We start from the raw sequence: 72,089 nt of genomic DNA on the forward strand, positions 1-72,089 counted from the left end.
GTGCCCTTCTTTGTCCTCTTCCTGTGCCTCTTTAGCCCGCCTCCCCTCCTGTGCCCTTTGCCCCCTCCTGTTCCCTCTTTAGCCCCCCTAAAGTGTATGTGTCTATTCTTTGTCCCCCCCTGTGCCATCTTCAGCCCCCTCCCCTCCTGTGCCCTTTTTTGTCCCTCGTGCCCTCTTTATCCCTTCCTCCCATCCTCTCCTGTGCCCTTCTTAGTCCTTCCTCCCCACCTGGTCCCTTTTTTTTGTCTCCCCATGCCCTTTTTATCCCCTCTGCTCCTGTGCCCTTTTTGTACCCCCAAGCCCTCTTTAGCCCTCCTCCCATCCTGTGCCCATTTTTCTCCTCCCTGTGACCTCTTTAGTCTTTCTCTCCTCCTGTGCCCTTTTTTGTCTCCTCCTCTGCCCTATTTAGCCCCCCTTCCCTACTGTGCCCTTAAGTATTTATTAAATAAATGTTTATCTTTGTTTGCAATGCCATTAGCTGCTGCATTCTTGTTTAAAGTGTACCTCCACTAACCAAACACAAAATAAATAAAAATCACTGTTTAGTATACTTACCCAAATGAAAATGTGCATGCATTTTATTATGGATTTTTTCATTGGTGATATATCTTAAAAACAGCTTGCAAAATCTGCAATTCTATTGTCTGTTGCCTTTGCAAGCCTCTAAGCTGTCCAGATTTTCTGTGGCTGTCCACTCAGATAATTCCCAATTCAGCTCAATGAAAAACCTTTGCAAGGTAGGTGCTCTAGGTAATTGTTGCCTCTTGAGTTTAGCTCCAGTGAGCTAACAAAACCAGGAAATAATAGGACATGTCTGCTTGACAGCCAGGGTGGTGTAACAAGTTTAATAATAATAAAAATTGAAATGATAAATTAACAGTTAAAAGTAACAGTTACTTTTGAAATTAGCACATTTTGCAAAATGATAAAGAGAGGACACACTCTTCAAACATAAAGTTTTTCAGCAAGCTAAAGTTGTTTAGGGGGCTGGAGTGTCCCTGTAAGTCAATAAACAGTTCCCTTGCACTACACACTGAGTAAGTCATCATCGCATGCGCAAGCACTGACGTGGTTGCTGGCAGCTGAAGCCCCAGGAGCCAAAGAGGACCAACATTGTGAAGATGGAGCCAGTCACAAGGGACAGCAGAGGTAAGTAAAACCCACCTCACCTGAGCCCCACGTCCACGGGATTCACATTGGATCTGTCTGGTTTGGGGAACTCTGCAAAATATGCAAAGAACCCCAAAAATTCACAGATCCACTCAAAATGCCTCCAGTGGCTCTCACTCTGACAGCCACTAGGGGCCCTTTTGCTGAAATAGTAGAGTCGAACTCAGCTATTTAAATTAAATAATCTCATAGAAACCATTTGATTGGCACAGTTTCCACAATGCTTTCCTATGGGAAAGCAATGATTTGGCTAAGCTTATCAAGAGGCAGGGTGACCGCAGAGAGAGCGGTATGGTGTGAGAGAAAAGGTGAGTAAATTACCAAAACAGTGACTAGGATACTATAGCATTAGGGAAAAAAAAAATTGCATTCCTAATGCTATAGTTTTCCTTTATATATAAAATTTGTATATATAAAAACATAACTATCTTTCATGTTCAATTGTAAAAACAAGGGACTGGTTTCTCTTACCGGAGATGCCAAGTATTAAATAGCAAAACATTTATTGAAGTCTACTATTTGCTATTCAATAGGAAGAAAAAACAGAGTTCATCCCAAAGTCAGCGTAGCTCTAAAAGCTATTGCCATATAAAAAAGCATGTTTAAGCCCAGATTTTTTGGGGCAGGCTAAGAGATCTCTTATCTGAGGTATTGCAAAGACAAGTTAAACTTGATCCCTTGGTACTCCTGTTATCTAGGTCCTTTGATGACTGGCCCAAATCTGAACAGAAACTCTTACATCAGTTGACCTTGGCCGCCAGACGAGCTATGTGACAGTCCTGGCTAAAGGCTGAGCTATCGTCTATCGAGACATTGATACAAAAAAGATACCTTTTTAAATGACAAATTGACTGCACAAGTCAGAGGCACAGCAAATACATTTGATAAGATATGGGACATGTGACTCACAACTGACATGGGGGATTGGGTGGTGGGGTCTGGGGGTAGTTGATCCATATGGTTATCCTGCTCCCCTTCTCCAGCAATAAACCGGCCTCCCAAAAAACAACTGCAAAATATATATGTGTATTTACAAATCTGAATCACATCTCCTCCCAGCTACCCACTGTGCCCTCTGTTAAACAGCCTGACAGGCATCCACTGGACCGACACCTTTTCTTCTCCTTTCTTTTCCTAATCTTTTTCTCTATGCCTCCCATTGCTCCCCTTCTTGTTAACGCTCTGTAATCCTCTAATCTTTCTTTGATTTTTTTTTTGTTTTTACAACGAAAAAAATAAAAATACTCTGACATTTTTTGGTTTTTTTGCACATGGAAGTACACCACAAGCACATTCTACAACTATGCTGCCTTTTCAACTACTTGCACATATATAATGATACCGGTCCATGATATTTGCTACATTGTATTTTTACGTGACACGTTTATATTGTGTACTTTCTAATCTAGGTGGTATGTACTATTCCTTGTCATTATTGCAAAAATAAAGAATTGAAGAAAAAACAAAAAGCATGTTCAGATTTAGACAGTCAGCCATATTCAGATAACGTTTAATTGCACATATTAAGTCCAAATAGCAGAATCTGAAAAATAAACTCTCTTACTCCACTATTTTTGCTACGTCTGCTATTTTAACCTAAAATTTGCAGTTATTTTGCCAGTTCTACACAATTACCAATTTAATGAATAACACCAATAGTGTTTGTATAAAGAGTTTTAAAACAACTTCCGCTATAGCAGGAGATGAGATCCCCCAGCCTACATACACACAGTAATGCAACTGTCTGTTCAACCATTAGCAAGTCTCTCTGACTTTGTATGCTGCCTTAAGTGTAAAGAACTGAGCTCAGAATGAACTCTGACCCTTGCTGTAATCTCAACCCACAGCATGTTGGTATCGTAGGCTGCTGTGCTGATGTAATAATTATTGAGGTTTTATTACTGGTCTCCAATTCCAATCATAACCCGAGGGAGGTCACAGATGACATGAATGGAACTGATTAATTACCCGTGGTACCCTCATGATGGCAGTACACACAGTTTATAGGTTTCTCTTCTCCTTATCGGTTCTCTGCAGAACACATGATGTTGCAAATGAATACATTTATGTCAAACCATTGTATTCCCATAACTCTCCTACGCACACCTTAATCAAAAACCATAGCCACAGATAATACTTTAAACATATCAAATAGTTTGCACAGGGAACAAATTATCATAATGAATACAGTGAGCAAATTATTCTAATTATCTAATGTAAATGTCTCTTTTAGGTATTGATATTCAATGTGACCAGTTGGCAAAACTGGAATTGCTAGATTAAACAAAAAGAACTGAGAATAGTCCAGGTACTATTATGTGAGACAATAGTACATAATGTTAGAAAATGATTAAAAAAAACGTTGTTTTTTTTATACAACTGTGTTTTGCAGTGCAGACAGTTTTCCTCCAATACTGCATTTTTTAAAAAGTATGTAATATTTCCAGCAATATTACATAATGTTAGAAAATTTGCAGTAATGCAAGTGAGCTGTATGTACTGAAAAAAAACAATTGTATAAACTTATTTATTCATCCTATATACCGTAAATATATTTGGGAAATGAAAAGAGAGTTCATAATCTTGTAGTATTTTACACAGGTCTGAAATGTTAGTATACAAGCAAAAGTGCATTTGTTTCTCACATACAGTCGGTGTGACAAAAAATGATAAATAAAAATGTTCAAATAGCTTTCTTATAGGTATTTGTAAGGCTCCAGAATGAATTACTAGCAGTACAGCTGACTAACTCTCAGAATGTGAAAAGAATGTCTGCATTTATGTGCTATGGCTATGCCCTCATACAGTAAATATAGTTAAATAAAATATTTCTAAAATAAAGATATTTAAAATTGCTACAGCAATCTTTATCAATCTCTCTAATGTTAATATTGACATGGTAGTCCATTCACTCCTTCCCCTTCCTGGCCATAGGAATGATATGACCCATTGAAACTTCCTTTATTGTTTGGAAGCAGGAAGTGAGATTATATTTTTAGCAATCTTGAAGGCATTATGTCATTGACTGGTGGCTTCTGGTAGAGAAATATGTTTTTCTACAGGTTGCTAAGCATTCCTAGAATATAAATAGGAGTGAGTATGGCTTTATTGACAACATTTAATATTAAAGATCAAATTAAAATGTTTATACTCGATTTTGGTAGTGAAGGGGTTCACATGCTATGCATATTTTAAAACAAAAATAGCACGAATTGTTTATAAAATTAATGATAAGAGTGTGGCGAACGGGTTGAGAATATTAAAAGTTCTTATTTGTTTATGCAATCCAACAAAAAGGTATATCTTTTTTAATGGGATAAAGATTTATGTTGTCATCATAACTGCAACCAATTTGTTTTGTTAATTGTGCAATACCTACAGGTATACTATAGTTTGCCATTCACAAATTCTGTTGCTTGTCGGCATTACTAGTCATCACATGCTTTGATTGCTATTTCATTTATGTGTTTATATAATTTTCTAAAGTTTGTTGTTTAGTTTTTTTTGCAAGATCATTTAACAAGCCTTTCTAATCATCCAAATAATTCCACAGTAGACAGTAATGGACCTGTGTACTTGAAAATTAATTCAAATACCCTCATGTTTAATTTTAGCATAAATATAAAAAATGCAATGCAAAATTCAAAGTAAATGGAAAAACAAAAAATATAACAAAAAAATGTATACATTTTTTCAAACTGTTTTCATTCTATGTATAGGATCGATCAGATTTCTGCTCCAATTCCAGTCGAATTCTCTGTAGCTCTTAAACTGAATGGTTTTAGCATTTTTATTATAAAAAAAATAACAATAATAATAAACAAATTATATAAATAAATTAAATGTAATTTTTTTATTTTTTTTAAGAAAAGGCACATACATATAATCAACTAATGAACATTAATAATTGGTATATAATATGTATCATCATATGCACAAAATGTAGGTACTATGGGGTACTTCTGACGGATACCCCATATAATACTAAAACTAATTCATGACTCATTCTAGCCCTGCATTAAAGGGACACTATAGCGTTAGGAATACAAATATGCATTCCTAACGCTACAGAGCCCAAGTCACCTAAATGGTGACTAGGGCCCCTCGTGCGGCGAATAAATGATAATTCATTATTTATTTGCTTACCTTAATCCAGTGCCGGGTTCCCTCTGCGCTGGTGACCTCTCCTTCTCCATCAACGTCAGCTCCTGAATGGAGCTGAATACACATGAGCAGCCAGAGGTGCGCGCGCATTCAAACCTGCCAATAGGAAAGCATTACTCAATGCTCTCCTATGGGGATCTTTTTTGAGGCTGGAGGTTCGTGAGGATGTCCAGCATCAAATAAATGCGATTTACTCGGTGTAAATCGCAAAAGCGCCTCTAGTGGCTGTCAGGGAGACAGCCACTAGAGGCTGGGTTAACCCTGCAGTGTAAACATAGCAGTTTCTCTGAAACTGCTATGTTTTCAGCTGCAGGGTTTAACCCCTTAAGGACACATGACATGTGTGACATGTCATGATTCCCTTTTATTCCAGAAGTTTGGTCCTTAAGGGGTTAAACTAGGGGGGCCTGGCACCCAGACCACTTCATTGAGCTGAAGTGGTCTGGGTACCTATAGTGGTCCTTTAACAACTTGTCTGTCTAGCTGGCTTCAGTATTTTAAAGGGACACTATTGTCACCTGAACAACTTTAGCTTAATGAAGCAGTTTTGGTGTATAGAACATGCCCCTGCAGCCTCACTGCTCAATCCTCTGCCATTTAGGAGTTAAATTCCTTTGTTTATGAACCCTAGTCACACCTCCCTGCATGTGACTTGCACAGCCTTCCATAAACACTTCCTGTAAAGAGAGCCCTATTTAGGCATTCTTTATTGCAAGTTCTGTTTAATTAAGATTTTCTTATCCCCTGCTATGTTAATAGCTTGCTAGACTCTGCAAGAGCCTCCTGTATGTGATTAAAGTTCAATTTAGAGATTGAGATACAATTATTTAAGGTAAATTACATCTGTTGTAAAGTGAAACCAGTTTTTTTTTCATGCAGGCTCTGTCAATCATAGCCAGGGGAGGTGTTATTAGGGCTTCCTAAACAGAAACAAAGTGATTTAACTCCTAAATGACAGTGAATTGAGCAGTGAAATTGCAGCGGAATGATCTATACACTAAAACTGCTTTATTTAGCTAAAGTAATTTAGGTGGCTATAGTGTTCCTTTAAGTGTGAACGTAGCCTGTCCATTATTCACAGTGCTCTGTTGTTTTAACAATGAAGTAAGTTGGTTTTCTTCCTTATTGGATCCCATGATGAAGCAACCAGGGGTCAGTGTTCTAGAAGCAATTCTATGAGTAATTTTGCAAATTTAATACCAACGGCTATTATTAAATTAAGTAAAAATAATATTTCACACTAGTCAGAGTTTTAGGACCGTTTTTTAAAACAAATTTATCAATAAAAGCACTGACCACGTCCAATAACTTTCCACTTGTATCTAGGGAACTTGGAAAAGGAGTTTTTTCTAGAAAGATACATTTTCTATTTAGAACAGGACTGTTATTTCCAGTGACGTGACAATTCCAGGCTAATTCAACCCATTAAACCCGATTACAGTGTTTACTGGGGTGAAAAATGCAGCAGAAGCATTTTTTTTTTTTTTTTTTTAAGGTACCTTCCATGTTGCAGCAGCTTGGTAGCTCTTTAATGCCTCTGACATCTAACAGATAAATGCTATACATGCACAGGCATTTTCTCCAGCAGTGTGGTATGCATGCATACAGAACTGCAAGTATTAACCACTTAAGACCAGAGGGCGTACAATTACGCCCTATTTTAAGCGGCTCTAAACGCTGCCGGGCGTAATAGTACGCCCTCCGTTTTTTTCTTACTTACCCGGTCGCCGGCGATCCCACGCCGGCAATCGCGGTTGGGGGGACTCCCAGGGAGCCCCACGCGGCACATCCGACGTCCTGAAGCCCCCCCCCCCCCCCCCCCCCCGGCCAATGACAGGTAGTCCCCCTGCTGGCTGGAAATAAATTAAAATTAAATTAATCAGTGTAAAAAAAAAAAGAATAATATACTTAGATCATATATATATATATATATATTATATATATATGATCTAAGTATATATATACACATATACATACACACACATACACTGTCTAGGTGTATTTTACTATTAATATATATATATATATATATAATTATATATATATATATATATATATATATTAATATCAAATTACACGTAGACTGATACTGATTAAATATATATATATAATTATTGTTATATATATATTTATATATAATATAAAAATAAATGTGTAAATACGTAAAACAAATAAAATTAAAAAAATAATTAGAAATAAATAATTAAAAAAAGATGTAATTTCGTTCTAACTGTATTGTGATATTAATATATATATATTTATTTTTTATGTATCAACAATTTTTATTGAAGTTTTATAGGGGTACAGAAGAAAAAAGGGGATGGGGAAAATATTGTTAGTGACGTATCATACATACATTTGCTTAAAAGGCAATAAGCTTTATACATACATATTATGTTCAACATATTGATACGTAATTAGCGTGCCGTGTTGGGTGTGTTAGACATGTCAGGTTGTCCCAGCGTTGTGAAGGGGTGTTAGGTCGAACCTTGCGAGGTTCCCTCTTTGTCCTGAGTTGTGTTGTTTCTCTATGTCATAATCACCCCGTATGTGGGGGAGTTGGGGGGGGTGAAGAGGTATAGGGAAGGGAAGTGAAAGGGGGTGGGGGGGTGGGATTTAGGGTTTTTCCAGGTTTCTATTCAGTGATGAGTACATCTGTCAGATTGTCGTTTTCTTAAGTTGGCGATTGTGCTAAGGCTGGAGTGTCTATTTTCATTGTGTGATAGTCACATTAAGTTATAGTTACATATGTCGATTGATTTTATATTGCATGTACATTTGGTTCAAGGAAGGGCACAGCTGTCGGTCCGTAGGTTTCTGCCTCGATCGTCTCACGTGGGGGGTATGGCGTCACGTTCCATATATGATTGCCATATGTTCCAAGCTTGTGACCAGTCGTTTTTGGGGCTGCTGTAGCGCCTGGCTGCAAGCTCATAAATCTTGGTCGTTTCTATAGTTTTTATACATTCTGTTGCTGTGGGCAGGGTGGTGGATTTCCAGTGTCTGCTTATAGTTGTTAGCGCAGCTATAAGTATGTGGTAGATTAGGTATTTTTGCTTACCCTGTGCATGTATGGACAGGAGTAAGAGCAGATACGTCTCTGGCTTGCGGGGTATATAGGTGTTGGTGCTATCATATATGATGGCTTTGATGTCGTCCCAGTATTGTGTTAAGGAGGGGCAATCCCACCAAATATGGAGCATTGTGCCTTTATGCTGTTGGCATCTCCAACAGATGTCGGATGCGTGTGGGTAGATGGCTTTTATGCGTGTGGGTACTAAATACCACCGGTATAGCACTTTCCTAGAGAGTTCCAAATGCGATGTGCATTTAGAGAGGGAAAGATGTGCGTGGAGTATCTCGCTCCATTGTTGTTCATCAAGAGGGTATTTAAACTCTTTTTCCCATGCTGCAATAAATGAGAGTTGGGCATGAGTTTTAGGGGTTTGCATGTTTTTGTACAGTTCCGAGATGAGTTTTTTAGGGGTTGCGAGACGTGCGCATATTTTCTCTACTACCGTCAGCTGTAGCCCTTTTACATTATTAGGCCCTGTCAAAGTTTGTTTGAGTAACCATGATTTTAACTGCATATATGAGAATGAGGCTATTTGGGTTAGGTGGTATGAGGTTGCTAAGTCTTCGAAGCTTCGGAGTGTATGTTTCTGAAGTAATTGGTGTAAATGTGTCACGCCATGTCTGTGCCATACCGTGTAGTTGAAATTTGGTATTAGGTAGTGTAATGCCTTTATGGGTATTGCTGGTGAGATTTTGTCCAGCCAGCCCACTGTGCGGCAGTATCGGTCCCAGATGGACAGGGTGAGGGCTGTGGTAGGTAGTAGTTCAGTCCTTGCGGGCCTGTTGCGTCGGGGCAGCCATGCTAGTATTGACATGGGAATATTGTTAGCATGTTGTGCCTCCAGGTCCATCCATTGGGTTGGGCTCTGTCGGTTGCAGGCTGTTAGTAGGGGGCCTAGATTGGCTGCTCTGTAGTAGTTGGATAAATGTGGTACTCCCATGCCCCCTTTGTTGCGTGGTAGGTATAATGTGCTTTTTGCCACTCTTGCTTTGCGTTTGTTCCAAATAAAGTTTAATAGCGTTTGTTGTGCCTCTTGTAAGAATTTGGGTGGGACTTTTATAGGTAGTGTTCTAAACAGGTACTGCAGTTTTGGTATAATAATCATTTTAAGTGCGGCTATTTTCCCAGACCAGGAGATGAATTTCCCCTTCCAACTTAGGAGGATATTTTTTATTTCATTCAGTGTTTTCTGATAGTTAGTTTTGTATAAGTTTGTTAAGGTTGGCGTGATATGGATTCCTAGGAATTTTAGGTGGTCATTGCGCCAGTCGTAGTTGAAGGAGGAGCGTAGTCTATTAAGGTTGTCAGACGGGATATTGATGCCCATTGCTTGGGTTTTAGTCATGTTTAGTTTATAGAAGGAGCATCTGCTGTATTGGGAGAGGGTGTCGTGAAAGTTAGGTAGGGATATATGTGGTTGTTCTAGCGTCAGGAGTATATCGTCTGCAAAGAGTGTAAGTTTATATTCTTTCCCTTGTCTTGTGATGCCGTGTATATTGGGGTTATCTCTAATGAGTTGAGTGAGTGGCTCCAGGGACAGGATATAGAGGAGGGGTGACAGTGGGCAGCCTTGCCTCGATCCATTGGTTATGTGGAATTGTTTCGAGCTAAATCCACCGTTTGTGACTTTTGCTGTCGGTTTAGAGTATAGTGCTCCCACTAATTTCAGGAAGGTGTCCGGAAAGCCATATTTGAGCAGGACAGCGCGGAGGAAAGGCCAGTGCAGCCTGTCAAATGCTTTTTCAGCATCCAGTGATAACATGATGCACTGGGTTCGCCCCCCCCTGCCCCCCTGTAGTAGATCTAGTACCTTTCGGGTCCCGTCTGCCCCTTGCCTGCCACTGACAAATCCCACCTGATCTTCGTGTATCAAGGTTGGGATTATGTTCGTTAATCTGTTGGAGAAGATCTTCGCCAGCAGTTTGATGTCTGTATTGAGAAGTGAAATGGGCCGTAAGTTTTGGCATTTCGTAGGGGGTTTACCTGGTTTTGGCAACGTAGCGACATGCGCCATGAGCATGTCCTGGGGCATTTGTCCTGTTGTGAGAATATGGTTGAAGGTTTTCCCTAAGTGTGGAGTGAGGATTGCAGCTAGCCGTTTATAGTAAGAATTTGTAAGCCCGTCGGGTCCTGGTGATTTGCCGTGGGGGAGTGAGTGTATGGCTGTCTGAATTTCTACTTGTGTAATGGGGTTTTGTAGTATAGTTTTCTGTTGGTCCGTCAGTGTTGGTAAATCTGTCATTTGTAGGAATCTTTGTATTTCCTGGGGTGTAGGTTGGTGTAAATTAGGGTCGTCTTTGAGGTTATATAATGTGTGGTAGTAGTCTGCCATGGTGTCATTGATATCTTGTGGGTTGTGTATTTTAGAGCCTTTGGGTGTTAATAGGTATGGGATTTTTGCATTGGCTAGTTTCTGACGCAGTGAAGTTGCTAGGTATTTGCCTGCTTTATTACCTTGTGAGTAAAAGTTTTGTTTTAGCCTGTGTGATATGCGAGCTGTTTTAGAGATTGCTAGGTTGTTAATACTTGTTGTGGTGTCCTTTATTAGTTTTGTTAAATGTTCTGAGGGGCTCGCTATGTTCGCTGCCGTTGTGTCCCTTAAGGTACGCAATAGGGTTAAGTGTTCCTGTTGTGCTTTCTTTTTTATATAGGACGCTCTGCTTATCATTAGTCCTCTAATAACTGCTTTATGGGCTTGCCATACAGTAGTTGGAAGCACTTCTTGTGTATCGTTAATTTGGAAGTATGACGTTAAGGCTTCTGATATTTCGCCTGAGAATGTTTTGTCCTGTAAAAGGGAGTCATCCAGTCGCCACGGTGGCCTGCCTCTATGTTGATAGTCCGTAGTCAGTTCTATTGTGGTCGGGGCATGGTCTGACCATGTGATATCCCCAATCTCACTGTGAATCACCCTCGTGAGTAGTGGTCCGGTCATGAAAATGAAATCGATCCTTGAGTAGGATTTATGTACTGCAGAGTAGAAGGAGAATGATTTCTCGTTTGAATGGAGTGTTCTCCATGAGTCATATAGGCCGTGTTCCCCTAGTAGTTTGTTAAGGGCTTTGCACTGTGTCTTGAGCGTTTTGTGTCTAGGGGTTGTGGACTGTAGCGTAGTGTCCATATGTGGATCGAGGGGGTGGTTCAAGTCTCCACATAATACGGTCGAGGCAGTTTGGCTGGGTGGGAGTTTGGAAAGTACCTTATGTAAAAAGTTCCTTTGATGTACATTAGGGGCATAAAAACTGATAATGGTATATGGTAAGTTATTTATAATACATTGCAGTAGTACAAATCTGCCCTGTTTGTCTTTAATGGCATGTAATGTTTCAACCGTTAGTGAGGAGTGCAGTAGAATAGAGGCTCCCCTGGATTTGGAAGAGTGCGTTGCATGAAATTGGTCCGGGTAGTGGCGTGTGCCTAGTGTGGGCACTTTGGAAGTAACAAAATGAGTCTCTTGTAGACATACGATGTCTGCCCTACTTCGTTTGGCTTCCTCTAGTACCATACGCCGCTTGTGGGGGGTGTTTAGTCCCCTACAGTTGTGCGAGTATATTCTCATGTTATGGGAGAATGGTAAAGGGTGTTTAGGATCAGTTCTTCACATTCAATATGGTGATAGAGGATAGAGCCAGTGTGGTTGCTGAGCAGTTTGTGCATTGACATTTCTGAGGTGGTTTCGTGCCTGGGAGTCATAGGATCAAGGGGGGTAGGGAAATGGGATGAACAGTGGGAGTGAAAACAAAGTATATACAGGTAGACCCAAACGCGGGTCCTGGCACTATGGCGTTGTGCCATGGGGGATGGACGCCCAAGTAGCGTCTTTAGTGATGTGGCCAGTGGGCTCTCTCAATTTTATTTTTCACGTTTCTTCCCAGAACCATAGGTCAGTTGTTATACGGGGATCGTGTGAGCGGTCATGGTGCCGACCGGGGAGCCTAGGTTATTGTGCGGTTATTTTGCGTGTAAAACAGTAATTGGACATATAGTGTCGTTACTACATTTCCTTATGTACAATAATCTGTTTGCATTCAATAACATCTTTTATCACATCATTTCTGTTTGTCAGCGCTGGTGCGTGTATTTTGCAACCTGCATTACATTCAGCATGAAAATTGTGAAGTACCCTCAGGGTACAGAAACCTTCTGTGCTGTCCCATTGTACGTTACGTGCATGACATGTGTAGCGATGTGTATTATAGGCATGATATGTGTGGAAACATTTATTTATTGGGTAGTTGAGTTACTTTGTGGCAAGTGGCTCCTATGTTGTTAAGGAGTGATGTATGGCGCTTGCCGGTGCCATCTGTATGTGTCGCTTGTGGCCCACGTGCAGGTCATGATTATCCGTTCTTGCGAACACATGATGTAGGTGGATGTGTGTCCCTCCCTCCCCTCTAATAGTGTACACATCATGTGCAATAACATTCAATGGTTAGTTAATACAATCATGTGTGGAGCAGGCATTAACAGTATGATCTGAATAAAGATACCATATTTCACATTCTGCTATGCGGTCTTATATAACCTAGTTACAAACATGGCGGCCCCGACCTTCTGATATCTATTAATATGCTAGGTGGGGGTATCCCCTTCTCCCGCGTCTAGCGCGTGTTGGGAGATAATTTGGTTGGTTTCGTGAACGTAGTGCTATTCAAAGCAATTAACCTCATTAGAAAAGAATAAACATAATTATGGTAACAATTAACTACTGAAATTATAACATATAGAAATCTCACGTGTCCCTGGTTATGGCCGTAGCGGCCTAGTCCAGCGTTAGGCTCAAGGGGACTTAGCTTGTGGTGATATCTGGCGCCATTCCGGAGTCAGTCGCCTAGGTGGGCTTGCTTGAGTCGCGGGGAGATCTTGGAGGAGTCCCCATTCTCGCAGCAGGCGGGTGCCGTCCTCTGGCGTGTGGATGATTTTGAGCTCATTGTTTTTTGTTATCAGCAATTTCGTGGGGTATCCCCAGCGGTATCTGATGTTTGCGCGGCGTAGTTCTTCTGTTACAGGGTGGAAATCTCTTCTGCGTTTGAGGGTTGCAGCAGATAGGTCCGCCAGTATCTTGATTTTCGCGTAGGCCTCAGGCGGTGTCATGCGGTTTCTGCTTGCCTTCATTACTGCGTCTTTTATGTGGTAGTAGTGTGCCCTCAGCAAGACATCTCGCGGGGTGGAATCAGGCAGATTGCGTGGTTTTGGTACTCTGTGTACCCTATCTATTAGGAACATATCCGTGGGTATATCTGGAGCGTAGGCCCGCAGCAAGCTTTGCACGTATACTTGCAGGTCTTGTGGTGGAATATTCTCTGGGACTCCTCTGAGTCTGATATTGTTCCGCCTCGAGCGGTCTTCGGCATCGGCCATCCTCGCTTCCATTTGTTCAATTTTTTGTTCCAGCGTCGCGACATGGTCGGCCATATCGTTGTGCGCTGTGGCATATTCGCTTAGCTTGTTTTCCAGGTGCGCTGTTCTGTTGCCAACGTCCTGTAGTTCTTTCTGGAGTTGAGCTATGGAGGATTGCCACGTTTTGATGAGTCTGTCTGCCATGGCATTCATTGCCTCATCAAGGTGTGTTTTGGTCAGGCATTCTTGGGTATTGTGGATCGGGTCCGCGGGTGAGACGCTTCCCGCCTTCGGAGTAGCGGCGCCATCTTGGATCACCTCGCGGTCTTCAGCTTGATTATTTGCGCTTTTCTGGTGGAAAAAGTTGAGTTTTTCGTGTTTCTGCATGTTCTTCTTCCCTTTGGCGTTTGCCATTGTGAGTTTGTCGGTATTTTCAGTAGCTCTGGGAGGCGATGTTAGTGGATTTTGAGAGCCCGGGTGCCGGAGCAAATTCCTAAGCTGCCAGGTTGCTCGGCGGTTGGCCACGCCCCCATATATATATATTTATATCAAAATACACATAGAACGAAATAATATATATATATATATATATCTATATACATAAATATATACGTATATATCACTATATATATACCTATATATAAATAAAAATATTTTTAAAAAATTATATATATATATATATATATATATGTATATACATATATATATATACACATAGGTATATATAAACATATATTAATTCTACACATATATTTATGTAATATTTTTACATAATTAGGTATCCTAATTAATTACAATTAGCGGGACCTGCCTGACAACCCATGCCGAAAGTATAGGGAATTTAATTTGCTAGCACTATATTTAACCCTATAACTTTCCAAGACACCATAAAACCTGTACATGAGGGGTACTGTTTTACTCGGGAGACTTCGCTGAACACAAATATTAGTGTTTCAAAACAGTAAAATATATTACAACGATGATATCGCCAGTAAAAGTGAAGTTTTACACGGACGATATTATTGCTGTGATACTTTTTACTGTTTTGAAACACAAATATTTGTGTTCTGTGAAGTCTCTCGAGTACAACAGTACCCCTCATGTACAGGTTTTATGGTGTTTTCAAAAGTTACAGCGTCAAATATAAGGCTTGTGTTTCATTTTTTTCACATTAAAATTCGCCAGATTGCTTACGTTGCCTTTGTGACCCTATGGTAGCCCAAGAATGAAAATTACCCCTATGATGGCATACCATTTGCAATAGTAGACAACCCAAGGTATTGCAAATGTCCAGTCTTTTTTAGTAGCCACTTAGTCACAAACACTGGCCAAAATTGGCGTTTTTTTCATTTTTCACACACAAACAAATACTAACGCTAACTTTGGCCAGTGTTTGTGACCAAATGGCTACTAAAAAAGACTGGACATACCCCATTTGCAATACTTTGGGTTGTCTACTATTGCAAATGGTATGCCATTATGGGTGTAAATTTATTTCCTGGGCTACTATACAGTCTCAAAGGCAACGTAACCAATCTGGCTAATTTCAATTTCAAATGTAACACGCTATATTTGACCCTGTAACTTCCCAAAACACCATAAAACCTGTACATAGTGGGTACTGTTTTACACGTGAGACTTTGCTGAATACAAATGTGTATTTTACTGCAGTAAAAGCAAACAGTATTATGACATTGACAGTTAAAATTTCATGTAGAACTAAAAAAATAACAAAATTTCTTATTTTCTCCCATTTCTTTCATATTAAATTATGTTTCATAGCTAAATATTTGATATTAAATGAAAGCCCTGTTTCCCCTGAATAAAATGATATATAATAAGGGGGGGTGCATTTAATATGAAAGAGGTGAATTACGGTTGGACAGACATATAGCGCAAATGCCAGGTTTTGTTTATGTTTTGTTCTGTTCACAACGTGTACATTTGGCTCAGTCCTTAAGGGGTTAAAGGAACACACTAGCTACACTGAACAAAATTATAAACACAACACTTTTGTTTTTGCCCCCATTTTTCATGCGTTGAACTCAAAGATCTAAGACTTTTTCTATGTACACAAATGGCCTATTTCTCTCAAATATTGTTCACAAATCTGTCTAAATCTGTGTTAGTGAGCACTTCTCCTTTGCCGAGATAATCCACCCACCTCACAGGTGTGGCATATCAAGATGCTGATTAGACAGCATGATTATTGCACAGGTGACTTCTACACCAATCGGTGACTTCTCACAGAATCCTCTGTGTGGAGGCGAGGGCATGTGAGCACACGTGATCAATGCTTCTCATTGACAAGGGGGGAAGGCAGGCACAAGCTAGCTCAGTGCACCTGCCACTTCCTTTGGCTCTGTGGAACTAACACAAGAGGAAGAAAACCTGTTTATTGAATTCTGCACTTTTTTTTTTTGTAAATTGTCACAAATAAACTCCAGACAGATAACGCATTTAAAGGAAGACTTTAGTGTCAGGATTACAAACATGTATTCCTGACACTATAGTTATAATAACACTTCTTAGGCTCTCCTGCCTTTAAAAGGTTAATGTACTTACCTTTATTCCAGTGCTGTGCCAGTTTCGTCAAAGCTGGCCCTGTCCCGCTCCGCCTCCATGGCTGAGATCATCAAACTCGATGATCTTATTCTTAGCAAATCCAATGCTTTCCCATAGGAAAGCATTGGGAGACTTTTGTGCAGCCATTGCAAAATACTGCTCTGTGTCAATCAGCAGAGATGCATTGAACCAATGCATGTCTATGGGGAGTGTTCAGTGTCTCCATGCAGAGTGTGGAAACTCTGAACATCAGCAGCACTGACCGTTGAAGCACCTGTAGTGACTGTCTGAGTGACTGCCACTACCGGCATTCTTAGGCAGTAATCTAAACACTGCCTTTTCCCTCTTATTAAAAAGCCTGCATGAGTGACTATACATACCATAATAAATACAATAAGTTGGAGTTGTTCTGGTGACTATAGTGTCCCTTTAAGCAAGATGATTTACATGCAAAGAATGTTTATTAAATGAAATAAAAAATATTACAAATAATAAGAGTATAACCAATAGCTAACTTTTAGCTATTAGGTTGTGCTAAAATTGAAGAAATTACGGTTCATTTTTGATTGATGATGCCCAGAAGAAGTTGAAATATATACAGTACACCAGCAGTTGCTAGAACTGCAGCTGATAGTTCTCTGTGAAATATCGCCATTATTAATAACAGGAATAGATCAATTCTATTTTGCTAAAAAAAAAATGTAAATAGTCAAAAACTTGCAAAATATGTTCGCGATTGGGACCTTGACAAAGGTCAAGATACTTGGCATTATTAGTTGAGCATTTCTTGCCTATATTTGGTTTATTGTAAACAAAGACAAAGAAACATTGTATGAAAAAAACATCATTTAATAATTTATTTAAATATATTAACAAATAAATACAAGTAGATCCAGATAACAAACTTCAAGACTCCGAAAAAACTCTTTGGTAAGTGCAGCTAATAACTATGCACACTTGTAAATCACAGCTATAAATTACCAATCAACAACACCTCAATTTAATAAATATATGAATAGAAATAAAATGCACATTAACTGGCTTTGTCAGCAACGATAAACCTTAAAAGGTCAAAAAAAATGTGAAAATGTTCAATAAATATTACAGAAAATTTCAATAATCCTTTTCAAAGTAAAAGGGTCATAAATAATACGCACAGACTTGTATCCAGGTGGTGCTATATTATTTTAACCCATTATAATATTTTAACAGTCTTATAAATTTTTGTCATTGGCCATTTATGTTTTAAGGAAAAGCCTTGAGTGTAAATAGAAAAAATGTGCTTTGTTACTTTGTAGCTGGAGCACTATGGAATGGATGGAATAATGTTTTTGGATTTTTATCTCAATTAACCATTTGAGTGACAGATTATTCCTAAATTTAAATCAGTCGTCTCGACAACCGAGGGCAATTTAAAAAAAAATAAAAAAATGTAGAGTTTATATCCATAGAAAAAGTAGTAGAAATGAATGTATTAATTTTAAATCTGGTTATATTTGCCCTGGTGATCTGTTTCTGCTCAAACTTTTTATTAAAATACAAAAAAAGCCACTTAAAAATGCATAAAAGCCAATGTCAGAAATAATCCTGATTTTATAATTAATAAATAAAAATATATATTCATGTATTCTATTGTATATTGTTCTTGTTCTTGCACGTTACACGCTTAATGAATTCTTTAGGGTGTTTTTTTTTTGCCAGTAAGTGCTATAAAAGCAACAACATTGAAACAGTGTTATATTATAGACAATATAAATATGGAGAATTTCCTTTGTTTTTCTAATATACTCAAACCATTAAATGTATTAAAAGATAACACACACTGATATTTTACTTTTGGAAAATGTATATTTTCCATTTCCTAGCTGTTAACATAGGGATTTTATTCATCCTACATAGTTGAAGAAAATATCTCCACTTTACCATGAAATGGATATTTTCTCCAAATCAGACATCTGGCTTACTTTTTACAAGATAGCTATTCACCACTCACGTCTCATTAGTTTATCCCCAAATAATATCAACTATGTTACAAGATTTTAATAACTACATTCAATAGAAGAGTTTTGTTAAATGGATGTCAAAATTTGTCTCATAAGATAAACATCTACGGTATATCTCTTTTAGTCTTGTGCAAATTGTGTTTGGAGTTATTAATTAAAATGTTAATTTCTTTTGACCCACACTTATTTATTGAATAAGACTCCACAGGTAAATCCCGGATGGATTGATTTGTTCGATTGTGGATTAAAAATAATGTGAATTGGATGAACTGCTCGAAATTACATTTTTCGCAAGCCTTCTTCTTATTTAATGTCACAATCACATTAAGTGACAATACTAACTTTCTCTTTGTAGATGCAGTATTGGATCCTAACAATTATTTTTGATTGTGATGATAGAAGGATTTTGCTGAGACCCTTGAAAAGAGTATTATGAAGCTCCATAGAGTAACATAAGAACTCAAAATACTTGTTTAACAACAAAAGGTTCAACACCATACAGTAAAAGTAACTAGCGGCACCATACCCAAAGAAAATACATGATACTGTAACCATGCCAATTTTAGAATCTAATATGTATCTCGGAATTTAACGAGTACATAATCAATAGTGCAAAGCACTCTTAACCTGAATTTTAAATCAAAGTTTCCTTTTCAAGGAGAAGGATATTTTGAAAAATGAAAGGTTTTCTTATTAAACAACAAAACCTACAATAGGTAAAGATATAGATATATACAGTAAATGTAATTGATGGGTAATCATCAACCCACTGGAAAAGAACTATGGTGATGGAGCCAATGACCAACAGTCCTGGGTATCGCTGCTTGTTCCAGGGGATGAATCGCTGCTGTTATCGACAGTCCATTCTTTAATGTTTGACATCTCTGGCTCAGGTTCGAAAAGGCCCAAAATATTTCCAGGAGAATTTACTCCAACCTTTGTTATTCCTTGATCTCCCAGGATGTCAATGAGGAAATTTATGTATCTCATAGCCAGTCTGAGAGTTTCATTTTTGCTCAGTTTTTTATCTGGAGGATGAGTGGGGATGAGTTTTCTTAGCTCGGCAAAGGCGCTGTTTACATTTTGCTGCCTCCATCTCTCTCTAGTGTTAGTAAAGATCTTGCGTGTCATTTTACCAGTAAGACTCTAAAAAAAAAAAAGTAAATATAAAAATGTATACATATGCCTTATGTTAATGACAGCTTGGTAGAAATGTCCACAAATGAAAACCATTTTTCTTAATTTTGAACTAAATCTCATCAAGACTCAATGCATTAATACACTGTCTAACATGACTTTTATTAATAAAACGTGAACATGTTTGTTTCTATAGGGCATAAATGTATACGTGTGTGTATATATATATGTATATAAATTGTATACATTTTTTAAATCACAAAAAATTTTAAGTCAGTCAAATTTAAAAATAGATCATTTAGATTTTATATAAATTTTCAGAACTATTATATGATCAATTTTATACGTATGTTAGCCAGCTTTAAATATTTCATTTGATATTTTACCTACTTGAATAATTGTAATCATGGGTCAGATGTGTACTACAATAAATATTACATTGTATTACATATTATAACATATATTTCATTTATTATTGGTTTGCCTAAGCCATATTTATTAGGGGCCAATAGTGTGTTTTAAGAAATATGACATATCACTACATTTTTAATATGTGTGTATATTTATATATATATATATATATATATATATATATATATATATATATATATATATATATATATATATTATTTTTATTATTACTATTATTTATTTATTTTTTGTAAGACCCCTTCCATTTAATAGCATCATTGGGTTATTACAATTTAAACAGAGAGGGGGGAAAAAAACAATAAATAAAATATATATATGTATAATGTACATGATTTACTTTTATATATCATGTTTGTTAGTATGATAAAGTTAATTTCATATTGTACTTTGAAGTACATAAATTATTTAGGATTGTGTTAGATATTTCAATTTACATGGTTTATGATGTAATAAAGTGCATTATTTAGAATTCATTGAGACGATTTATAAAAAAATGAATGTTGTTTGTACTGTATGTGGTTTTTTTTTTGTGGTTTTCTTTTTACTCTTGTGCATTATCTGTCCTGTGGTTTCTTTAACCCCTCTATCACAACACAATTAAACTACATGGGTGGTGTTTTTCACAAATGCCTCACACTTAATAAAAGGATCAGCAGACTGCGTGTGTTCCATAACTATTCTACATTGTAACATTCTGATCATGCTAGTCACCTTAAAAATTCTATAAACCACTGCATATAAAAAATGAAGCATGCACTCATCAATACAGCTTTAAAGCATCTCATTATTATGGTATACTAAGTACATACCTCGGCAGCCTTGCAGAGAATGTCCAAATGTTCAGAGTGTAGAGGTAGTGTTAGTTCACAGGAGCCAGTTCTACATACTGTCCCTGCACACTCTGTATCTGAACTCAGAGTGCCCAGTAGTGCTGACAGTGATGAAGTAGTTTGTCAGTCAGTTGGAGTGCCCCACTCTGCTCCATTTATAGACAGCCTGCCCCTTTGTCCGACGCGTGTCACTGCTGGTCCAACAGGGGCTTGATGTTCCATCTCCCGGGAGATCCCTTCCATCATACACCCTGATCCCTCCCCTCACTGCTTTCTGGACTAGCCAAATGCAGGAGGAATAGTTATGGCAGTGGGCTGGGTACTGCAGGCACTGTGTAAAACTGTTAAACAATGCGAGAAAAACCAAGGGATAGAATTCTTTTGTTTATAAAAGGGTAAATGTTAACCCATGCAAGGAGGGTCAGGAAACTTCCAACAAAAGGAGAGCTTAGCACGTTTCATCTAAATGACAATTATCATATATAGAGCTTGTTACAATGTGACTGGTGTCTTTAAGTAAAAAAAAAAAAAAAAAAATGTAAATAAAAAAAAATATATATATATATCCATTATTTTAATTGTAAGCTCAGCAGTCATCTTGCTAAGTATTTTCTATAGAAATACTGCATTTGCTAGATTGAAAGATCATGGGATGGGTTCTCTGTCACTTTTGAATCAGTATGTGCGTATTGCTAATAATACATAATAATGCATATGTGTATATGTATATTATATATACATGCATTTGAATGAAAATATGCATACTACTCTATAAAATGTAATTCTTTATGATATGTAGCCCGGTATTGCTTGTCATATTTGTACCTGCAAAGACAGATTAACGAAGGTACTACAACAAACTACTAATGCTTTTCTCTTAGGCAATAAAATACATTGCAGTTTCAGAAAAATGCTTACATTTGTCTGAGAGCAGACCTGGTGTGGCTGTCAGACTAAGATGGCACTTGTGCATTTGGTTTCAAAAAAAGTAGGCTTGTCTGAATTAAGTGTGATTGGCGGGTCATATAAATTCTGTAACTCTGAAGAGCCATTTGGACATATCATGAACTAATATTTAGGCAATGAATGAGCATGTTCGTTTATTTCAAGATTCTAGATTCTATCTGTAGCTCCAGAAAAATAAATCATTCCTGAGGGGGAAAAAAAAATATTGATTGTTAGAGACATCCTCTAAATGTTGATTAAGTAAGAAGTGACCAATAGAGAGAAAAAAAGGAGGAGCAGCAATATATTTATATATTATATATTTAACCCCTTAAGGACCGGGCTGTTTTGGCCATGTTACGTTAAGGACCAGAGCTCTTTTAACACTTTTGTGGTGTTTGTGTTTAGCTGTAATTTTCCTCTCTCTCTCTCATTTACTGTTCCCATACAAGTTATATATATATATATATATATATTTTTTTTTTTTCTGAACCGTCATAATTACTTACCTGATCGCCGCCGTTCCCCCGTCGGCGATCGGCGTTGCTCCGGGTCTGGGGGGACTGCCTGACAGCCCAGACAGTCCCGCCTCGGCAAATTAGGCACCCACGGCCTAATTTCTCTTACAGAGCGGTCACATGGCCACAATAGGTGCTCAAGTATCTGCCTGCAGGGGGACTGCCTGTGCTGGAAAATGAAAATATAAATAAAAATATGCTAGTAAATTTTTTTTTTTTATAAATATATGTATATATATGAAATATATATACATATATTATATCTATATATAATATGTATATATATATCTTGTATATATAATGTCATACTCAGTCTATTTTTATATTAATATATATATATATATATATTAATATAAAAATACACTTATAATTAAATTACACATGTATATATATATATATATATATATATATATATATATATAATATATATAATAACTATATATATATATATATATATATATAATAAAAAAATATTATAATAAAAAAAAAAATGTATTTTTGTACGAACTGATACGGCCCAGCAATTTGTGTTCCGCTTTGCAAGTCAAGCAATTTCTCATTGAAGACCTTAAAAAAAAAAAAATCAAATATCTTCAAGTTCAGTGACCTGATGCTCATCATGATGTCACATAATGCTCTTAATGCACCATAGGATTGCATGCACTACAGGTTCCCAATGCTTCTATATGAGAAGCATTGGATTGCACCAAGATCACCCAGCATCATAAACTCATAATTCTCCAAGAGGAGGCTGTCCCAGAGTTGGATTCATGGCCGGTGCAACATTTTTTGCTGCCCTAGGCAAAAAAAAATTTGCCGCCCCATATGCTCCACCCAATCATGCAGACCAACACACATGCTGACCAGGGCCGGACTGGCCCACCGGGATACCGGGAAATTTCCCGGTGGGCCGTCGGCACCTGGGGCCGGGCAGGCAGCTGGCTGACCTGCGGCCGCTGGCTGGAGGAGCTCTTTTGGCGGCCGCAGGGGGAGCAGGCTGTTCTGTCTCTGCTCCCCCGCCCCAGCGCGCCGCTTAATGAGACCGCGGCCGGAATATGACGTCATATTCCGGCCGCGGTCTCATTAAGCTGCGCGCGAGGGCGGGGGAGCAGAGACAGAACAGCCTGCTCCCCCTGCGGCCGCCAAAAGAGCTCCCCCAGCCAGCGGCCGCCAGAACGGCTCCCTCTGCGGCCGCCAAAAGAGCTCCCCCAGCCAGCGGCCGCCAGAACAGCTCCCCCAGCCAGCGGCCGCCAGAACGGCTCCCTCTGCGGCCGCCAAAAGAGCTCCCCCAGCCAGCGGCCGCCAGAACGGCTCCCTCTGCGGCCGCCAGAAGAGCCAGCTGAGCTCCCCCATGCAGCCACCATCAAACTGAGCTCCCCATGCAGCCGCCAGCACAAAGGTAAAAATTATGTGTGTCAGTGTGAGTGTATGTGTGTGTGTCATGGTGTGTGTGTGTGTCTGCCTGTGTCATTGTGTGTGTGTGTCTCTGTCTGTCATGGTGTGTGTGTCTGTCTGTGTCATGGTATGTGTGTGTCTGTCTGTGTCATTGTGTGTGTCTGTCTGTGTCATTGTGTGTGTCTGTCTCTGTCTGTCATGGTGTGTCTGTCGTGTGTGTGTGTCTCTCTGTGTCATGGGGTGTGTGTGTGTGTCTCTGTGTCATGGTGTGTGTGTCTGTCTGTGTCATGCAATGTGTGTCTGTGTCATTGTGTGTGTGTCTGTCATGTAATGTGTGTGTGTGTGTGTGTGTGTGTGTTTTTTAAGGTGTGTGTCTGTCATGGTATGTGTGTGTCTCTGTCATGTTGTGTGTGTCTGTGTCATAGTGTGTCTGTCTGTCATGGTGTGTGTGTGTGTTTCTGTCTGTCACGGTGTGTGTGTGTTTGTCATGGAATGTGTGTGTGTCTGTCTGTGTCATGTAATGTGTGTGTGTCTGTCTGTGCCGTGTATGTGTGTGTGTGTCTGTGTCACGGTCTCTCTGTGTCGTGGTGTGTGTGTGTGTGTCTGCATGTGTCATGTAATGTGTGTCTGTCATAGTGTGTGTGTGTTTGTGTCATGGTCTGTCTGTGTTATGGTGTGTGTGTGTGTCTTTTTTAAGGTGTGTGTCTGTCATGGTATGTGTGTATCTCTGTCATGGTGTGTGTGTCTGTGTCATGGTGTGTGTGTTTCTGTCTGTGTCACGGTGTGTGTGTGTCTGTGTCACGGTCTGTCTGTGTCATGGTGTGTGTGTATATGTGTGTTTTTACTCACCTTTTTTTCCCTCCACGTCGTGCTGGTCTCCCCTCAACTGGCCCTGCCCTGGAAAAAAATCTATGCCAGCCCCATAAGTCATTGCGCCATATATTGTTGCATGTAATATGTAAGGCTATGTCTTGCCACCTTAGATGATTGTATATATATATATATATATATATATATATATATATATATATATAGCTTATTCCAATATAAAATATTGGTCCTTCTTGTGTCAGTGCGGATTGGCTGAGATCATCAAGCTTGATGATCTCAGCCAATCCGCACTGACACAGGAAGGACCAATATTTTATATTGGAATAAGCAAAATATATATATATATATATATATATATATAATCAATCATCTAAGGTGGCAAGACCTAGCCTTACATATTACATGCAACAATATATGGCGCAATGACTTATGGGGCTGGCATAGCTTTTTTTTCCAGGGCTGCTTTGGAATCCCCAGTCCGGCCCTGATGCTGACTCAAGTAGACACACACTGACCCATGCAAACTAACACACACACACTAACCTGTGTAGATTGATGCACACTGACCCATGCAGACACACACATACAGACACACTGACCTATGCAGACACACACACATAGAGACACACTGACCCATGCAGACACACACATATAGACAAACTGACACATACACACTAACCCATGTAGACTGATGGACACTGACCCATATGCACACACTGAACAATGCAGACACAAACATACAGACACGCTGACCCATGCAGACACACAGTGGCCTATGCAGACACAGACACTGACCCATACAGCCACACAATGACCCATACAGACACACACACACTGACCTATACAGACAGACATTACACACATGACATAGACACACTGACCCATACAGACACACACAATGATCCATACACACAGACATTACACACATGACATACACACACTGACCCATACAGACACACTTACTCATACAGACACATTGATCCATACAGACACACACAATGACCCATACAAACAGACATTACACACATGACATACACACACACTGACCCATACAGACACACTGATACATACAGAGACACCCACTGACCCATACAGACATTACACACATGATATACACACACCGACCCATACAGACTGACATACACAAACATACTGACTGAAGCAGACTAACACATTTCTCTGACACACCTTACCTTCACTGCTTTTAGTTGCCTGCGACTGGCTGCCTATCAAGTCCTTCCTCAGCACATTTCCTTTTATGCTCCCGTCCACTTCTCCCCACGGACAGGGGTAGGGGCGGGAGCGAGGAATTGAAGTACCTTTGCGCTACGGCCAAAGCCACCGCAATGGATGTCTGGGGGGGGGGGCGGTCCTGGCTGAGAGGGCTGATGTGGATGCAAACGGACCTGCATTCTACTGGGCGCTAGTGAGCAACAATGTAAGTGCTCCCAAGCGCCCGGTAACATGGCTGCTGACATATTCAAAATAATCTAACTTGATGGAGGGGTGGCTGCTGCACAAACTATCACAAAGCCAGGGCTGGTGCCCCCCCCTTAAGCAGTGCCCTAGGCGGGCGCCTAATTTTCCTATAGGGCGCGCCGGCCCTAGTTTGTATCGGTTTAACAGAGGTGTAGGAGCTCACTATAATCAATCAAGAAGAATGGGTTGCAGTAGACCAGCAAGGCTTCCCAAACCTGTTTTGCTTCCTCATTCCTGTTTTTTCTCAATATTTTTTTTATATTTCTAATTTTGAAAAGGAGGCCTATAATGAAAATAAGTAAAACATACTAAGGTTAAATTTAAATACATTTGTTTCACTTTAGAGTTTTCCTTTCATACCATTAGATCCATCCCATTTGCATGGCACATTTTTCTCTACTATGTGTAGTACACAGAAAGTATTTTAACTAATGTCCTACTGGCTATTAACTTAAGTGAGAATTCAAATTGAATTTCACTTTAGTGAATAACCCTGTATAAGTTAGTTTATTTTTTCTCACGCTATCTAAATGAGTAGATCATAACTACTACAGGTTATGGTGCAAAGAGTTCTCCGAATAAAAAAACTGCATTTGAGTGGTTTCACTAAATGACTAAATGCTGGTCCCTGCACCTTGCACTCCACATTAGCCCATCCACTTATTGGATGGCAATAATTTTTTAAGAGTAGTCTCCTGTGCTTTTAGCCTATGAGGGACCTTGTGGAGGAGGGGGCTGACAGGGATTGGAGCTCTGAGTGGGTTCCTGAGAAGCCCAGGGTCTAATTTTGGCACCATTTAATTGTTAGCTCCCAAGTTCCCCATGATACAGAAAGAGAAACAACACCACTAATTATATTATTTGTGCCAGCGCCACCGTATTTGAACCCAAAATAAATTTGAAAAATAAATGTTTAGTAGATATACCCCAAATTAAACCTTGCGTTCATTTGTTTTCATTTGGGGTAAATTCTAATTCTGGGGTAAGTTCTCTTGTCTGCAGCCTTTGCATGCCCTCCCCTTCTGACCATCCCCATGCTTTCTGTGATTGTCTAATGACAGACTTCCCGTTGCAGCTCAATGAGAAGTCTTTGCAAGGCAAGTGCTCTGGGCAATTTCTGCTTCTTGTGTTTAGCTCCACTGAGCTAACCAAACCAGGAAGTAACAGGACTGGTTGTCTGCTTGAAAGCCAAGATAGTTTAAACAGTGTAAATTTTTATTGAAATCTGCACGTTTTGCAAAATGAGGACACACTCTTCACACAAAACCTTTCAGCAAACTAAAGTGCTATAGGGGTCTGGAGTGTCTCTTTAATTATATAGCACAGCTGTATATATTGTTGTGGGTTCAGGGCAGTGTATCTTGGTTTTGTGCTGCCCTAGGCAGGACAAAACTCAGACCTTCCCCCCCCCCCGCACGCCACCCCCACCCAACCGATACAAAACTCAGACCCCCCCTGCCCCGCCTTCTAAATACACACACAAACACACATTCACTGACAGATATGCATACACTAGCTAACAGAAACACACACTCACTGACACACACACACAGTCAGACACACACAGTCAGACACACACACTAACAGACACACACAGTCAGACACACACACTTTTTTATTTTTTTATTTAACCCCCCCCCCCCCCCAGCATCCTTACCTTTGGGAATACTGGGTGGGTGGTCCAGTGGCTGCTTGTCTGCTGGTCGATCGGGCGGGCGGGCGACGCTGGCGAGGGAGCACTTCCCCTGAGCTGTCTGCTCAGCTCCCTCGCGCACCGCAGAGTGATACCAGGAGCCGGAATATGACGTCATATTCCAGCTCCCAGCATCACTCTGCAGGAGGCGCAGAGAGCTCAGGGGAAGTGCTCCCTCGCCAGCGCCGGCCTGGACTGTTAGCCGCAAGGCTAACAAGGCATTTGCCCTGGGCATTTGGGGGCGGCTTTTTTTTGCCGCCCCCTGGAAAATGCCGCCCAAGGCAAATGCCTTGTTTGCCTCGTGGCTAAAACGTCCCTGGTTCAGGGTTTTTATGTAGTGGGGTGCAGGGTAAATACAGAATGACTTGACATTAACACAGCTGTTGTGGAGTTCATACATATAGTTTTATATAACACTCTGAATTCAATCAAGCATTTGATGTCTCAGTGTTAGATATATAATGTTTTATAGCTGGACTTCAGGGCATGGTATAGGGCTGGTTTTATGAGGGGCTTCAGTCAATATATGTGGGAGGCCATTCATGTTACACTTGGGCTGAAGCCCTTGCTATTTGTTCCACCTTGGAATACCTATGCACCCTGCCATTGTTGTTCAAAGTGTTCACTTAGCATTAACAGAATCTCATACGAGGGGTAAGGCTTTGGAATAAGGGGGTAAGGCTCTGTTTTATGTTAACATTACCCTTGGGAGATTCTTCTTATTTTTTTATAAATTTGCATTACATTAAACATACAACATTCTCAATTGAAGTAATTGATTACAAAAACTAATAAAGAAATGTAATTCTTGTAACCATAAAATGTATTCCTATTTTTTAATTGCATTAAGCTGCCAATTTATATTTAGACTATTTGCTCACCTACACCCAGAGGGAAATCTTGACATGGCATTAGTATGTTATCGTTTAATAAAAAGTATATTGCAACAGCACCAGTAACATTGGTCATAACTTTCTGATAGGGTAGAAATGGTCAAGAGAGTTTTGTTTTATTGTTTCTTTTTTTTTTTTTTACCAGGGTAAAGAAGTAGAGCCAATTCTCTTTTGTTTGACTAGGAATAATACTGTCTCTCAAATGACATTACATGTTTTAAAATTAAAATGCTAGTTTGTTGGAAAGCATGGAAAATAACTTGATTAATTGATTGTTAAGTTTCACCCCTAACTGTAAGGGGTTTACCAATTTTTTTCCAGGCTCTTTACAGTGTCAAGTCTAAGGCGTTCTATTGCTCCTTGTGTATTACTTATTGAAGCTCCTGTATAAAGATCCATTGGTAAAATCTTTAAAGAACCACTTACAGGCACCATACCCACTTCATATGAATTAAAGGGTTTTCCTGGCACTGCAGGTTCCCTCTCCCTCACACCTCCCATCCCCAGTTGCTGAAGGGGTGAAAAGCCCTTCAGTGACTTACCAGAGGCAGCGAAATGTCCCACGTCACTGCTTCTTCCTCCGCTCACGCTCCTCCCCTTCATCACGTCAGCCGGCGGGGGTGACTGATCATGCCCGCCGGCGGGGGAGACCTAATGCACATGCGCGGCGCATTAGACCTCTCCATAGGAAAGCATTGAAAATGCTTTTCAGTACTTTCCTATGGGGATTTTAGCGACGCTGGAGGTCCTCACACAGCATGAGGACGTCCAGCGACGCTATAGCACAGAAAACCTGTGCTATAGACCAGGAAGTGCCCTCTAGTGGCTGTCTTGTCTTTTTTTTTAAAAAACTGCAATAATTACACTTGCCGGGTTAAGGGTAGTGGGAGTTGGCACCCAGACCACTCCAATAGGCAGAAGTGGTCTGGGTGCCTGGAGTGTCTCTTTAAGTAGATATATGTGAAGAGTTCTCGGTTGCCTTTTATCTGAATGTATGAAGCTTTGTCACTCCATTTTGTGAAAGGAGAGCTTCTGCTAGGCTGAGACTCGATCAGTCACCAGATTTAAAAGTTTTAAACTTTGTTAATGATGTTGTTATGGTGCCCTGGGTGTCACTTCAACATCCTGTTGTACAAACATTTCTGTTCCTGATATGTGTGTTTGTGTGTGTGTGTGTCCAGAGTGTTGTGTCCAGAGAGTTTGGTAGAATGTTCTTGAATTTGGAAACTGATAGTTTGCTGCCAAAAACCCAGGGAAATGATGATGAAAATGAACAAGCTAGCACTTTGTTTTCCATTTACACTCCACATTTAGGGTTTGTTTATGTGACTGTCTGATACTGATGGTTGACTGGTGGGCAGCTGTGTCCTCATCCTCTTGTGTTCCTTTATTCTTTACGGAAGTGCATTTGAGCAGTACCTTCTTAACCTCAAGTGTATACTTGTTAAATAACTCCATTGTATCATTATAAATTACTGCATAAAATGTTGGCACTATATAAATGCTCATAATACTAATAAATATAATGGTGCTTTGTGGATTCAACTGCTTCTTCTATGACAAAAGCCGTGCTCTGGCCCTTATAAAATGTAGACTTTTCTTCTGCAATCTCTTCTGTGGTTCAGTTTTATGGCATTAAGCTGACTGGTCTGTTCTATAACAGAACATTTGGTAAACCCTTTTGAAAAAATAAATACAGCAATTAAATTAAATAGCGCTACTAAAGTAACATACCAGTGGCAGAACTGTAGTTAAAGGAACACTATAATGTTTGGAATACAAACATATTTTCCCTGGCTGAGAACATGCATCTTGATGTTCTCAGCCAATCCAATGGTTTTCCCAGAGGAATGCATTGGGAGATTAAGGTGCATTCGCGGCAAAACGCTGCATGCTCCAATCAGCATTTTTCCGTAGGGATGCATTGATTTAATGCATCTCCATGGAGAGCGTACACCCTCTACATACAGAGTGTGGAGACATTGAACATAGGTGCTGGCTGCACACTGTACAGGAGATAGGAATCACCTCTATTGGCCATTTGAGTTACTGCTACTAGTGGTGTTACTAAGCAGCAATGCAAATACTGCCTTTTTTCTGAAAAGCAGAGTTTACATTGAAAAATCTGTAGGAACAGGTTATAGACACCAGAACCACTACGTTAAGCTGCACTGATTCTGATGACTGTGGTGTCCCTGTATTGTGACAGAATACAAAAGACTACATGTAATATGTGCCTTGCGCGTATTATTTTTAATGCATGCAATAAGTAATATTATATTGAGCTGTATTATATATATATATTTTTTTTTTTAAAAAGATACTATAATTTATAAAATTAAGAGTTCATTATGAAATTCAGTTTACTAAGTAGTATTAAGATCTAGGTCAGTGGTAAGCAACCTATGGCACATGTCCATGCACAGCACTCGAGGTGCTTTTGCACGGCACTCAAGGTTGCTAGAGCCAAACAGGCTCATGAGTCCCAGTGAAACTTCAGATATCTGCCAATCCGAAAAGGTGGTGAAGGACAATCCTCACTTTATGCATTGCAGCATGTAGAAGAAGTGATCTCAGATCAATTCCTCCCAGCACTTGTGAATGGGAATCCACACTGTACTAGAGCATCCCTCGGCAGCTATCACAGCTCCTGCCCTTGACATGTATATGGCCAGCCTTGTACCCACTGGTACCCAGGGAAGCCACCCATACTGCTAGATATATACAGAGCTGCAGAATAACCCACCCCTCATACAAATAATAGCAGCCTACACAGAAACACAATACACTCAAACTCAACACCGCTGACAATCCATATATATACACACAACCCCACATGCAGTCTCTCACATGCAATACCCCAAACAGCCCCACACATTGTGATATATTCATCCACACACACACACACACGCAATTCCACAAGTAGCCCCCATACACAGCCGACATTCATAGGTACACAATACCACAAACTACTCAAGAACATATACAATATAATAGCTCATATACGCAGAAATACAACGATACAAAGAAACTGCAGTATAAATAACACAAGCAGAATACGGCAACATACACATCTCAATTTAAAAGAAATAGGACATCACTATCTTATTTCGGCACAGTGCTGCTAAAAAGTTGCCTACGCTTGATCTAGGTACTCCAGTAATCCAGTTGATATCAATGTATCTCATCATACATAAAATAAAAAACAATAACTTTATTGATTTTAATGATAGTGTGTGTGTGTGTGTGTGTGTGTGTGTGTGTGTGTGTGTGTCCAATACATTGTAAATCCATACCTTCCAACATTTGAAATGGGCAAATAGGGACACTGTAGTTTTAGGGGTTTGAGTGGATTTGTAGCCAGGGGCAGTGCAGCTCTGAGACATTTTAGGTGGCTTACAAATATCAACTTATACAATCAAAATGTAATTTACAGCTGAAACAATGTATCTTAGTTACACAGAATGATTTCTAAACACATTTAATGTTGTTTAAAGACACATTACAGTGAGTATTATTGCTAGGTATCTCTGCTACCCACTCAGACACACCAACAATATGGAGCTCCTAGAAAAGAGGGACATTAGGACAGCAAAGTAGAGCAGAAGTATATGGTGCAAAAATAAGGGACTGCACCTCCTAAATAGAGACATTTGTGAGATTTATAAATCTATGTGAATTAAAACATTACTGTCAAATTACTCCTGTATAAACGTAGAAATAATTATACCTTATAGAAGGTTTTGACAGTTCTTAATTTGTATAACTTGAGTGTTGTCTGACCTTAAACTAAAATCACCCAGCAATCGAGAAGTGGACCACGAGCAGCCATTTACTCTTGAAATATTAGATGGAAGATACCGACATAATGTCAAATAGTTCTTATAGTGCTTATATAACAATAATTTGGGACATAATAAATTCAATACATATACACACCATATAAACAGAAATAACAAAAGACTTTAGGCTCATTAACAACTCCACCACTAACCAATTAATATATCTAACTAATCTGTCTGCTGAATCTAACTATTTATACATCTTTAAACTGGCTGTTACTTAAAGTTGATAAATGCAATGTATTTCTTCAGATATGTCCTTTTAGTGGGATTTGTTATGCTTTTTCCCCCCTATATTCATTGAAAGGAGGTGTTGCAAGGAAGAGGAGGTGATGGCGCTGAAGTAGGAATTTACATAATCTGATTAAATGGGGATTATCTAGTGGCTGCTAAGCAGGCTCAGTGTGCTTGAGCTGCAAACCTTTACTATTCATTGCTCTCACAGGCCCGCGGAGAGAGTGCACCTGCAGGAGCAATGCCTGGTCCGCTACGCTGCTGGGATCTGCACACTATGGGAGGGGTTCACAGGCAGCCAGCTTCGTGTGTACATAGCGAGTAATTGATCTGTTAGGATTAGTCTTGAGAAGGCCTAGAAATGAAAGCTTGCCAAGTTAACGCTATCAGTTAGGGTCATCGCATTCTGAATAAGGATAACTACCCAATTTTCTACTTGTCCTCCTGTCTAGTGTTTTCTTTAAAAATAGAGAAATTACCCCAGGCTATGTTGCTATCTTTATACATAATTGTTATATCATATTTATTAACTTACACAGCTCTGAACTCTTTGGAGCCTTCTTGTAATTTGTTGCCAATAAAGTTTTTGAAAAGTTTATTTCTAAACACACAAAAAAAAACTTGCCAATGCAGAGCTTTTAGTTATATGGTTAGAAGTTATTCAAATACCATTATCCATTTAATAACAGAGGTTATTGTCCAAGTTCTGAACAGTTCAAAAGAAAAAAGAGAGAGAATTGAGCCAATGAGTTGGAGGAAAGGTAGAGATAGATACATTTAAGATTTATAGAAAAAATGGGGGGAAACCCCTAAATGGTTAAATCAATGGAAAAAGAAAGCAAAACAAAAATAAACCTCAGAAGTGTATCTATCTATGTGAGAGCAAACAGTGTCTTTTAAGACTTGACTTTTATTATAGTTAGCTAAAAATAGTGCAATAGAATATAACAATAAATAAAATAATATATTCGTTCTCACTATATTGTTGTAATGGGCAAATGTCCCGGGTACTTAAATAGTACCCTCTGATGAGCCAACTGGCGAAACGCGCGCGTCAGGGGTTAGTTTAATTGCCTCATGAGTCAAGCATCTAAATACATTTTTATTAGCTAATGTTAACCATTTGCCACCCCCCCAACTCTATATAAACTTTACCCCTAACCGTATCTTTACATTAACTCTAACCTAATACCTGCTCTAACCTTATACCTAACCTTAACCCTACACAAGCCTTAACTCTACAACTAACCCTACTCTAACACTAACCCTAAAGTTAGTAACTCTAAAAAAGTAAAGTAACTCTAAAAATATCCTCTGCGAATATTAGTATTGATATCAGCAGATGGATTTTCTAGATAAAACAAAGTAGAGAGTGGTATGTTGTTGCCATCTACTGGCTGTTTTCAGCATTACAGGCATATTCCAGCAATGCTGAAAATCAGGCATCCAGATTACACTGTGTTGGTGCTGGGCAGCTGGCAAAGTGCAGCACAAATCACAATCAGCATGCGGCCATGCTGGGAGACTCTGTCAGGATCTGTGCAGACCCTTAGGGTCTCCCTTGAGCACCTCACAGTCCAGAAACACCATAGCTGAGCATGATCTGCTCAGCCACAGTGTTCTCAATGCACTTAAAGGGCTGTATATGTGGTGCACACAGCTCATCTGTCAGTCTGGGTCTGGGAGCCTTGGGTATTGATTGATATCTGGGACTCCTTGGTGTGAGCAGTGACTTAACCCTGCTCACACTGCTAACAGAGTACCCAGTTACAGTATGTACTAATAAAGAAGGAGTAGCTTGGACTCCAGTGAGCAGCTGTTAAGCTTGAGATTAATAGTACATACAATTTTACTCAACAGATCCGGTACTGCATATACAATGTGGTTCAACATGGGTCAAATTGGACATAGGTCCACGTACACTACATTCTAGAATGGTTTGAGTAGAAAAGATAGATTTCAGATATTTTGTAAAATTTATATTTTGTAGTCCTTACTCAGGCTGGCACTACCATAATTGGTATAGGTGGCCAACTGAGGGTACATCGGCTCAGGGAGTGCAATGTCAGGAAGACCGCAGGAGGAGAGTGCAATGTCAGGAAGACTCAGTGCTCGCCCTACTACCAGTCACTCCATGTAGTGTGGCCTGGCAGACCGCAATAGACCAGCGAGCTGCTTTACATTACATGTATTACACACACAAGGGAGGTGTAAACCACACAAAAGGGATCATAAAATACAATAAAAGGTGTGTAAAAAATTAAAGGGATAATCTAAACACCAAAAAAATATTACTTATATGCAGCAGTTTTGGTGTATAGATCATGCCCCTGCAGTCTCACTGCACAATTCTCTTTTGTTTCTGTTTATGCAGCCCTAGCCGCAGCTCCCCTGGCTTACATGGAAACAAAATGGTTTTATTTTTTTATGTAGTGCATTGTGTTTAGCTAAGTTTTTACCTACTACTCTGTAAATGTTACTTTGATAACATACAGAAGGCTTCTGTAGGCTATGGCAGACTTTTAGAGCAGGAGATTTATCTGTGATATCTTATTCAATGAATAAGATTACACAAGTAAATCGTAGATGGATTGATTGATTTGGGCTCACATTAAAACATATTTAATTTGTTTGTAGCAGCTAAAACTTGTTTACAAGTCTACTTTTTAAATATGATTTTAAAAACTGGCATGTTCTGTCAATGTGATGAATAGTGCTTTTGATCGGCCATTATATTGATCTGGAATATAATTTCACACAGCAATTTGATTAATTCTTTAAGAATCAGTACAAAATATAAATATATATCTGTTGCAAATATTTGCTTGAATTCATTGCTTGCTATTTAGAGAAAATTAAAGGGACACTAGAGTCACCAAAACAACTTTAGCTTAATGAAGCAATATTAGTGTATATCATGCCTCTTTAATTTTACTACTCAGTTCTCTGGAATTTAGTAGTTAAATCCCATTTGTTTCTGTTTATGCAGGCCAAGCCACAAATCTCCTGTCTGGGACTCACACGATCTACATGGAAAAGCTTTTCATTTTCAGATGTTAACTTGCTTTAGAAGTTGTTTTTTTTTTAAATATTCTGCTTTGTAAATTTAACTTTTATCACTCACACACATAAAGGAAGTATAAACATTAGATTTTACTTTACAGGAAGCGTTTAGGATGGCTGTGCACGTAACTTGGAAAAATGGAAAAAGGTAGGGTCAATAATATATTTATACTGTTATAAATATATTACAAAAATGTATAGAAAAATAATAAGCATGATACTAGAAATAGCAGATAAAAGGATTAAAACATCCACAATAAATATGTAGTGCAACTTGCGAGGAAACAGGCCAGGTAACAGGAAAGATATTCTTCTTGTACAGAATTCTCCTTTTTTTCTATAGACCATCTATGTACGTGTGGGGTTTGTGAGGGAGTCCCACTGACCTAGGTGAGCTGCCCATATTTGTTTGTTTTGCCTGAGAGGGCTGATCCTTTGTTCCCCTTCCTTTATGTCCATGTAACTTGCAAGGAGGTGTGTGTGACTCCTTGCAAGTTACATGGACATGGCTTATGGCTTTAATTCCTAAATGGCAGAGAATTGAGCAGTGAGACTGCAGAAGTGTGATCTATACACCAAAACTGCTTCATTAAGCTAAAGTTGTTTTGATTACTATAGTCCCTTTAAAACAAAACAGTGTGGAAGAGTCTGTTATCAGTACTAATTATGCATATAAGCAATGTCTAGCAATGTCTAGATTAAAAAAATAAAATAATTTAAAGCCATTTTTATTTAGCTGCTGTCTTATAGAGAGCAGCTAAATGTGGATAAAATACGATTATAAAATATTACAACATGTGTTTAAATATACATAAGGTATTTATTTAGATAATACAGCAATACACTCATACAGAAAGAAGCAGTAAAACCCTCCTCACAGTAAAAGAGCTCTTACAGGCACCCCGTAAAGCTGAGGAATCTTTCTTAGTTAATGTGGCAATATACCACTTCATACTCCAATGTATCAGGGAAAGAGAAAAGGAAGTACAAATATCTCACTGAGATGAGCATGTTCCGACAACACAATTTCAAAATTCTCCTTATAGCTCCTTTTATTGCTGGTGGTGGAACCATCTATGTCAATCACAGATACAGTTTGCCTATAAGTTGTGCACTATAAAAACCCGTCAATAGCTGTCATTATTAATGGTAATTCACATGCATTCACATTACAAACAAAAATAGAATAGGAATATTTTGACGTCATATAAATGGCAATAATAATAATAATAATAGTAAAAGGTAAACTTGAAGGGGCAATCTAAGCAGACAGACACCTTGCACCATAATGACTACATCCATGCTGCACCATCAGAATGCTTCTAAGGGAGGGGCATTGCTTCCTGCTTAGCACAGTATGGAAAAGCACCCTCATGGTTCTCTAAAACCCCGTTTTCACTGAGCGGTTCGGGTTGGTACGGTTTGGTACGCTATTTTTGGTATTTCCATTATAAAAGGGGCTCATACAACCGAACCAAATCGCATAATTCCTGGGCCCCTTCAGATGTAGGTCCACAGGAAAATGGTACGGTATGGTTAGGGTGGGGCTACTGACGTCACACAATACAATCCATTGATTGGCAGACAGAAAAACGTCACTGTGTCACTGCAGTCTAAACCCCGCATTCCCCCTCTGGCGTTCCGATTTGCAGTGGAAACGCTCACCTGAATTGGCTGGCCCATTCTAACCCTTCCGAACCGTACTGCTCAATGGAAACAAGCCATTATTGAGAGCCAAGAGGGTGCACCTTTTGTTACTTGGTATAGTTATCTATAAAAGTGCAGACTTCTCTTGAAATGTAAACGTTTTTCAAATAAGACAAAGACTGAAATGAGACAAGACATAAGACTCTGTTAGCTACAGCAAGCTAAACCGATTGAGGGGTTTAGAGTCTTCCTTTAATAAAAGCTTACAACCAATAAAATAGAAGGAAACCACCCCTCCTCACCCAAAAACATTTGTAAAAACTATTGAAGATATAAAAATGTAGGTGCCTTGACAAAATTGTTATACAGTTATATGCCTAGCTTGTAAGCTCAGAATAATTAATTTGTTAAATCAGTGGTCCGGTGATGCAAACTGTAGAATTCGGTCATCTCTGCTTTGTCCCCCTCCATCATCATCATTTACTCCAAATGTAAAACTTTCCTGAACATTGTTCTCTGAACCAAAATGCCACATTTATTTGCACTCATCAGCATGATTGCTTCCAGACAATGTAGCTAGGCAGTGCAGGCTGGGATGCCTGTGCTATTTCTGCCTCTAAACAGCAGTTCGTTCTCTCACTATAAATCTCAACCAATGACAAGCTTGTGTTATGCGTTGCCAGTTAGCCGGGTAAACTGATTCACTAAAAAATATGATGAGGCCAAATCAAATGTTTACCTTTTCACATTTGCAAACAGCCAAGGTAATTTTTTTTTAATAACTTAACTCTATGGTAGAGTTTTTTGTTTAGTTGGGGTTTTTTTCTGCGTGTTTGTAAAGAAAATGGCTCTATTCTGAATTCACTTTTTCTATGTCCCTCTTTCTTTTGCAAAAAAAACCCAATTTATAAGGAGGATGGTTTGTGCCAGATTTGTGTTCTGCACAGGGTAAGGCTTGGAAGCGAAACAGCTAGTAAACCTCATTACAGTATTCATTTGAAGAGAGGGAAGAGATAGGAGGAGGGTTGTACGGTTTATACAAAGCTTTTGAATCCTCTATTCACTGTATAAAAAAAAAAAGAAACTGCAATCACTCCAGCAAACTGGTCTATGGAGATAAGGATTTGAAGCAGCCTGCGTGAGGCTGATAAGACGCTCTCCCGTCATTGGAAGATTATTTGTTAAGAACCTGTGTTAAATAAAATGCAGTTAAAAGGCTTAACACTATCACTCAATTTCATCCCCACATCCTCTGGTTTTGCTGATTCTCTCATGAATAATGCTCTGCCGACTCCGGCATTGCATATTTTATGAATAAAGGTCACGTGCTTACAATTAGAATTTTCAGCCATTAGCTGATTTAAAAAAATGTGTAATTTTATAGATGATTACTTCATTTGTTTTAATTAAAAGTAATATGAATATATGCTGTATAAAATAAAGAGTAAGTTACAGCATATTCACTAAAGAAAAAGACAGTTTAACATTTTATAAGGCTACTTAAAATCACCTATCTTAGCAAACAAATCTGGGGATTCAGTTGCACCATATGGCCATATTGTGTTAAGCCCACTACTACGCCACAGTACTCCAATATCATAAGGTCCTACACGAATTTAACCCCTTAAGGACCAAACTTTTGGAATAAAATGGAATCATGACGTGTCACACACGTCATGTGTCCTTAAGGGGTTAAACTGGGCAGATAAACATGCTAACTGCAATACTTAATGCTTAAACAGCTTCCGGAGACTCTCCTCAAATGTATGCTTTCCTGTGGTCATCTCCAAAGTTGAGAGAATAAATTCCTTAGTTTTCAGTAGTCATACTATCTAGAGTCAGGGAGAGGGGATAAGGTCAGAGTGGGAACAAGTTCTCATATTGTCTGTTAAACAATTTTATCTTGTATTTAAAATGCGAATCATGGTCTTTACAGGGACACTATAATCACCAGAACAACTACAGCTTAATGCACATGTTGTGATGTCTATTGTCTGCCCCTGCAGGATTTTTTTAATATAAGCACTGTCTTTTCAGACACCTCTAGTGTTCAATGCATCTCTTTTAGGAGATGCTGATTAACGCAGTGCATCATAAAATCATGACGTTTAATTATCTCAGCCAAGGAGGCAAAGTTGGGTCTGGGTGAGACTCGATTGAATGTGCGGGGCTCTGGAATAAGATGAGTTTTTAACCTTCAACAAGGGGGGGCTGGCCACCTAAACGGCGGTTTCCAAACTATAGTGTGAGGAATACATGCTTGTAATCCTGACACTATAGTGTTCCTAACTTTAAATGGTATAAGTATGACAAATTAAGAATCATTTAAGCTCTATTTAAATAACCATAATACATAACTCCAAACATTTCATTTCTGTGACTTAGGATAGGTAGGTGGGGGCAATGAGGGGATGTCACCAGTTATGCAATACACATCATTAGCGATAACCATAGAGGACAGACATGCTTTAAAAAGTGTTCGGCCTGCGCCCGCCCAATGACAGGTAGCTATCAGGACTATGCAGGGATGTGCCACCTGGAGACAGTTCCCTGCATGATAATAGGACAGGACCCCGAAACCTGGAGTATTGGGAGGCATTACAATAGGTGGCCAGTGATCAGGTTACACTCTCAACTAATCACTGGGTGTCAGTCAATGCTTTAATTTTATTATAGGTGCCGAGGGCACGAGAGAGATGGCTGGGCACACAGCTCTGTGTTAAACTGTGCAAAAATAATTTAACAATCTGAAAATAAAAGGGCATACAGTAACTCCAGCCCCATAAGCCCCTAAGATCATCAATGAAATAGTAAAGAACATTTCATCAAAGTATTAGCCAGATGTGCTCATCGTATATTTATGTGAATATATTCCACTTTCTCCACTCATTGTGGTACTTTATACAATTACTGAATCATTTTATATTAATGGAAATGTATAGTAAATGTTGTACAATACCAATGCAAGTCTACTGGAATAGCAAAAGTTTATCAAGCTACATTCACATACTAACAGCTAAGTTAATCATAAACTGAGTTGTAAAGTTTTAGTAAGTTTTAAATACATTTTATGTTTCCCCCGGCTAACAATGGCAGCATCACATGTGGAATATACCAAAAGATGAAAGGAGAGTCACAAATTACTGCAAAACCAAACATTTATTTATACAAAAAAACTCATGCGACTCCTCTGCCACATTTTGTATGCTTTTAATCTCTCACATCCAGGCACTAATGCTTCAGGAAGGAGCTCTCACAAGACCAAGATGCTTTACATATCATCTGCCAAGACATCTGTCCTTGCTGCCCACGATGTAGGCACAGCCCTAGCAGAGTGAGATTTTATTTTGTCGGGAGTTTCGATCCCAGTGGCAGGGTAAGCTTTAGAACTTCATAATTAAGCGTGTTGCTTCTCTGGAATAACGTAGAGACCAGAAAACTTTCACAAGTTATTCATTCTATCAGTATACGTCAGACGTTTGTGTTAAGCTATTTCTTTATCAGGGGTAGAACTAGAGTTAAGTTAGAGTAAGATAGGTAAGAATTTCTTGGAAACGATGGAATTGATATAATATTTTGGCAGTAACTCTAGAATTAGACGTTTGACAACTTGTCCTGAAGAATACAAGTAAATTGTTCTTCTCTAGAAAGAGCTAAAACTCTTTTTGCAGAGGAAATTGCCACTATAAAAATATTCTTTAAAGGAACACTATGACGTTAGTAAAACCAAACTGTATTCCTAACGCTATAGTGTACCTCTGTGCCCCTCCTCCCCACCCCCGCCTCCTCTTTTCACCATGTTAAAAGGGTTTAAAACCCTTTTAATAATTCCCTTAATTCCATTGACGGAGAGCCTAACACACATTTGTGGCGAGTGCATTAGAAGTTCCCCATAGGAAAGCATAGAATACTTTGCTATAGGGATTTTGAAGACGCTGGAGGCCCTAATGGACAGCAGGAAAACATCCAACTTTGTTTCACGGAGTTAAAATCTGTGAAAATGCAGGAAGCGCCTCTACAGGCTTCTCTGAAACTGCAATGATTTACATTGCATAATAAAAGGGGCAGGGGTAAAAAAAAGGGGGACATTCTAAAACTGGTTTAAATAAAAAAAATTAGACAGTCACAACAACACCGTGGGACAATCCCAAGAAAGCGCAATATTTTGAGATGGGGGGTCTTAATCTTAGGACTGCTTTGAATAATTTGGACCACCTGACCTAAATCCCATCCCTAACATTAATGCAGATAATCCAGAACCTTCTACATGTAGGGTATATAAACTTAGTACTTTATCAAAACGTAACTCAAGGAATGTTACATTTTGAAAGATATCTAAAGGAGAATTATTTCAATTAACCACATTCTTTAAATAAAGATCCTACTTTACGGTGGGCTGCCTAAGTATATAGATTCCTAGCTTATGAAAACGTGTTAATCATGGTATCAGAGACCCCAGAGACTTGGGTGATCCTCCTTTCATGAACCAGGTCTCCAGATCACTGTTCTATAACAAATATTATTATATTGGAGTTTGATGGAGAAGGTCTTCATTCAGATGAAATTGCCAAGGTTGTGCTGCACACATTTTCAGTAGGAGAAGTTACAAGGTCTTCTTAGCCATATAGCAGTAGCAAGTAGGATTAAGTGCTTCATGTGATAAGGGGAAACAGATAAAATATATACGTCACAGACTGTTCTAGATCTACAATATAGCATCCTATGCTGAACTTGAGCATTCTTCATGATCACATTTAAATCAATACTTATGAGGCTATAACAACTCCATCATCTGGAACACTTATTTGTTTCGCATTCATTCCCCTGGCTCTCTCAGTGTTCTACTCAGTCTACTTCTGGAATGTCTTCTCTTGGGAGATAAACCGGTTTCAGCCCTTCCAGATGTGAACAGAACATGATGGATTCCACTTCTGCTCGGACAGGTTTTATTGTTGTCCTGTTTTGTTTGTTCACATAAGCTGCTGCCCTCTTGTTGTTTGTTTGAATCATTGTTCGCTTCTGATCTGACCCTGTTAAATTCTAATTTCTTTAAGAGAGCATTCAGGACCTGAGTCCTCCATGCTTCTTGACTGAACTTCCAATCCCTAGGTACTGGCATCGAAAGTTACTATTTGCCAATCAGTTTCTTCTAACAACATAATTCTAATAAGAACAATTCTGATTTCCACCACCTACCTTTTTACCATCTGATATTTTCTGTGATTATGATCTTTTGATATCAGTCCTTGTCTATTGAAGATCTCATCAGACCAGAAGAAGAGGTGAGACCCTAATAGGCTCATCGTTTGACAAGCTGGAATCACAAAACATATCTCTCAGTATAGGAAGACTGTGCTTATTAAATTAACTGTGCGAAATGGATATGAGCTTTCTTGAAAGACTGTAGGAATCCTTGGTGAAATGTACTATGTAGCCATGTCTATATAATTCTTTTTTCAGAACCAGAGTCTTCTTCAAGGCTAGATGAGGAGTCTGTATCACTATCAGGCTAGTGTATAGACAATGGTAAAACTGAATCCCTTCTATTCTCAGGAAGGCTGTTAGGTTGACCAGTACCTCTTGGGTCAGCACTCTGAATGGGAACTCCACAAACTCTAAATGTTCATCCAAAACACAAAATCTCAGATATTTCACATATGATTGGTGAATCATGGTGTGTTAATATGATGGCTGCAGGTCTGTTGAGGTTAATCCTTCTCTTTTTTAAATATATTGTAGAATTGAGGTTAGCGACTCCAATTTGAATCTTTTGATATTCAGATCTGGATTCACTTCAGATCTATGATGAGTTTACACTGGCTCTGAGGTTTGGGGGTAGACATATGGAGGATATAGGAGCTTCTGAAATTATTTTAACTAAGATGATGGTTTAAATCTAGATAAAGCTGGAAATCTGTCTGGATACAGTCAGACAAATCATGGTCCACTGGAGAAGGAACTAGCAACCCACTCCAGTAACTATAAGAGAACTATATGGACAACCAGAGACATAACGATATGGCACTGGAAGACGAGCACTCAGGTCAGAAGGTGCCTACCACATTACTGAGGAAGAGCAGAGGGCGAGTACGAGTAGCACCAGATCTAATGAAGTGTTTGGGCCAAAGCCGAGAGGACACCCAACTGCGGATGTGTTTGGAGGGGAAAGGAAAGTCCACTGCTGCAAAGAACAATTTAACATAGGAACCTAGAATGTTCGAACTATGAACCAAGGCAAATTGGATGTAATCAAATATGAGATGACAAAGTTAAACATCGCTATCCTGGGAATTAGTGAACTCAAATGGACTGGAATGGGACATTTCACGTCAGACAACCATCACCTCTTCTACTGTGGTCAAGAATCCCACAGAAGAAATGGAGTAGCCATCATAGTAAATCGTGGGGTGGGCAAAGCAGTGCTTGGCTACAACCAAATAAATGACAGAATGATTTAAATTTGAATTCAAGGCAAGCCATTTAACATCACAGTGATCCAAGTTTATGCCATGGATACTCAAGAGGCTGAAATTGTCCAGTTCTATGAAGATATTCAACACATGATAGATATAACACCAAGAAAAGATGTTACTATCCTCATAGGAGACTGGAATGCTAAAGTAGGGAACCAAAAGACACCTGGAATAACTGGCAAGTTTGGCCTTGAAGTTCAAAATGAAGTAGGTCCAACAGCCTCCAAGATGACTCTACACATGGACATCACCAGATAGACAATATAGAAATCAGATTGACTATATACTTTGCAGCCAAAGCTGGAGGAGCTCTACACAGTCCACAAAAACAAGACCTGGAGCTGACTGTGGCTTAGACCATGAGCTTCTTATTGCAAAGTTCAGAATTAAACTCAAGCAAAGAGGAAAAACCATCAGACCAATCAGATACAACATAAATAATATCCCTTGTGAATATGCAGTGGAAGTAAAGAATAGATTTGAGGGACCAGACATGGACGATAGAATGCCTGAAGAACTTTGGACCGAAGTTTGCAATATTATCCAGGAAACCGCAAGAAAAAATATCCCCAAAAGAAAGAAATCTAAGAAGGCAAACTGGCTATCTGATGAAGCTTTAAAATAGCCCAGGAAAGCAAAAGGTAGTGGAGATCGGAAAAAATGTGTCCAAATGAATGCAGAATTCCAAAGGATAGCAAGAAGAGACAAGGAGACATTCTACAATGAGCAATGTAAAGAGATAGAAGAAGATAACAGAATGGGAAAGTCAAGAGATCTATTCAAGAAAATTGTGGATCTAAAAGTTACCCTTCATGCCAAAGTGGGTGTGATAAAAGACAAAAATGGCATGGACTTAACAAAGGATGATCAGATAAAGAAGAGATGGCAGGAATACACTGAAGATCTATACAGGGAGGATCTTAACAGTAGTTATGGCCTCAATAAATACTTGGTCCAATGAGCTGGAACCAGAAATCTTGGAGAACGAAGTGAGATGGGCCCTAGGATGCCTTGCAGATAACAAGGCTGCAGGAGTTGATTAAATCCCAATTCAAAATTCTGCAAGATGATGCTGTGAAATTTTTGCTTGCCTTATGCCAACAAATTTGGAAAACTCAACAGTGGCCAAAAGACTGGATAAGGTCAGTCTACATTCCAATCCCCCCAAAAAGGCAATGCCAAAGAGTGCTCCAATTACCGAACAATTGCGCTAATTTCACATGCCAGCAAGGTAATGCTTAAGATCCTACAAGCTCGACTCAAACAACATATGGACCGGGAACTACCAGATGTACAAGCTGGGTTTCGCAGAGGATGAGACACAAGAGATCATATTGCCAATGTACGATGGATAATGGAGAAAGTCAGAGAGTTCCAGAAAAACATCTACTTCTGCTTCATAGGCTATTCTAAAGCCTTTGACTGTGTGGATCACAACAACATGTGACAAGTTCTTAAAGAGATGGGAGTACCAGATCATCTCATCCGCCTCCTGAGGAATCTGTGTGTGGGCCAAGAAGCCACAGTCAGAACCGAACATGGGACAACAGAATGGTTCAAGATCAGGAAAGGAGTGCAACAAGGTTGTATATTGTCACCTTATTTATTCAACTTATATGCGGAATACATAATGAGTAAGGCTGGGCTGGATTAATCCAAATCCGGAATCAACATTGCTGGAAGAAATATCAACAACCTCGCGGATGATACTACTCTGATGGCTGAAAGTGAGGAAGAACTAAAGGACCCATTGATGAGGGTAAAAGGAAAGAGTGCAAAGTTGGCTTGCTGCTCAACGTTAAAAAGACTAAGATCATGGCAAACAGCAATCTTAGTTCCTGGAAAATAGACGGGGGAAGAAGTGGAGGCAGTGAAAGATTTTATTTTCCTGGGATCCAAGATCTCTTCAGATGGTGACTGTAGTCATGAAATTAAAAGACTTGGACAAGCTGGTAAAAACCAAAGACATCACACTATCAACAAAGGTCCTCATAGTCAGAACTATGGTATTTCTAGTAGTAACATACGGATGTGAGAGCTGCACTATAAAGAAGGCTGAGCATTGTAGAATTGATGCCTTTGAACTGTGGTGTTGGCGAAAACTGCTTAGAATCCCTTGGATTGCAAGAAGATCCAATAAATCCATACTACAGGAAATCAAGACAATCTGTTCACTGAAAGCTATGATCATGAGGCTGAAGCTCAAGTATTTTGGCCATATAATGAGAAGTCATGATTCTGTAGAGAATACTCTGATGCTGGGAAAGATTGAAGGCACATGAAGAAGGGGACGACAGTGACGGAGATGGATAGATGAGGTCACTAAAGCCACGAACATGAGTGATATAATCAAGAGTGATATAATCAATTGAATAGAAGAATTATCCAATCACGCAAAACAATGATAACAGTGAAGATTCAGATGTAACTCTATGGTGCTCCTTTAATTGTGTGATGTGAGGGGAATTAGTAAAGTTAGGATCATATGTTAAAAAGAAAAAGGGAGAGTATTTAAATAATTTGAATGTCCAGTTAGCCACTTTGGAGAGGCGGCATATGAGTTCAATGTACATTTCTATAATGCAGGGTATTATTAGCATCAGGGAGAAGATAAAACAGAAAATATTAGATCAAATTAATAGAGCCATTACAAATTTAAAGCAGAAGTGGTACTCAGTGGTGTATTCAGGCACCTCCCCTTTTCTATATTTCACTTCCTGTTAACCCCTTAAGGACGGCGGGCGTGCTATGCTGTCCTGGGGGACCCGGCTCTAAATGCCGGTGGGCGGCATAGCACGTCCCCGCTGTCCTTTCTACTTACCTGGTCGCCGGCGATCCCAGTGTGGGGACTCACCTGGCAACCCAGGGAGTCCCCCTCTGTCTGTTTTGGCCCTTGCGGGGACCTCACGATCACTTGGATGGCATAGCCGTCCATGTCTGTAATGACAGGTACTCCCCCTGCTGCCTGAAAAAAATAATTAAAGTTAAAACACAGTTTAAAATCAAATTATATAGGGGCGGGGCCTGGCCGCCATGCAGAACAGCCGCATGAAACGACAGCTCCTGCAATCAGGCGAAATTTAAAGAAATCAGGGCTGAATTGGTACCCTCCTGACTACCAGAGAACGCGGTCCGACACACGTAGGGACACTGGACCTGGGGAGAGGCTTGCACTCCGTGTTTTAGTCCCCCAGAATGACTCATGTCGTCCGCATAGGATGAGGCCTACTTAGGCGGTGAGCGGGGTAGACGGCCGCTGCCCCGCTATCCCGCCCGACTGAATCACACAGGCACCCTCGAGGTCATGGAACAGGTCCCGTCTCCCCCCCTTAGGGCCGGTGGGGGTTATCCCGGCCCAAGCCCCGAGATCCCTGCAACAGCGGTGAACCTGCGGCACAGAAATATCATCACACTGCGGATGAGATCCTGAGCCGCGTGCAAAATGGCGGCAAACTCAATTTTGATCGCTCGTATCAAGAGGCATGCAAACTCCAAACTCCCCACATTGCCCCACAGGAAACTGACAACATGGCTGGAGAGGCTGGATCAGACAGGGCCCTGAGCTGTGCCCACTCAACCCCCGCCAGGACAGATCCGCAAACAGCCGGGACCCAAAGGGAGACATCGGCAAACAGGGTTCAGTGGAAGCCCACAAGACCCCCGATCAAAGAACTTACCTTCGGGCCGGCCTGACAAGAGGCGACACTCTATAGGACTCCAGCCTGATATACCTTCACAACGACAGCATGTCCACCAGGAGGCAACAGCTCACACGAACTCTCCGCCGCGCAGTCGGAATCCCCGAGCAAAGCAACCTACAGCCGGAGGTGGACACTAACGGCAGGTCCCTGGGATATCTGCCACCAAGCTGCAACAAACTGTCTGTAATATTCGCAAGCTCTCCATCATGAACCATGGATCAGCCTGTCGGGGCGAGATTCCTCTGCATGCCGCTTGATATGAAATTGATATAAGGTTGGGGAGGTCTCTGGGGCAAAATAATTTTATGTCACTAAGTTAAGCACAAAGTTATGTCCAGCCTGCAATTTACACTATGTTGGTTTCTGTTGGAGTTATTACCTTTGCCTCCCAGCTTCTAACCATATAGATTTAGCTTAGCGCAACATGCAATCACATATACTATGCCTAGTCGGACTAGAAGCATGTCTCACCACATTGCTAAACAGTTTAACGTGTACTTACTCAAACAGCTTTGTTCACATAATGTTACTACTTGCCATGTTGCACCATTTTGTCGTTCCTTGACTAATCTTACTTAACAAGACCATATGCCATACCAGCATGATCACTCTGATGTTATTCTAATGTTAAACTATACCCTTTATAAAAACAAAAAGTGCTGTTCATCTGACATGTAATATATGCTGCTGGATAATCCCTACTGATGCCAATTGCAATGTCTCTGTAAACCTGTAAGTTATTGCAAAGCACTACAAAAATAAAGAATTAAAAAAAAATAAATAAATAAAATAAATCAAATTATATATACCGTACTTGGATCATATATATATATATATATATATATATATACACACAAACACACACACATACACATACACTAAGTGTATTTTAATATTAATATATATAATTATATATATTAATATCAAAATACACATAGAATGATATTGATTAAACATATATATAATTATTATTATATATATATATTTATATATAATATAAATTAAATTTGTAAATACGTAAAAATATATATATACATAGATATATATGTGTGTAAATTCATTCTAACTGTATTTTAAAATTAATATATATATTGATATCAAAATACATGTAGAACAAAATAATATATATATATATATATATATATATATATATCTATATAAATAAGTATATACACACACATATATATATATATATATATATATATATATACACACATATATACACATATATATATATATATACATACACACACACACACACACACACACACACACACACCTATATATAAATAAAAATAATAAAAAAAAACAATATACACAAATATATATATATATATACATATATATATATAATTCTATGTATATATTTATGTAACAATTTTACATAATTAGGTCATTTTATTAATTACAATTTGTGGGACCTGCCTGACAACCCAGGTCGAAAGTCCAGGGAACTTAATTTGCTAGCACTATATTTAACCCTGTAACTTTCCAAAACACCATAAAACCTGTACATGGGGGGGTACTGTTTTACTCGGAAGACTTTGCTGAACACAAATATTAGTGTTTCAAAACAGTAACATGTATTACAACGATGATATCGTCAGTGAAAGTTAAATTTTTTGCATTTTTCACACACAAATGGCACTTACACGGACGATATAATTGTTGTGATACGGTTTACTGTTTTGAAACACTAATATTTGTGCTCAGCGAAGTCTCCTGAGTATAACAGTACTCTCATGTACAGGTTTTATGGTGTTTTCAAAAGTTACAGAGTCTAATATAAGGCATGCGTTTCAGTTTTTTCACATTGAAATTCGCCAGATTGGTTACGTTGCATTTGAGACCATACGGTAGCCCAGGAATGAAAATTACCCCCATGATGGCATACCATTTGAAATAGAAGACAACCCAAGGTATTGCAAATGGGGTATGTCCAGTCTTTTTTAGTAGCCACTTAGTCACAAACACTGGCCAAAATTGGCGTACAAATTAGTTTTTTGCATTTTTCACACACAAACAAATATTAACACTAACTTTGGCCAGTGTTTGTGACCAAGTGGCTACTAAAAAATACTGGACATACCCCATTTGCAATACCCTGGGTTGTCTACTTTTGTAACTGGTATGCCATCATGGGGGTAATTCTCATTCCTGGGCTACCATACGGTCTCAAAGGCAATGTAACCAATCTGGCGAATTTCAATGGGAAAAAAATGAAAAATGTAACATGCTATATTTAGAATCATAGAAACATAGAATGTGACGGCAGATAATAACCATTCGGCCCATCTAGTCTGCCCAATTTTCTAAATACTTTCATTAGTTCCTGGCCTTATCTTATAGTTAGGATAGCATTATGCCTATCCCACGCATGCTTAAACTCCTTTACTGTGTTAACCTCTACCACTTCAGCTGGAAGGCTATTCCATGCATCCATTACCCTCTCAGTAAAGTAATACTTCCTGATATTATTTTTAAACCTTTGTCCCTCTAATTTAAGACTATGTCCTCTTGTTGTGGTAGTTTTTCTTCTTTTAAATATAGTCTCCTCCTTTACTGTGTTGATTCCCTTTATGTATTTAAATGTTTCTATCATATCCCCCCTGTCTCGTCTTTCCTCCAAGCTTTACATGTTGAGATCCTTTAACCTTTCCTGGTAAGTTTTATCCTGCAATCCATAAACCAGTTTAGTAGCCCTTCTATGAACTCTCTCTAAGGTATCAATATCCTTCTGAAGATACGGTCTCCAGTACTGCGTACAATACTCCAAGTGAGGTCTCATCAGTGTTCTGTACAATGGCATGAGCACTTCCCTCTTTCTACTGCTAATACCTCTCTCTATACAACCAAGCATTCTGCTAGCATTTCCTGCTGCTCTATTACATTGTCTGCCTACCTTTAAGTCCTCAGAAATAATCACCCCTAAATCCCTTTCCTCAGATGTTGAGGTTAGGACTCTATCAAATATTCTGTACTCTGCCCTTGGGTTTTTACGTCCAAGATGCATTATCTTGCACTTATCCACATTAAATGTCAGTTGCCACAACTCTGACCATTTTTCTAGTTTACCTAAATCATCAGCCATTTGGCTTATCCCTCCTGGAACATCAACCCTGTTACATATCTTAGTATCATCAGCAAAAAGACATACCTTACCATCAAGACCTTCTGCAATATCACTAATAAAAATATTAAAGAGAATGGGTCCAAGTACAGATCCCTGAGGTACCCCACTGGTGACAAGCCCAAGCTTTGAATATACTCCATTGACTACAACCCTCTGTTGCCTGTCACTCAGCCACTGCCTTACCCATTCAACAATATTGGAATCCAAGCTTAAATATTGCAGTTTATTGATAAGCCTTCTATGTGCAACAGTGTCAAAAGCCTTACTGAAATCTAGGTAAGCAATGTCTACTGCACCACCCTGATCTATAAATTTTAGTTACCCAATAAAAAAAAAAAAAAAATCAATAAGATTTGACCCTGTAACTTCCCAAAACACCATAAAACCTGTACATAGCGGGAACTGTTTTACACATGAGACATCGCTGAATAGAAATATGTGTATTTTATTGCAGTAAAAGCAAATAGTATGACATTCACAGTTAGAATGTCACGTAGAACTAAACATTTTTTTAAAATTCTTATTTTCTCCCATTTTTTTTATATTTTATTCATATTAAATTATGTTTCATACCTAAATATTTGATGTTAAATGAAAGCCCTGTTTTCCCTGAATAAAATTATATATAATAAGTGTGGGTGCACATAATATGAACGAGGCGAATTACGCCTGAACAGACATATAGCGCAAATTCAAGTTTTTTGTTTACGTTTTGTTTTGATCACAACGTGTACATTTGGCAAGTTTTTAAGGGGTTAAACACCAACACACTCTCTCCCTGACAGACACACACCTTTACTGATGCATACACTGACATACACTCACTGACAGATACACAGTCATTGTCACACGCACTGTTTAACCAACACAAACTTTCAGTGAAACATGCACACTCACTGACAGACAGACACACACATTCACCGACAGACACATACATTCACTGACAGATACACACTCACTCAGTGTTGGACACACACACTGTGACACACATATACTCACTGATAGATGCACACTGACAAACACACATACACACTCACTGACAGACACATAAACTTAGTGTCAGACACATTCGATAACAGACATATACATTGACTGACAGATACACATTCTCAGTGACAGACACGCATAAACACACTAACAGACATACACACTCAGTGATGCACACTCTTTGACAGACACACACTCTCACTAACAGACACTCACTAACAGAGACACACACACACACTTTAACTATCACACACACACTAACACACTTACAATTTTGTTTTATTATGTGCCTATATTTTGGTTAATTTTTTCCCTGGGGTTGAGTGGAGCTCGCAGGGCAATGCAGGTGGTCTGGCAGGCGGGCGGCGAGGGAGCTCTGATCCTCCTGCTCAGCTCCCTCATGCGCCTCTTAGTGATGCCGGAGCCAGAGTGACGTCATATTCCGGCTCCGGCATCACTGCGGAGCGTGCAAGGGTGCTGAGAAAGGAAGAGTTCAGGGGAGAGTGCTCCCTCGCCGTCCGCCTCCCACATTAGCGGATGCTTGCCTCAGGAGGACCCCAAAGGTGGCTGACATGGCATCTGCCGTGGCAGATTGGCGGGCGGAATGTTTTGCCGCCTCTCTGAAAATGCTGGCAAGTGTCTTGTCAGCATTGTGGTAAATACACCGCTGGTGGTACTACACGGGTAATAGGACAGGTCGATCTCTAACAAATGAGTTTAAACACAAGAATAGTTCTCAGAGGAGAATGGGGCCTGACTATCATGGCAGTGGGATGTGAGTCTGGAAAGCTCCCAGTGCCCCCTGCATCCCAGAGCGCCTCGGTAATATAGCATCTATTCTTCGCCGACTGGACGCAATAGTCAATGCTTTTTGGCAGAAACTATGATATAAGCCACACATACCTGCCCTACAAGCAGTCCATGCACCCTGGAACAGCATGCACCATCTAGCACCCTCCAATCACGCAAGCTACACGCCTACGGTGGCAGAGGCCACATCGCTGGCCCTTGCAGAAGCTGATGCACAAACCAGGAATGGTGGTGAACGCTCACACGGAAAGCAGGGGATTGCATTACGAGATTAATGGAGGAGGGAAACCAGTCTGCCAATACTAGACCTATCTTCTACACCTATGATATCAGGCCTGAAGACTTGCAAAATCTTGAGGAACTGTGACCTACCCAGGACGGGCATATGCTGGTCGATGCTCTAAATGCTGGCAATACCTCATCTCACTATTTGCCTGATATATGGCTGTTGTTTTATCATTTTATTCATGTTACAGTTGTCTCCTTTCTCTTTTCTCTGTCCTAAAAAGCATTCTCTAACTTAACACAACCCTCTCTGTTTAAGTCCAGCGACATATCCCTAGTACCACAAGAGCACCCTAGGATAAAATATTTAACACTCTGAGGATTAGTGCTTTGGGCATTTAGCTATAGCCTGACAATCCACTAATAAATACAACTTACAGTAGCCACCCTTTGAGCTTATTTTCATGTCTGTGTACCTGCTCTGTGTTGCACTTGCGGTGTGATAATCTGAGCCAAGACACTGTCCTCTTATCTGAGCCTGTAGGCCATGCTTGCTTATTCTCACATATAAAATTGTGCAGTTTTATCCAAAGCCATGTTATTGCCTATCTTGAAGTGCTCGTTTTCGCTATTGTGGTATTACGAGCCTGTCTGCTATTTTTTACACATCAAAAATAAAGAATTCATTAAAAAAAAAAAAGAATAGTTCTCAGACCATAAAAAAATAGGGGAGGGGCCTCTCCTGAGCTTGACATGCTAAATAAATAATTGAAACCAGTCAATAAGCCGTTTTCACCGCAAAACACATCTTCCTGCATAGTGGGGACTTTGATAAGTCGATCGGTACCAGATTTAGAACTCTCCAGGTCCAGACAACCTACCTTCTACTTTTTGCGGTCTTCAAGCTCACCAGAGGTCAGAGGGTCAGCAGCTCCCCAGACACTGTAACCCGTTACCCTGAGCGACTTCTGCACTCTCCTCCCACCTTTGGACCGGTGGAGGTCATCCCAGTCCCAGGAGTTTTCCCACAGCTACTCACTGCACTTAGTGTTGCCGCGTGCGGATCGCCAAGTTGCTTTTAAAATGGCAGCGATTGTTGCCAGAGGCCTAGTCAATATCCTTTTTGCACCTACACTGGCTAAACTCGACCTAATATTTGCAAGATTCTTGGAAAAAATAGAGGCAAGGAAGCAGCATGAACAGATTGGTTCGATCGATCGTCTGACTCAGAAGCGCAAACTACTAGCCTGCACCAGACCACACCATCCATGTAGTCTCCCTGCACCCTATCAGATCAGAGAACATCTACCCCCACTCAGCGGAGGCCGAGAAAACCCGGTGCTACTAAACAATCGGAGCCCGATGGGCTGGTAGCAGAGAACCCAGGTGCTTGGGATCAGGCCAAAGCCCAGATAAACAGGACTCTGATTTTCGTACACAAGCTTCACATTGGTGTTCCCGCGCTGCACATACCTTCCTTCAAGGGGCCTTCTTATGAAACGCCAACAACATGCTCCCAAATCGTAGTAGGATGAAGGAGCACAGAGGCGACCCCGCCGGCGGAAGCCTCATCCTGTCTACCTACCATGAGGTGGACTCCTGTATTATTCTTTGCTCACCTGATAACGTTAGATGCTGTACCTTACCTTTTATTTTCACTTTATTTTTGGTCTAGCATGCTTAACACCTAACCACTGGTCATTTACATGTCTACAGTTTATCCTAAAACTGTGAGACCAGACTATATTAGGCAAACAGCTCTGTTTTCCCATCCTCCTAGTGAGCACTAAACACTTGTGTTGTAATAGCTTCCTATGCATAACAGTTTAACTTTCGATTGGCAATTAGACATGGCAGCTTAACTTGAGAATGTACACCAGCAAACCGGTTATACTCGTTTTCCCTTTAATTTTATTAAAAGTGCAATACTCAGGACATGTTAAGCAACTTACCTGTGATTTCACCTGTATTAAATCACCTTGCTGATATGTCAGTTAATGCATGTTTGTTTACTTCTGCACTACCAAAAACAAAGAAAGTAAAAATACTAACTGCTGGAAATGTTTACGGTATATCCCCTAACCAAATTGGAAACGTTTTTAGAAAATATAAGTGTAACGGAGCTCCCCGTACTCCGACAGAGTACCCTCCGTTGATGGATGCTTCCTAGCTTGCGCCAAGGACCACAAGCACCGTATCGGACACCACAATCACTGCAGACTCCGCAACCGCCGTAGCTTGACTGGAGTCTCGCCGTCTTCCTTCCACCCTGGATCAGCTTCTGTCCTCCAGGACCGTGTGGGAAAGACCTCTTCCTTCCACCCTGTATGAACCTCCAGCATCCAGGACTGTGTGGGGAAGACCTCTCCTCCAAGGAGAGCATATCAGGAACAGCTCTAAGAAGAGCTAGTGATTCAAGTTCAGGGGAGTATGCAGAGCATAGAAATCCCCAGTGTGATTATAACAGCTCCCTCCAATATCGAGACAAGGCTACGTTTTGAGGGATCAAGAAGAACTGTCTAAAACTTTATTTTACTTGGGACTAGCCCATATGGTCATTACATTAACATTGCTGTGAAAACTCAATAAAATTACAAACAGTCAAATCATAGCAGGCAACATACAGTGATTTAATATAACACAATGGCATATTTTTAAAAGGGTGGGGGAGACAATTTTTAGCAGAATTAGCAATATGCAAATCTACCTGAATATGCAAATGAACCAGTCTTGCTATTAGGTAGTGCATATTGCTGTTGCTACCCACAGAGGGCACTAGACAAGCTCCATAGCCAAATCCACCTAGTTGGTAGCAAACCTCAGCAGTACAGGAGAGCAGGCAATACATTTCACAGTACACACACACACTATAAACAATTACATTACACACACCCTGCACCTATAATGGGTACAGGATGACTAAAACATAAGAGAAATAAAGCAACCTACATAAATAGTCTGTCTGAAGGTAGAATAGGGGCTTTAAAGCAAAATACATCAAAGAGTCATAGTCACAGGGGAGGAGGCTGGCAAGCAGGCCTCTCCAGGACCAAGTGGCGAAGGGCACTTCGTCACAATAAGAATTTATACTATCTTGACATCACCAATTTCAGAGATGGAACAATATCTAAGGAAATTGGACCTTCTGAAAATTCCTGATGCTAGTCTCTTTCTGAAATAAGGGATGTAATTAAGAGTCATAAACCATCAAAGGCTCCAGGCCCGGATGGATATTTGTCTACATTTTATCAGAAATTTGAATCTATAATTTGCAATATCTATGTAGTCAATTTTCTCAAATGTCTGATACTAAACTCGTACCTCCTGAATTGACACAAGCTTCGATCTCCCGGATTCTTAAGACATGGAGGATCCCACCCAGTTTACCAATTATCAACATATATTTCTAATAAATGTAGACAATAAAATTGACTCCAAAATGTTGTCAAAGGTGGCCTGACCAGGGACCGAGCTGGACGTGCCTGAGTAGAGCTCCGGCCCCAACGCGCTTAATATAGCTTACTTCAGCTTCCAACTTGGCATTAACCGACCCAAACAACACCAAAACTCCGACCATGGAGAAGAGGCACCCCAAGAAGCAACCCAAGCGGGGAACGGAGGGGGGAACGTCGATCCTGGACCGGATGACGGCCCACAAGATCGGGCCCGCGGAGCCTCAAGATGGCGCCGGACGGAGCCCCTCATCACACCCGCCCTCACCACACGAGGCTCAAGGGGAAGAGCGCCACAAGGGCGAGACCGCACAAATACAGGAGCGCCTGGCCGAGGTGCAGAATTACCTTGCAGGAGAAATCGACAACTCCACGACAGTCCTCCGGAGTGAAATTGCCGCTCTGGGCACGCGAACAGCTCGCTTTGAAGAGCGGCTGGAGATGACAACCAAGGCCCACAACGCAGCGGTCACAAACATCAACGGGCTGGCTGCCCGCGTGGCAGAGGCCGAACTGGCCATAGAAGATATGGCTAACAGGTCACGTAGAAATAATCTCCGCCTACGCGGCCTACCGGAGGGGGAGAAGGATGGCACGCTACCGACAGTGCTTATGTCCATTTTCAAGCCCCTGCTACCAGACCTCCCAGAGGAAAAATGGCACATGGAAAGGGCACACAGGGCCCTGCGAGCTAGAAGAACCGATGCGAACTGACCCAGGGACGTTATCGTCCGCTTCTTATATTACCAGACTAAGGAGGCCCTGATGAAGAAGAGCAGGGCGGCCAGGATGGAGCACGAAGGGAAGGAACTCCAAGTCTACCAAGACCTGGCCCCCAGCACGCTCCAGAGACGGCGGGAGTGGAGACCGGTTACAGAGGCACTACGCAGTGCGAACATTCCGTACGCCTGGGGATTCCCTTTCCGATTGATGGCGTTCCAGGGAGGGAAGACACACACCCTTTCCCCCATCGGAGAGCCGAAGAGGTTCCTGGAGACCCTGGGCATTACTTCCAGCGGCAGATGGCCGGCGACACGGCTAGCAGTTCCCGAGCTGGAGACTCTCCCGATCGAGTTGCAGGAGGTGGGAGCACGCCGGCGCTGACACCTGAGCAGGGTACAGTACAGAGTCTTGGGGGACACAGTGGCCTTCTAGGGGGGGTGCCGGGACAATCTTGGGTGGTCTCCATTGTGACTGTGGTTCCGACTAGCCGAGGGGGGGGCCTTCTAGGTTCTTTGGGAGGGGGTACCGGGGGCCCTGCCGTCGGCACTTGGTGGGGTCGCAGTGGGGACTGGGCCTGCCTTCCCGGCCATCTTGTCATCTCCCTGGCGGGAAGGAGCATGCCGCCATGTTACTGTTTTGCAGAGGGCAGGAGTGGGAAAGGGACAACGGCCGGAGGGCCCTAGGATACCGGAGAGCCCCACCCGCCTAACATGCCAACGATTTTTATGTGTATATTTTGATTGTATTTTTACGAACTGCCGGCCTTCTCTCACACCCGCTGGCCTCATGGAAAATGTATTGTTTAGCTGTATCTATGGCAGTCATTGTAGTGGGAATTTAGACCTGGGCGGGAATGCAGAGCTTAATAGAGCGGGAACCTGGGAGACCCGATAATAGCTTTAACCACCATATTATTAGGATGTACCCATATTGTATACAACAGTGGGGGGCGGGCACTCAGTCGGCGAGGCGCAGGAATCTTCAGCAGCTAGCAAAGAGCTAAGGGGGGATGGTATACAGGGGATGACCGGTACACAACATACCTACCGCAAAACAAGGGGAAGTTTGGATTGGAAATGTAAATACTTAAAGATGTACAATACTGCCAAACGGAACACGAGGGGCGACCACATCACGAAAACTAACCCTACCGAAAGCTAGCGAGGATATCACATAAGCATCCCCCACACCTAATAGAGACCTCCCCACAAAAGCGCACTCCAGGGTAAGAGGGACCCCAGTAGCCACACACACTGGCATGCTGCTGACCTGACACTAGCTGGAGGGACCACCCCATAGCTAGGCTCTGCAAGACACGGCACATGGGCGCTGTAATTTCCCCCCAAGCGGTCAGAGGCGCAGAACCCCCGGCGGGAGGGGCGGGTAGGAGGGTACCGGGGAGGCAGACGTGGGAGAAGCACGGCAAATACCCCCATTATGTTCTCAGGCCTGATAGCCCTTACCCATGGGACAGGTGCACTGCAAAGTCAAGATGTTGAAATGTTAAAATACCACGTTGGTATAAGCTTAATCGTTGAGGTTACTGTTGACCTCCTCCGGGGGGTATGTGTTTGGTACCCGATAGCCCGAGAATTGGTGTTTGTATTATATGTATGTAGTCAGATTCTAGGTTGGTAATGTCCGGTAACCGTCACCTTTAGCACAACAGCGCGTAAAAGGGGAGGGCTCACAAACCTGTTTCTCTTCCAAACGCTGGACGCGGACGAGAAGAGGGATCTCGACCCCCGTGACAGTCTGGCGGCGGGTAAGACCAGACACTGCAGGTGGAGCACGGGAGGAGCTCCAGAGTTTTTCTCTGTTTTTTCTTTCCCTCTTTTCTTCCTTCATTTCCCCTTTTTTCTCTATCTTTCCTTCTTATTCCCTAGTTCATCCCGAGGGGGTGGCAGGGGGACACAAAGGAGAGGGGCGCAGCGGGAGCAGGGCTGGGCGCGGGCCGAAGCAGGCAGAGCAGATAGAACTAATGGCTGTTAAACTTACGTCACTGAATGTAAAGGGTCTAAACTCCCCAAATAAACGGTGCCTACTATTTAGGGAACTCAAACGGATGGGCACTGATATAGCTTTTCTACAAGAGACGCACTTACCGAGACAGGCTAAATTTAAACTAAAGGACCACACCTATAGCTCAACGTATGAGGCCAGGTCGCTGCGCAAGCGCAATGGAGTGGCGCTCCTAGTACGGAACAGCTGCCCCTTTAGAATCCAGTCCACTGACTCCGACCCAGAGGGGAGATATGTCATTGTGTCGGGCACCTTACTGTCCCACCATATCCATCTTATTAATATATACGCACCAAAGCACCCAGAAGCAGCTTTCTGGGAGATGTTGCGGACCAAAATTCACACCTTACCCCACGGGATGGTCATCGTGGGGGGAGACTTGAACGCTACGCCTTGCCCGGCAGTGGACAGGAGGACAGGCAGCGGCAGGCAGCGATCCCAGGGGAGGGGGAGCCAGGATAAACAATTACAACGGTTTATGACAGAGACGGGGTTGGTGGACGCCTGGAGGGCGTTCTTCTCGGCCCCTCACGGATCCTACTCCAGAATAGACATGTTCCTTGTAAATGATAGGTGCCTACCACGGATAACTAGCACAGACATTGGGTCCATTACCTGGTCGGATCATGCCGACGTGTCACTGACACTGGGGAGATTGAGCGAGGCGACCCCGTGGACATGGAGACTTAATGCCTCCCTACTGAAAGATCAGACTATAGCAGCCCAAATCAGAACAGAACTCAATAGCTTTTTTGAGACCAACATCACCCCAGACGTGACATTAGCTACAGTGTGGCCGGCTCACAAGACCGTCATTAGAGGTACCCTCATAAAATTAGCAACGGCCAAAAAGAAACTGAAGTTCCAGACAGTGGCGTCTCTAGGATTCATTTTTAGGGGGGCACATGGTGGGCCAGGGACAAAAGTAGGGGGGCACATTTAACCCCGCCCTCGCCGCAGTTTGACCCCGCCCCTGCCGCATGTTAAGCCCCGCCCCCGACACAATGTTTTTTTTTTAATAATAATCCCTGGTGGAGGATTCATTATTTTCCACCAGGGATTATTAAAAAAACAAACATTTCCCTTGATATAGTGCCATTGTTGCCAACATTTGAGAAATTGGGACATTCAGCGCTCCCTGTATAATACATGGCTGTGTGTATAATATCCTGGGACAGTCAGTGCTCCCTGTATAGTGTTGCTCTCTGTATAATACATGGCTGTGTGTATAATATCCTGGGACAGTCAGTGCTCCCTGTATAGTGCTGCTCTCTGTAAATACAGATCTGTTTGTGTATAATATCCGAAGACAGAGAGCAGCACTATACAGGGAGCACTGATTGTCCCAGGATATTATACAGACACAGACCTGTATTATACAGAGAACAGCACTATAGTATTATACAGATAGCTGAGCATATACCCCATGTCCCAATCTCTAGACTACAAGTACCTGTCAACAGCAGCTCCCAGATGCGTGTAACAGGGCTAAAGTGTGCGGCAGCTCACACAGATGATTCAGCGGTAAAGCGCACTCGCTGGCAAAGCCAAACTGGAAAGCAGCCCTGGAAAAAAAATGTATGCCATTCCTACAGGTCAATATATATATATATATATATATATATATATATATACACATATATATATATATATATATATATAGTACAGTGAGCACACAAGCTCACTGACATGCGCAAATAGGCTCACTGACAGACAAAAAACTCTCTGACTCGCACACAGGCTTACTACAGACAAACTCACTTGTATAAACACAAGGCTCACTACAAAGAAGTTCAGGGACACACACATGCTCAATAAATAGAAGCTCACTGACACACACAAGCAGTACCATCTTAGGCTGGTGGGGTGGTGAGGCTGAGGGTGGTGGGGAGGGTGGTGGGGCTGAGGGTATTGGGGAGGGTGGGGAGGCTGAGGGTGGTGGGGGGTGCTGAGGCTGAGGGTGGGGTGGGGTGCTGAGGCTGAGGGTATTGGGGAGGGTGGGGAGGCTGAGGGTGGTGTGGGGTGCTGAGGGTGGTGTGGGGTGCTGAGGCTGAGGGTGGTGTGGGGTGCTGAGGCTGAGGGTGGTGTGGGGCGCTGAGGCTGAGGGTGGTGTGGGGTGCTGAGGCGGAGGGTGGTGGGGCTGAGGGTATTGGGGAGGGTGGGGAGGCTGAGGTTATTGGGGAGGGTGGGGAGGCTGAGGGTGGTGGGGGTGCTGAGGGTGGTGGGGAGGGTGGTGGGGCTGAGGGTATTGGGGAGGGTGGGGAGGCTGGTGGGGAGGGTGGTGGGGCTGAGGGTATTGGGGAGGGTGGGGAGGCTGAGGTTATTGGGGAGGGTGGGGAGGCTGAGGGTGGTGGGGAGGGTAGTGGGGCTGAGGGTGGTGGGGAGGGTAGTGGGGCTGAGGGTGGTGGGGAGGGTAGTGGGGCTGAGGGTATTGGGGAGGGTGGGGAGGCTGAGGTTATTGGGGAGGGTGGGGAGGCTGAGGTTATTGGGGAGGGTGGGGAGGCTGAGGGTGGTGGGGGGTGCTGAGGCTGAGGGTGGTGTGGGGTGCTGAGGCTGAGGGTGGTGGGGCTGAGGGTATTGGGGAGGGTGGGGAGGCTGAGGTTATTGGGGAGGGTGGGGAGGCTGAGGGTGGTGGGGGGGTGGTGGGGCTGAGGGTATTGGGGAGGGTGGGGAGGCTGAGGTTATTGGGGAGGGTGGGGAGGCTGAGGTTATTGGGGAGGGTGGGGAGGCTGAGGTTGTGGGGGTGCTGAGGCCGAGGGTGGTGTGGGGTGCTGAGGCTGAGGGTGGTGGGGAGGGTGGTGGGGCTGAGGGTATTGGGGAGGGTGGGGAGGCTGAGGTTATTGGGGAGGGTGGGGAGGCTGAGGGTGGTGGTGGGGTGCTGAGGCTGAGGGTGGTGGGGAGGGTGGTGGGGCTGAGGGTATTGGGGAGGGTGGGGAGGCTGAGGGTGGTGCTGAGGCTGAGGGTGGTGGGGGGTGCTGAGGCTGAGGGTGGTGGGGCTGAGGGTATTGGGGAGGGTGGGGAGGCTGTGGTTATTGGGAGGGTGGGGAGGCTGAGGGTGGTGTGGGGTGCTGAGGATGGTGGGGAGGCTGGTAGGGAGGCTGAGTCCATACATACAGACACACAAACTTCCTCACTAACACACACACACACACACAAGCACATTAAGCCCACCTGTCACTGGAGGCTGTTGCTGGGGGTCAGCCATCTTCCATGCTTCCAGCAGCAGCATGGGCTGCTGCTTAACGGCGGGGGCGGGGCTTGTGTGTGGGAGGCGGGGCTTCGTTTGGGGGCGGGGCCTGTGCCGGGGAGCCTGTCAGTGCTCCCTCCAGCCCCAGACAGCCCCCTGCACAGTTCCAGCTGCTCTGCCCTGCATTCCCTCGGGCTGTAACAGGCTGTTACAGCCCGAGGGAATATAATTTTAACACATGGCCAGCAGGTTGCTGGCATTTGGGGGGGCACAGCATGATGTAGGGGGGGCATGGCCCCCTCTGGCCCCCCCCCTAGTGACGCCACTGGTTCCAGACACTAGAGAGACTCCTGACCGATTTGAAGAGTGCGGAACAACAACACCAGAGCAGCCCAGACGACCTGATTGCGGGTCGGCTGAAGGAGCTGAGGTTGGCAATACGCCAGCTGCTCCTTGATGACACGGCCAAATCCATCAGGTCGTCCAAACGGACCTTTTACGAACACGCGAATAAAATGGACACACTCTTGGCTAGAGTGCTGAAACCCAGACAGAGAGGGGGCCACATCACATCCATTAGACATAACGACGGATCAACTAAAACTAGCCCCCGAGACATAGCGGAAGTCTTCATGGACTATTATAAATCCTTGTATAATCACACACCGGGTTCAGAGACACGGACGGCAGAGGATGAGGCACTGGCAAAAAGATTTCTGGCAGACTTAGGGTTGCCCAAACTAGCACAGGCAGGAGTGGAAGATCTAGGGGCAGAAATCACACCAGAAGAGGTAGCGCAAGCCATAACGGCCCTGAAAGGGAATAAAGCCCCTGGACCAGATGGTTACAACGGAAGCTATTATAAGGAATTCAGAGAAGAGTTGGCTCCCCAGTTAGCGGCCCTTTTTAACGATTTTCGAGCAGGGGGCGCCCCAGACTTGGACATGTCACTATTAATATATACGCACCAAAGCACCCAGAAGCAGCTTTCTGGGAGATGTTGCGGACCAAAATTCACACCCTACCCCACGGGATGGTCATCGTGGGGGGAGACTTGAACGCTACGCCTTGCCCGGCAGTGGACAGGAGGACAGGCAGCGGCAGGCAGCGATCCCAGGGGAGGGGGAGCCAGGATAAACAATTACAACGGTTTATGACAGAGACGGGGTTGGTGGACGCCTGGTGGACGCCTGGAGGGCACATCATCCGGGTACAAGGGACTACACGTTCTTCTCGGCCCCTCACGGATCCTACTCCAGAATAGACATGTTCCTTGTAAATGATAGGTGCCTACCACGGATAACTAGCACAGACATTGGGTCCATTACCTGGTCGGATCATGCCGACGTGTCACTGACACTGGGGAGATTGAGCGAGGCGACCCCGTGGACATGGAGACTTAATGCCTCCCTACTGAAAGATCAGACTATAGCAGCCCAAATCAGAACAGAACTCAATAGCTTTTTTGAGACCAACATCACCCCAGACGTGACATTAGCTACAGTGTGGCCGGCTCACAAGACCGTCATTAGAGGTACCCTCATAAAATTAGCAACGGCCAAAAAGAAACTGAAGTTCCAGACAGTGGCGTCTCTAGGATTCATTTTTAGGGGGGCACATGGTGGGCCAGGGACAAAAGTAGGGGGGCACATTTAACCCCGCCCTCGCCGCAGTTTGACCCCGCCCCTGCCGCATGTTAAGCCCCGCCCCCGACACAATGTTTTTTTTTTAATAATAATCCCTGGTGGAGGATTCATTATTTTCCACCAGGGATTATTAAAAAAACAAACATTTCCCTTGATATAGTGCCATTGTTGCCAACATTTGAGAAATTGGGACATTCAGCGCTCCCTGTATAATACATGGCTGTGTGTATAATATCCTGGGACAGTCAGTGCTCCCTGTATAGTGTTGCTCTCTGTATAATACATGGCTGTGTGTATAATATCCTGGGACAGTCAGTGCTCCCTGTATAGTGCTGCTCTCTGTAAATACAGATCTGTTTGTGTATAATATCCGAAGACAGAGAGCAGCACTATACAGGGAGCACTGATTGTCCCAGGATATTATACAGACACAGACCTGTATTATACAGAGAACAGCACTATAGTATTATACAGATAGCTGAGCATATACCCCATGTCCCAATCTCTAGACTACAAGTACCTGTCAACAGCAGCTCCCAGATGCGTGTAACAGGGCTAAAGTGTGCGGCAGCTCACACAGATGATTCAGCGGTAAAGCGCACTCGCTGGCAAAGCCAAACTGGAAAGCAGCCCTGGAAAAAAAATGTATGCCATTCCTACAGGTCAATATATATATATATATATATATATATATATATATATATATATATATATATATATATATATATATATATATATATATATATATATACATATATATATATATATATATATACACATATATATATATATATATATATAGTACAGTGAGCACACAAGCTCACTGACATGCGCAAATAGGCTCACTGACAGACAAAAAACTCTCTGACTCGCACACAGGCTTACTACAGACAAACTCACTTGTATAAACACAAGGCTCACTACAAAGAAGTTCAGGGACACACACATGCTCAATAAATAGAAGCTCACTGACACACACAAGCAGTACCATCTTAGGCTGGTGGGGTGGTGAGGCTGAGGGTGGTGGGGAGGGTGGTGGGGCTGAGGGTATTGGGGAGGGTGGGGAGGCTGAGGGTGGTGGGGGGTGCTGAGGCTGAGGGTGGGGTGGGGTGCTGAGGCTGAGGGTATTGGGGAGGGTGGGGAGGCTGAGGGTGGTGTGGGGTGCTGAGGGTGGTGTGGGGTGCTGAGGGTGGTGTGGGGTGCTGAGGCTGAGGGTGGTGTGGGGCGCTGAGGCTGAGGGTGGTGTGGGGTGCTGAGGCGGAGGGTGGTGGGGCTGAGGGTATTGGGGAGGGTGGGGAGGCTGAGGTTATTGGGGAGGGTGGGGAGGCTGAGGGTGGTGGGGGTGCTGAGGGTGGTGGGGAGGGTGGTGGGGCTGAGGGTATTGGGGAGGGTGGGGAGGCTGGTGGGGAGGGTGGTGGGGCTGAGGGTATTGGGGAGGGTGGGGAGGCTGAGGTTATTGGGGAGGGTGGGGAGGCTGAGGGTGGTGGGGAGGGTAGTGGGGCTGAGGGTGGTGGGGAGGGTAGTGGGGCTGAGGGTGGTGGGGAGGGTAGTGGGGCTGAGGGTATTGGGGAGGGTGGGGAGGCTGAGGTTATTGGGGAGGGTGGGGAGGCTGAGGTTATTGGGGAGGGTGGGGAGGCTGAGGGTGGTGGGGGGTGCTGAGGCTGAGGGTGGTGTGGGGTGCTGAGGCTGAGGGTGGTGGGGCTGAGGGTATTGGGGAGGGTGGGGAGGCTGAGGTTATTGGGGAGGGTGGGGAGGCTGAGGGTGGTGGGGGGGGTGGTGGGGCTGAGGGTATTGGGGAGGGTGGGGAGGCTGAGGTTATTGGGGAGGGTGGGGAGGCTGAGGTTATTGGGGAGGGTGGGGAGGCTGAGGTTGTGGGGGGTGCTGAGGCCGAGGGTGGTGTGGGGTGCTGAGGCTGAGGGTGGTGGGGAGGGTGGTGGGGCTGAGGGTATTGGGGAGGGTGGGGAGGCTGAGGTTATTGGGGAGGGTGGGGAGGCTGAGGGTGGTGGGGGGGTGCTGAGGCTGAGGGTGGTGGGGAGGGTGGTGGGGCTGAGGGTATTGGGGAGGGTGGGGAGGCTGAGGGTGGTGCTGAGGCTGAGGGTGGTGGGGGGTGCTGAGGCTGAGGGTGGTGGGGCTGAGGGTATTGGGGAGGGTGGGGAGGCTGTGGTTATTGGGAGGGTGGGGAGGCTGAGGGTGGTGTGGGGTGCTGAGGATGGTGGGGAGGCTGGTAGGGAGGCTGAGTCCATACATACAGACACACAAACTTCCTCACTAACACACACACACACACACACACAAGCACATTAAGCCCACCTGTCACTGGAGGCTGTTGCTGGGGGTCAGCCATCTTCCATGCTTCCAGCAGCAGCATGGGCTGCTGCTTAACGGCGGGGGCGGGGCTTGTGTGTGGGAGGCGGGGCTTCGTTTGGGGGCGGGGCCTGTGCCGGGGAGCCTGTCAGTGCTCCCTCCAGCCCCAGACAGCCCCCTGCACAGTTCCAGCTGCTCTGCCCTGCATTCCCTCGGGCTGTAACAGGCTGTTACAGCCCGAGGGAATATAATTTTAACACATGGCCAGCAGGTTGCTGGCATTTGGGGGGGCACAGCATGATGTAGGGGGGGGGCATGGCCCCCTCTGGCCCCCCCCCCTAGTGACGCCACTGGTTCCAGACACTAGAGAGACTCCTGACCGATTTGAAGAGTGCGGAACAACAACACCAGAGCAGCCCAGACGACCTGATTGCGGGTCGGCTGAAGGAGCTGAGGTTGGCAATACGCCAGCTGCTCCTTGATGACACGGCCAAATCCATCAGGTCGTCCAAACGGACCTTTTACGAACACGCGAATAAAATGGACACACTCTTGGCTAGAGTGCTGAAACCCAGACAGAGAGGGGGCCACATCACATCCATTAGACATAACGACGGATCAACTAAAACTAGCCCCCGAGACATAGCGGAAGTCTTCATGGACTATTATAAATCCTTGTATAATCACACACCGGGTTCAGAGACACGGACGGCAGAGGATGAGGCACTGGCAAAAAGATTTCTGGCAGACTTAGGGTTGCCCAAACTATCACAGGCAGGAGTGGAAGATCTAGGGGCAGAAATCACACCAGAAGAGGTAGCGCAAGCCATAACGGCCCTGAAAGGGAATAAAGCCCCTGGACCAGATGGTTACAACGGAAGCTATTATAAGGAATTCAGAGAAGAGTTGGCTCCCCAGTTAGCGGCCCTTTTTAACGATTTTCGAGCAGGGGGCGCCCCAGACTTGGACATGTCACTAGCAACCATAATCCTGTTGCCTAAACCGGACAAAGATCCGAGCATTCCGAGTAGTTATAGACCAATCTCATTGATTAACCATGACATGAAAATCCTGGCCAAAATACAGGCGACAAGACTAAACCCCTTTTTAGCTACGCTAGTAGACGCAGACCAGGTGGGGTTCGTGCAGGGCAGACAGCTATTCGAGAATACCCGAAGGAATATTGATATCATCTGGAAACAGAATATTACACACACCCAGACCATACTAGTTTCCCTTGACGCTGAAAAAGCGTTTGCCAGGGTCACATGGACATACCTGTTCACACTCCTGTCCCACATGGGTTTCCCCGAGCAGGCTATAACTTTAATCAAAGCCATGTATACCAACGTACGAGCACAGGTCAAAATTTCTGGCGCACCACTACAACCGTTCAGACTATACAACGGTACCAGACAGGGGTGCCCACTCTCCCCGCTCCTATTTGTGCTTTCCCTGGAACCCCTTCTCCAGGCCCTTAGACGCCACCCAGACATACGGGGGGCACGGGTGGGAGGCAGGGAATTCTTGGTGTCAGCGTACGCCGATGATGTGCTCCTTGTGCTCACGGACCCCGTCAACTCAATGAGGGCCTTGCAGGGAATCCTGGACGCCTACGGAGCTGTCTCGGGATACAAGGCTAACATGACCAAATCTAGCGCACTCCCCATAGGGAGTGGCAGCTCTCCAAAGAGCACACCACATACGAATTGAGCGCCAGTCAATCAAAAATCTGGACATCAAACTGACGGCAGCCCCTGACCAACTTTACTCACAGAATTATACACCACTCCTGAAACACCTCATTGGAGAACTGGAGACCTGGAGTGACAGACCAATTTCCTGGATAGGGAGGATTCATGCGGTCAAAATGAACATCCTACCCAGGATATTATTCTACTTCCAGTCTCTGCCCATTCATGTCTCCAAGGCACATCTAGCGCCCTTGCAGCAAGCAATAGGGAACTTCGTGTGGCACAATCGAGACACCTGTTGCACAGGCCAAAAGACAGAGGCGGGCTGGGCTTGCCTAACCTGTATAGCCACTACATGGCATCCCAACTGGCACAAGTAGCCCTATGGCACTCGCCACCTGGAGAAAGGAAATGGGTGGACTTGGAGTCATTAATGGTGGGGGCCGACATCCCGCAGCTGCTCATCTGGGTCCCCAAAGAACATAGACCGATCATTAGATTGACTTGCCCAGCTATCCTGAACTCCATACATGTTTGGGATAGAGCCCAACAGCGACACGGGCTGGCATCGGCCCCGTCACCTCTGATGCCGTACCTATTCAATAGGGCATTCCCTCCGGGCATGGCAGCGCGCAACTTTGGGAACCTAGAGAGAATAGGGCTGCAGCGCATACATCAGCTCGTGCAGGGGGTAGGGGTGGTGTCATTTGACGCATTACAACAAAGAGGCCACCTCACTCCTGCTGATTTCTTCAGGTACCTACAAATAAAAGATTTCGTAAAACAGACATGGGTCCGTGCGGCAGCCCTAAAGCCCATGACATTTTTCGAACGAATTTGCATTCAGGACCATATGCCTAGGGGAATATCTGCTAAATACAGACACAAGAAAGAAACATAGCGTTTAACTGTGTGGGGACTGTGTGAGTTAAACGCTATGTTTCTTTCTTGTGTCTGTATTTAGCAGATATTCCCCTATTCTATGTACATATATCTATTGAAGACAAGAGGAAGTCTTCGGGGATTTACCGGGAAAACTTCACCTAAAAAATATTAAGGGAAGTCCTGGTTTGCTTTGAACCATTTTTTTTTTTTCACTGGGTTGTGTTCACATACATTGTTGTTTTTGTTTCCATATGCCTAGGGGCCTGATAACTCGGCAGTACGCCCACCTCTGCTCAGACACTAACGAAGGGGGAGAGCTAGCATACACGAAACACTGGGAGAGGGACCTAGGGGAGCAATTGGAAGGGATAGAGTGGCAGGAGATCTGGGAAGCCAACCACAAATCCTCAGTTTGTGTAACGTTCCAAGAGCAAGCAATTAAGACGATGCTCCGCTGGTACACAACTCCTGTAAAACTGTATCAAATGAAAAAGAGCACTGACGTATGTTGGAGAGGGTGCGGACTAAAAGGGACGTATATTCATATGTGGTGGGAATGCCCACTGATAGCAAGCTTTTGGCAACAAATTAAAGATCTCCTAGCCCAGGTACTGCACAGGGCTCCCCCCTAGACCCATGGGTTTACCTACTTAGTAGAACGCTAGATGGGTGGACTAGACACAAACAAAAACTCATACATAATATAACTCTAGGAGGGCAGTGGCGGCGTATTGGCTCAAGACGACCCCCCCCACCGATTTCAGGAGTCATTAATAGAATCAGGGAAGTACACCTGATGGACGACCTGACAGCAAGAGTGAGGGGTACCCAAACCCGATTCCTGAAAACATGGGCTCCTTAGGAGGATAGCCCTTTGGGTTAAACCGTCTGGTAGCCCTGGGGACTGCAGGGTAGGCAACTAAATGGACATTGCTCCTCGCAACCCCCCCCCCCCCTCTCTTTCTCTCGACTCTTTCTCCACCTTCTCTACCTATATCTGTATATAGGAAATTGTAGTCTCCCAGAGGGGGCAGTGAGTGGTACACCCCGAACACGACAAAGCACGGGAGAGCCTAATGGCGCTTCCACACGAAGCAGCCCGAGGTATGCGGGCATTGACGGCCCAGAGGCGACCCGGTAGGGAGCACACTCCTACAGGGGGCATGTACTCGTACAACAGCTAGATCACACAGGTTACCATGGATAGAAGGTTCTGTTTTTCTTTGTATTTCTATATTTCCTTTCAGTTATTCTCAAAGATAAAAACTGACAGTCTATGGCTCACTATGTCAGGGGGCCTTCATTCGTTTTAAATATGCTGTACAGGGGAAAAGGTGGAGGTGCTCCGATAGGCAGCCACCGCCCATTGATGCTTTGGTAGAATGGATGTACCCTGTTTATTATGTATGCTGCAAATGTCGTGAAGTACATAATGCTCTTGAGACATGTATGTTATATCTGTCAACATAAATAAAGAATTAAAAAAAAAAAAATTTGTCAAATAGGCTCAAATCAATTATTCATCAAGACCAATATGGGTTTGTGAAAGTTATCTATTAGAGGAATGAAGTCGGTATGGATAGCCTTTGACGCTGAAAAGGCTATCAATTGGCTTGATTGGAGGCTTTAGAGTTGGTATTGAGATATTTTGGCTTCAGGGGTTTCTTTTTATAGCCCTTATTGTCACTCTATAAAACCTTGAGTGCAAGGGTGTTAGGCTTCTTGATACAGTCAAACAGATTTCCTATTAATAATAGCATCAGGCAGGGTTGCCCTTTGGCCCCCCTGCTTTACATCCTGTCCATTGAACTACTAGCTGCCTATATTAGATCCTGTAATAAGATTAAAGGTATACAAAGATTTCCTTTTATACAGATTATATATTCCAGACCTTATCTGACCCAATTAATTCAATTCCAACATTGTCTAATTCAATCTATGAATACGGCCGATTGTGGGGATACAAAATTAATATGGATAAAACTCACATACTGTTTAACTTGGTTTCTGAATTTGAACATCGGGAATTAAAAAAAAAGATTCAAATTTAATTAGTGTGGCGGAACCAACCTCGCCACTGGGCATTGGAGAAGCCTGTTTGCCCGCCTCCTGCCTGCTGACTATGGCCCCCGGGAGATTTGACCCTTTAAATACAGGATTTCGGCATGTTGTATTGTATTATGCTGCTACTGGCCCTTTAAGAACCATGTGGGGACATACTGTGGAGTTACTGGGTGGCCACAATTTTATGTATCAGAGGCACATGGTGAGAACAATAAATGAAGCACATGGTGAGAACAATGGATGGCGGCCATTTTAACTCACAGACACTTTTGTGACTTTTCTACACGGTGCCATCTCGCCGGTATTTGGTGCACAAAGACATCGTGCAGTAGTTTTAAACTATACAACAGGGGATACATTATACAGTAATTATTTTTTAATCTATAGGTTCTGCGGAATCTGCATTAAACTGTATCTTACAAACTACTGAACGGATCTGGGTGAATTTTGGATATGTGGTTCACCCAGATCCCCTGGTTCTGAGGATATATATGGGGTTATTGCATGTTTTGGGGTCCCTGTGATATGTTTTATAAAACTGTATTTCTCTGTCTGTGATAATTATATTTCCCTTTGTGTTCAGTAATCATATCACAGGCAGAGGGGAGGATTTTGCGTGGGAGTGTCTGTGTGTATTGATTGGTTGTTCTGTAAAACCCTGTGGGCAGTACTATGTTTGTGGATTGGGAATAAAAGAGGCTGTATGTGCCAGTACAGTTAGTTCTGCTTGACCTCAAAACGAAGTGTCGTCTCGCTATTGGGGGAATTGGATTGTATGCTGATTGCCAGGAGTGTAAGCTGATTGTATGCTTTTCCTGTTCAGCTGTTTACAGCATTCATATGCTTGAGAGCATTCGTATGCTTCTCCTGTTCGGTGGTTGTGGTGTCTGCTGCAGTGCTTGGAGTCCTCAGGAAGCGCTAGGAGCATCCTTCAACAGAGGTACCCAGTCGGGGTGCTCGTCGATCCATTACAATTAGGAATCTAATCACATAGATTATCTAAGAACCAAACTTACTCTTGATATAGAGAATTTTATAGAGGCTGAAGGGGGCAGTCACTATTTGACATGGGATGATTCAACCTCAATGATCAGAAATGGAGCAATTTGATTTGAGTAAGGTTGTATCCTTTCATTTTTTCTGGTATCATTAAGATCAGATTAAAAGTTTATATATAAAAAAAATAATAAAACAGATTTGTACAATGATTGATTATCTTAAAAAATAAATTTAAGGGGGGCGGGGCTTGACCGCCATGAGGAGAAGTCGCAGGCACCCAGAGCTCCCACCAAACGGCGGAATTAGTGCTTCCCTGGTCATAACCCACCTAAGTTAAACGGGTCCTTCGCCCATCCACACCACGGAGCATCAGCGGGAATGAGACAGGGGCACTGCGGAGGCGCTAGCCATGGCAGGTCCGACATGCGGCCTAGCGGTTGATGCGGGGCTGGGGATGCGGCCGGTCCTCCAGTCCCGAAGTCCTGCAGACGCAGAACCTCCCCCCCCCCCCCTTAGGACCGTTGGGG

The 72,089-nt window shown here is 42.5% G+C and overlaps 1 protein-coding gene and 2 pseudogenes across 1 annotated transcript; 2 read left to right on the top strand and 1 right to left on the bottom strand.

The window, feature by feature from the left end:
- Positions 1 to 18,800: 18,800 nt before the first annotated feature.
- Positions 18,801 to 20,854, bottom strand: TAL2 (TAL bHLH transcription factor 2). Its single transcript, XM_063457238.1, has 2 exons — positions 20,697 to 20,854; positions 18,801 to 19,464 (listed from the first exon to the last, which is right to left on the bottom strand). Exon 2 carries the CDS (start codon positions 19,447 to 19,449, stop codon positions 19,099 to 19,101), a length of 351 nt encoding a protein of 116 aa, XP_063313308.1. The 5' UTR covers positions 19,450 to 19,464; positions 20,697 to 20,854; the 3' UTR covers positions 18,801 to 19,098.
- Positions 20,855 to 41,697: 20,843 nt separating this feature from the next.
- LOC134612192 (craniofacial development protein 2-like) lies at positions 41,698 to 44,355 on the top strand (annotated as a pseudogene).
- A 132-nt stretch (positions 44,356 to 44,487) lies between these two features.
- On the top strand, positions 44,488 to 45,177 carry LOC134612193 (uncharacterized; annotated as a pseudogene).
- Positions 45,178 to 72,089: the final 26,912 nt, after the last annotated feature.

Source organism: Pelobates fuscus, chromosome 5 (genome assembly GCF_036172605.1).
Source record: "Pelobates fuscus isolate aPelFus1 chromosome 5, aPelFus1.pri, whole genome shotgun sequence".
NCBI lineage: Eukaryota > Metazoa > Chordata > Amphibia > Anura > Pelobatidae > Pelobates > Pelobates fuscus.

Bases quoted from the DNA above. Each gene is read 5' to 3' on its own strand.
- TAL2 (XM_063457238.1), bottom strand. From the start codon at position 19,449: ATGACACGCAAGATCTTTACTAACACTAGAGAGAGATGGAGGCAGCAA.